A 72,089-nucleotide genomic window follows, 5' to 3' on the forward strand; every position below is an offset into this window, starting at 1 on the left:
CCTTTGCGAAGGATCTGATTGTACGGGCCTAGGCCACCTGGTGTCTCTGATTTTACTGATGGCGAATACGATGTCTGAGATGTTGAAGTTGAAGTTGTATTCCGACAGGCGGGGTGCCTCCGTGGACCTTGTGTGCCTATCGAATCCAGCTTTGCTAACAAGTCCTCGAGGGTTCTGACCTCGATCCAACCTTCGACCGTTGCGGGGTATGTTGTGCCTCGGGGAGTTCCTTCTATCTTCAGTGTATGGTTGGCATCTTTCTTTGTTTGGCTTTGGCTCCTTTGTCGGAAGCCTGCTGGGATATACCGAGCCCGATGGGGCTCCTAGTTGGTCGTCTTCGACCCTGATCTTTGATTGGTACCGATTGTGGACATCCGACCATGTCAAGGCGGGATATTCGACTAAGTTCTGCTTCAGCTGTTTTGAAGCTACCGAGCTTCGCTCGTTCAAACCTTGAGTGAAGGCCTGCACTGCCCAGTCGTTGGAGACTGGCGGCAGTTCCATTCGTTCCATTTGAAAGCGAGATACAAACTCTCGTAGCATCTCGTTCTCCCTTTGCTTGATTTTGAAAACGTCGGACTTCCTTGTAGCTACCTTGATGGCACAGGCATGTGCCTTTATGAAGGAATATGCTAGCATGGCAAATGAGTCTATCGAGTTCGGGGCTAGGTTGTGATACCACATCATTGCCCCTTTTGAAAGTGTTTCTCCAAACTTTTTGAGCAGGACGGACTCGATCTCGTCGTCCTTCAGGTCGTTGCCTTTTACTGCACAAGTGTAAGCAGTCACGTGCTCGTTGGGGTCTGAGGTTCCGTTGTACTTTGGTAGGTCGGGCATTCTGAACTTCTTTGGAATGGGTTTTGGGGCCGCTTCCTGTGGGAATGGCTTTTGTATGAACTTCTTCAAATCTACACCTTCAAGATCGGGGGTGTGCCCGGAATTTGATCGACCCTAGAGTTGTAGGTCTCCACCTTTTTGTCGTTGGCTTCTATCTTCTTCTCGCCCGACTCGATCCTCTTTGTGAGGTCCTCGAGCATTTTTATGATGGCGCGGTCGCCTGCCGACCCGTTATTGCTTGATTTTTCTGGTACCTGCTCGGCTCGGGGAGCCGTTTCCGGTGCTACCGTGCTGGGAGTTTTTTGGTGGCTTTGCAGCTGAGCAATCGCCAGATGTTGTGCTTGTAACATCTCGAAGATGACGTGAAGGCTAACCCCTTGTTCTTCCTGAGCCGGGGTTTTTTGAGCTTCCTGCTGATCTCCTTGGTGTATGCTCCTGTTGGAGTGGGAGCTTATTTTGACGTGTTGAGCGTCGCGCGAGACCGCATCCACGGGAATTGGTTCTTGAGCATCCCTAGGGTTTCGTGGTGGTACACCAACACCTGGAACAACTACACCATTTTCTCCATGGTCCTCAAGATTGTTGTCTGCACGTGCGTTTACTGAGTTAGACATTTTGACCTGAAATCAAAGATCTTGGACAAGAAAAAGTGTGAAAGATACTTGCGTTATATAGTAAACCATCAAGAAAACAATCACTATTATTTTTAGCCCCACGGTGGGCGCCAAACTGTTTACCTTGAAAACGGTAATAACAATTAGATTTGATTTTATGGTTCTAAAAATATGTGATCCAATTTTATGCTAGTTGTTAAGAAGTAGATGCTAAGTGACGAGGTTAGAAAATAAGATAAGATATTGAAGATGGCTTTAGAAACCAAACCAAATGATTGAGAATCGGGGCCTCGAGCTAGCGCGTGCGGGGCCTCGATGTCAAGTCGGATGCTCAAAAGGGTTAGTCGATGAAGGATTAACAACTATTAAGGCCGTGATTGCGGCTCTTTATGACCAATAACGAGCAATAAATGAAGAACAATCGATGAGATATAATAAATGTAAATAAAGCAATAAATGTAAGCAATAGAGTCAAATAGAGAGTATGTTCTAGTTAAAGAGCAGAAAGAATGTTATTCTATTGAATGAAATATGTTGTATCTTGCGTATCAGATCGTTTTACAAAATGACAAGGATCCCCTTTATATAAGGAGGGAAATCCCATCATAGTACATGAGTAATTATTACAAAGAAATATAGCTGGAACAACTACTTACTAGTCTGGTACAGACTAGTGTTCCCCTTGCAGGCTTTGTCAGTTTTGATCGTATGCCTTGGGAACTTCCTGCTGGTGTGTCGCAGCCGTTGGTTTGCACTGCCTCGAGGTCGATCATCACGAACCCTCGGGGGCGAACTCCGAGCTAGACTTCAAGCCTCCCGGGGGTGGTCTTTTTTGAGGCGCCCTAGTGATCACAAAATCGAGCCCTCTAATTTTCACCGTATGGAGACTCCAAGGTTGATGCCACCCAATAGAGTAGTACAATTGGATTTCAAATCAAGTTTATCTACATCCAAGGGCACTTCTAATTTGACCCATGAAAGCAAAATGGCACCTAATTTGGATGAAATGAAAGAAATACTTTTCGCCGTTTGTACATCAATACAACAACTTACCCTTTAACAAACAAAAAAAAAGAACTTAGTTAATCTCATTCCAACAACCAGGCAAAAGTAGCCCCAACAAGCTAAATCAAACTAACAATTTCAGAAATATGTTATTAACATTTGGGTGATTAAGACAATAAACTCAGTAACCTAAACTCTACGTCTAGCTGAACTCACCAACCATGTTATAAAAATCATGCTACCAGTGAAACTTGGACAGTGCAGTTTTGCTGGAGACATAAGTGGTGAAACCGACTAAGGAAAAGGAGCAAGCCAAAGCTCACTACTACACCAAATAAAGGTATATCAAAATGGCACCAGCGCAACAATTAAGAATAGAAATTAGAAATAGCAAAGCATACTTAAGCCATTTGAGGTAGACATGATAGCGCGAGCATTTAGTAGGCAGGGGAAGCCTGTGGGTTACACGTGAACACTAGCAGTAAGGTACGCTGGCATCTGGGTAGAATATTAGCCTGAATAGAGAACCCAAACTCTGCAAGTTATAATAAGCATCCCGAGTGATCAAATCATTTGGGAAGACCAAAGTATAGCTAACTAATAGCCACGCCATTTGTATCTCTTTTCTTTTATTAAGGTAGAATAAAGTAAGTGGAGGCACAAAACTGGGCAATCTAACATCAGACACAGGGTTGGACGTAACTGTTCTAAAATTTTCTAAGCCACTTGACTTCAATCTAGAAAAACCAATACTAAGAAAGATCTCCGCTGGCTAAACATTGAAAGAAGAAGGAAGAGATATGGAAAACATGCATTAAGGGCAGAGAATTGTTCAAAGAACTGGATTTTCAGTAGAAGGTACCAAAGCTTCAATGACTATCTTCAATGTGCACAGGGGGGTTAATTCCATCCACTGAGTCTAGGTCCCTCGGAAACATATAAAGTTGAAAGAAATATACAAGTGAAGGGAATAATCTTTAGCACCTCAACCAGAATACCTCGGAGAGGCAGCAAATTTGTAACCTTGCTCTACTATTTGTTTCATTTGCCCTTGATTTCTCTTCCTTGGCTACCAAAAAGCATCTCTAAAGAATGCCTCTACTAACTGCTTAGCACAAGGATATGATCTTCAAAAAAGGATATGACCCCATCCAAATGAGATGTTATCAGGGTCCAAAGACAAACAAATTCTTTAACTCGCTGCTTGCCGTAAACAGATGCACCAACTTCAGTCTGAGAGACAATAAAGTTCAGTCTCAAGTCAGCTGGTGCTGCTTAGGGAACATGGAGCACGAGATGCTGGACTGAGACAGTCCTCCTGCATCTTTATTTACACTGACGTAGTCTGACGGTCAGAGTGTGAAAGAAAGAAAGCACTGTTACCCCTTACCAAGCACCAAACTAAACTTGGAGAAGAATTCTCCAATCCACTGCAAAAACTAATCAAGATTTTAAGAGACTGCATATATACTTAAAACTACAAATTCATTACAAATTATGTTGAATCATTATTATTCTGAATCATCGAATCCAGATACAGAGCAACTGCTTTAGTTTTATGTGGCGGTCGATTCCCTTTCTATTCGGATGTATGCTTAAAATCCAAGAGGAATAACATTAAGTAGAATCTTAAGCATTCAAGATGTTTGGGTCAACATAAAATATCAGTAAGTAGCTTGTTACCAGTAGAACTGCAAACTCATAAGCAATAGAACTACTTACAGCAATAGTTGACACATAGCTCGTTACATAAGTTTGTTGAATCATAAAGTATGCTACACGTCAAGTGTATGGAATGTGGAATACCCCTTTTGGCTCATGGCCAAATGAGATGAATATAATATTCTTAACATCATTAGGTGAAACAAAATCGGTTAGACAATCAATAAAGGGACAAACCTCAACATCCTTGCAATTTACAGATAGATCAGAACAAAATATAGCTGAAGTTGTCCCTTCCTATTCAGCATCTTGAAACAAGGGCGTGGGTACCCTAAGAAATTACCTTTCTTGTAAATCAAAATGTATGTCTTATAACATATCCTGTACTATTCTAATCTCCTCCATAAATCAGGGGTCAAAACATCAAAAGATTCGTCGAAGTCCCGACAACAAATGGTTCCATCAACAACCTCGTCAAGAAGTAAAAGATAACCCCCAAGGCAATGGATATAGGGAGCGCTGGCAACGCGTGCCTACACACAGCTAACAGTATAAGTGTGCAACCTAATCCGCTTATAATAGCAAGATAACAAGCATAAACAGTCATCAAATCATACATTGCAGCTCTACCCACCAACACACTATAGAAAACAAAGTCTCCTAAACCAAGCTTTATCCCCCTCCCTCTCTCCTCCTCTTCATCCATTTCCCTCTCCCTCCCCATAACCCGACCCCGATTACTCTCATTACTACTTTCCCTTATCTCCTGATTCGCCATGTGCCCGTCGCTTATCAATGGTGACGTCTCCCCCTCAATTTCAACCTCTCTAACACCACCAATCTCCTCATTTTCACTCCTCATTACACTCCCATTCCGAGCCACATTTTCACTACTCGACATAACACCAAGCTCAATTGAATCCCCATCTGAGAACCCAGCTAACAAAAGCCCTAAATTAGGCCCTCTATTCCCTGATCTTGAACCCACATTGGGCCGGGCTTCATACACCAAAGCTGGCAACTCTTCATCCCTACTAGAAGCTAACTCCACCAATATCTTCAACGGCCCACCGGGGGCTAAAACCGCAGCCAAATCATATAAAGCAAGTGCAACAAGCACAACCCAAGTAGTCCATTCAGGTAACTTAGTAAACCAAGCTGCAACAATAATCCCCAAAGCCACCATATACATTTGATTAAGCAAAATCGGAACCCCTTGGGAAAATACCGAAATAACCCCAACAATGGTGAAATTAAAAAGCAGAAGAACAAAAGTAAACGAATCAATCGGGATATTGAAATGTTGAATTAGTGAAAGACAAATTGACCCACCCATTGAACCCAAAACGAAGAAGGCTGAAAAACGGATGTAATATTTGAGGAAATTAGTGAAACGGTAGTAATAGAGGATCACGAGGAGAAATGTAACGAGGGTTATGAGGAGCACGAAGACGAGAGCATTAAGGAGAGCGCCTTCGAGTTTAGTGGAAGTGGTGTCGGTGGGTGATTCGAGGTATACTAGGTTAGCGGCTGTACGGAGGACTTGTTGGTCGGAAGAGGAAGTTGAGGAAAGAGAGTAGACGATGAGAACTACAAGGAACATGCAGATGGAGACTGGTGACATTACTCCGATGATTTCAGTTCCGATCGTTTCTAATATGCTGCCGCCGTCCATTTCGCGTTCGCCGGCCGGTGAAGGGTGAAGGGCTTTGGAACGGTAGAAAGGGAGTGGTGAAGGGAAAATGGTGAAGGGCAGAAAGGGAAGGAGATTTTTTGAGGAAATTTTTCGGCAAAACTTATTTTTCCTAGTTTTGGAAATTTGGTCCCCTTTGGATTGGACAAGTTTTTAATTGGAAAAAGTTTGTAGGGGAAAGCAGAGAGAATTTTCTTTTCATTTTTCTTAATTAATTTAATTTAACTACAAACAAACTAATTTGAAAATGTCTTAAATTTTGGCCAATTTTTTGTCATTCCACAGTCTGTCAATGTGTTTGGTTCTCTCGTGAAATATAAGATTGCGTATAATTTGTATTACAACCTTATTTTCATAATAGAGGTCTCAACTTGTTTTTATTTACCGTAGGTATAAATCTTAGACACACTCAATGAAAGGTTTGAAATATAAATTATTTTCCATAAAAAGTAATATGTAATTATTGCATTTAGCTAGAAGTTATGTGTAAATCATATATTAAGCTGGTCTAAAATAGTACGTTGATTGATGTATCAAATTATACGGAGATTAGTTGTTAAATAATTTAAAATACAAATCAAATATTTGATAAAGCAATGCCAAATTTTATACCATGATTATTGCATCCAATCTTTCAACCAAATGAGCTCTTGGATTTTAGCTATATGGAATTTTTAAATTGACAAAATTACATTAATTCAGGTCCAAAAAATGATCCCTTTCTAAAGTGAAATGTGAACTTAATTATATTGCATTACAAAACATGAAACAAAACGAATTATGTTTGAAAGTCATGAAAATAAAATCACCTTTAGTACGAATCTAAAAGCAAGAAATATTTACCTTGAAAGTTATGGCGGCAGCTCAAAGCAAGTAATTAGTTTTTTAATAACAATAGTGTTCGAGTCAGCTTGTGTACACCTCGATAATTCCACGGATAATGGCCGCTCACACCAACAACAAATACTAGTTAACTCGATATGTAAGGCTTGGATAATTAAAAAGAAATTATCTATTTTTATTATATATTCACAAAGAAATAAATATGAATAACAAGAAAAAGAAAATACTTCAATAAATATGAATTATAATATAAGTAAGGATTATATTTTACAAGTACGCTACACGTTAAATAATTATTGTGGGGATCTTCGCAAAGAAAAGAAAAGAACTTAAAACCCTGCGGCCTATCTGGTTTATCTTCTCCCTCCATTTCCACTGTACCATACAATGGCCACCACTTTCCTTAGAACGCCCACCACCACCTTAAGGCCACCGTTAACCGCCGTCAACGCCTCTGCTTTGAAACCCAATTGTATCACGTTCTTATCCTACTCACACCGCAGACGAGGGCAGACTCCACTACTTCCCCGACGGTGTCGTATTCACCACTCCGCTAACTCAATTGTTCAGCTACCGCGCCGGTCGGTTGAGAAATTTGTAGTCTTTGCTTCAAATGGGGATGCTGCTGAGGCCGTTCAAACTGAGACTCAGGAACCTGAGCAGGAGGTACAAGAATCCGAGCAGGAGGTACAACCCTCCTTCCTGCATTTTTTATTCAGATGTACAAGCTCAATTAACTATGCTTACCGCTGAATTAATTGGGTTGGCTATTTGAATCATTTGAAGTGCCCACATCTAGGTGTTAATCCCACATTGGATGAGGGAATAGGCTCTTGTCTTCTTGTATAGTATTGGGGATATTCACCCCATGAGCTATGATTTTTGGTTAGAGTTATGCTAAGTCCATTTTCTTTAACACTAGGCGGAGAATTCCGAGTGAATTTAGTATTTCCAAGTTTCATCATAGTTAGCTTACTTTTACTTTATCCTCTTCCTTTTTTTCAAGGGCTAGTTTGTGACTTGGACCGAGTGGCGGACTCACGATTTTAAGGTTGTGGGTGTTCACTTCCTTTAACATAGTATAAGTTGATGAAGAGAAGAAAACCATGAAGAATTCTTCACCATTTTTACACAGAAAAGAGAAGGAAGAAGGAGATGAGATATCTCAGACAAACACCTACGTCTTCGGACTTTTCTATGTTGTGTTTGTCTATAGGTGTTTGTCTATATCTCTTTAATCAAATTAAAGATGAGCCTACACGTGGAAGAATCATGATGGTCATGATCTTTTAGTCTCAACCATCTGATTAAATTTTTAACACCTGTACATATGGAATATTCAAGAAGCAATTCTCACGTGCTTATCACATGAGGACATAGGAAAGAATATTTTATAGTTTTTCTGTTGCATTCTAGACAAATAGGAGTAGTACAAGTGTATAGGAATATTTTTTATTTGTTATTTTTCAGTAGGATAAGTTTGTATATATACCTTACACTGTCAATACAAAAATACAGAGAAAAATTCTCACATTTCCTACTGCTTCTTTCATGGTATCAGAGCAGCAATAGCTCGATCCAAATCTCTCTTCTCTCAAAATATAATATTCATCTATGGCAGGAGAAGAAATTGCCCCTACTCCTTCTACTCCCATTACCTCTGGTTCAACCAGTCAAACAATCTCACAGGATATGAATCATCCTTACTACCTTCACTCATCTGATTCACCTGGTTTAAGCCTTGTAACCACTCCTTTTGATGGTAGAGGTTTTGCAGGATGGAGGAGATCAATCCTCATAGCACTCTCAGCCAAAAACAAGATAGGTTTTATAGATGGTGTCTGCAAGGAGCCAAAACCTGATGCACAAGATCACCCTCAGTGGAGTAGATGCAACTTCATGGTGACTTCTTGGCTTCTGAACTCATTGTCCAAGGAGATAGGTGACAGTGTCATCTATTCAAAATCTGCAAGAGATTTGTGGAACAACCTTGAACACAGATTTGGCCAAACTAATGGAGCCAAACTGTACCAACTGCAGAAAGAGATATCAATGTTAGTCCAAGGTAACAACAACATTGCTGGATATTTTACCACACTCAAGAAGTTATGAGATGAACTTGACTCTCTCAACTCTCATCTAGTGTGCTCTTGTGACTGTGTTTGTGATGGGAAAAGGAAAGTAACAAAATTCTTAGAAGACCAAAGGATCATTCAGTTTCTAATGGGACTAAATGATGTCTATTCTCAGGCAAGAGGAAATATCCTCATGATGAATCCACTGCCTGGAATAGATTTTGCTTATTCACTCCTTCTTCAAGATGAAAATCAAAGGGAGATATATGCAAGACCACAATTGAATGCTGATGCTTCCTCTTTCATGGTAGGAGTTCAAGGTAGGGGACCACAAAGAAATAACAATCAGCCACAGCAAAGGACATGGACTAATTCACAAAAGGTTAACAACATACAACAGAAAGCTAAGGGAAGAAAGGCTAAATTTAATCCTAATGTGAGCTGTACACATTGCATGAAAACTGGACATATCAGGGGAGATTGTTATAGGCTAAATGGTTTTCCAGATGATTTTCAATTCACTAAATCAACACAAGTCAAGGCTAATGCTGTAATTGAAGGACATGACAATGACAATGGGAGCAATCAAAGCAATGATCCAGCACCTCAAGCTCAGCTTTTCAGTAAGGAACAGGTGTGTGAGCTGATGAACCTAATCAAACAGGCACAACTTGGAAATGCAACAACACCAGGAAATGCAATCAATGCAAATGCAGTAGCTGGTACTATACTTAAGTATACTGGAACTTGTATGCCAGCTTTTAACACAAAAACCTGGATCATTGACTCAGGGGCTTCTGAACACATGTGTTTTGATCCAAATTGTTTCTTATCCTTAGATCCACTTACTGTTCCTGTGCACATTAGGCTTCCTAACTCATTTCAATTATATGTCACACGCATAGGTAGAGTTCCTATTCAGTCTGATATGATTCTTGAAAGGGTTCTTTATGTTCCCTCTTTTCAAATATAATTTGCTCTCAGTCCATAAGTTTTGTGTCCACTTTCATTGCTCACTGAATCTAACTTCTAGTGGATGCATAATGCAGGTCCCTTTAATGAGGAGGGGACAAGTTTTTGGTGAATTAAGAGGGGGATTGTACCTGATGGAGCCTAGCACACCTATTGACTCAGGGGCTTCTGAACACATGTGTTTTGATCCAAATTGTTTCTTATCCTTAGATCCACTTACTGTTCCTGTGCAAATTAGTCTTCCTAAGAATCATGATGGTCATGATCTTTTAATTGAAAGAAAGCATAGACACCTTTTGGAAGTGGCAAGAAGTTTGTATTTTCACTCAAAACTTCCTATTCAATACTGGGGAGAGTGTGTTTTAACTGCTACATATCTAATCTAACAGGTTCCCTTCTAGAGTTCTAAAAGGCAAAACTCCTTATGAGATTTTGTTTAAAAGGAGTCCACATTATGAACAACTCAAGTCATTTGGATGCTTATGCTATGCTTCTACTCTATCACAACACAGAAGCAAATTTGATCCCAGAGCACAAGCTTGTGTTTTTTTGGGGTATGCTCAACATCAGAAAGGATACAAACTCCTGGAGTTGCACTCCAAAAAGGTTTTTACCTCCAGAGATGTTAAATTTCATGAAACCATTTTTCCTTTTGCTTCTGCACCAGTGAGTTCAACCTCATTTTTCCCTTCTCATCCTTTCTTCCCTCATTTGTCTAGCACTAGTGAACCTACTTCTCAGAATCCTTCCTCTCCCGTTTCAACCACTAATCATCAGGAACACTCACCTGCCCCTCTACATCCACACATTTCTGAGAACACCACCCCTGTTTCTCTCAATCATCCTGGTACTACTCCATCTGTTACCAGCCCTCCAGATCCTGTTTTTCCAACTCCAACTCCTACTGCCTACCCTGTTCCACAGCCTACAATACCATTACCACCACCCCCTATAAGAAAGTCTGAGAGGATTTCCCAGAAACCTACCTATCTCAATGACTATGTTTGCAATAGCATAGTTTTCTCTGATCTTACCTCCTCCTGTTTTCACCATGTTTCTCATCCTAATGTGTTTTCTTTTGGGGCCCTTTCTCTTCACAATCAGGATATCTTCAAGTCTATCTCTACAATTTTTGAACCTACTAGCTATGCTCAAGCTTCCCAAGACCTTGGATGGAGAAAAGCTATGGAAGCTGAAATTCAAGCTCTTCAACTTAATCACACCTGGGATGTAGTCTCTTTACCCCAAGGCAAGAAGGCATTGCCTTGTAAATGGGTCTACAAGGTCAAACACAAGTCAGATGGATCAATTGAAAGGTTGAAAGCCAGGTTGGTTGTCAGGGGGGATATACAAAGGGAAGGTATTGATTATTCTGAGACTTTTAGTCCAGTGGTCAAGATGACCACTATCAGATGCCTATTGGCTGTAGCTGTTAAGAAAGGTTGGGAGGTCTCACAATTAGATGTTAACAATGCATTTCTGCATGGAGATTTACAAGAAGAAGTGTATATGAAGCTTCCAGCTGGCCTCACTCCCTCTCATCCTAATCAGGTGTGCTTATTGAAGAAATCACTCTATGGGCTCAAACAGGCTTCAAGGCAATGGTATGCTCGTTAGCAGGTGCTTTAAGCTACAAAGGCTATTCTAGTTCTTTAAATGACTATTCCCTATTCTACAAACACACAGACACGCGCATATCCATCATTGCAATCTATGTTGATGATATTCTCATCACAGGAAATGATGCCACAGAAATACAACATATTACTCAGTCAAGAACTTGGGGCACATTCACTATTTTTTGGGGATGGAAATACTCAGAGAACAACAAGGATACATAGTTAGTCAAAGAAAATTTACCTTGGAACTCCTGGCTGAATTTGATTGTCAAGGGCCTGTTGTCTCTTCTCCTCTTGATCCATACTCCAAGTTGCACGCTGAATTAGAACCACCCATGGAGGATCCCACTATTTATCGACGTTTGGTGGGGAAACTCAACTATCTCACCAACACTCGGCCAGATATTTGTTTTGCTGTACTTTGCCTCAGTCAATTTATGCAAAGACCCTCGCTTTCACATTTTTTTGCTGGTCTCAGGGTACTCCGCTATCTTCGATCCAACCCGGGTCAAGGTATCCTTCTTTCCTCTGCCCATTCTTTTGATCTCATCGCATTTTGCGACACTGACTGGGCTGCTTGTAAAGATTCTCGTCGCTCCGTCAGTGGATTTTTTATTACCCTTGGAGGTGCCCCCATTTCATGGAAATCGAAGAAACAGATTTCCATCTCTTTATCATCCGCTGAATCTGAGTATAGATCCATGAGACGGGTGACCGCTGAAATCACTTGGCTTGTTCGTCTTCTTGCTGATTTATTTGCTCCTCCAACTTTGCCGGTCCCTTTACATTCTGACAGTCAAGCAGCGATTCATATTGCCCGCAATCCCGTCTTCCACGAACGAACTAAACATGTGGAGTTGGATTGTCATTTTGTTAGACAACAATTTCTTGCTGGTTTAATATCCCTCACCTTCGTTCCTTCAAAGTCCCAAATCGCCGATCTCTTTACTAAACCCTTATCTGGGGTTTCTCATACCAGTATCATGAACAAGCTGGAGGTTTTGTCTCTACCCTCCAGCTTGAGGGGGATGATGAAGAGAAGAAAACCATGAAGAATTCTTCGCCATTTTTACACAGAAAAGAGAAGGAAGAAGGAGATGAGATATCTCAGACAAACACCTAAGTCTTCGGACTTTTCTATGTTGTGTTTGTCTATAGGTGTTTGTCTATATCTCTTTAATCAAATTAAAGATGAGCCTACACGTGGAAGAATCATAATGGTCATGATCTTTTAGTCTCAACCATCTGATCAAATTTTTAACACCTGTACATATGGAAGATTCAAGAAGCAATTCTCACGTGCTTATCACATGAGGACATAGGAAAGAATATTTTATAGTTTTTCTGTTACATTCTAGACAAGTAGGAGTAGTACAAGTGTATAGGAATATTCTTTATTTGTTATTTTTCAGTAGGATAAGTTTGTATATATACCTTACACTGTCAATACAAAAATACAGAGAAAAATTCTCACATTTCCTACTGCTTCTTTCATAAGTACACAACTATTTGAACCCCAAAGTGAAATCAAAAAGTTAATGCGAAAACTACAATTTTATTTTTTGGGGAAAGAGCGCGAGATGCGTTTTGGGGGGAAGTGTACAAGAAGGGTTCGGAATCCTTTAGAAGCATTCATTTTTTCCCTTTCTTTGCCACAATGGCTAAGATAAATGGGAAGAAATCACCTAATGTATTTTGTCTTTACTAGGACTGCCCTTGTGTAATTTGTAAGTTGTGTGAAGATAGTCTCACAACATCTGCCCTTAGCTTTGGTTCAATAGCAAGGTAAAAAAACACTGGTGAGTGCACTTGAGTTTGTATCCTGGCTGGTGAACCAAGTCTAGTATTTAAGTGAAGAAGGGCAGAGCGGTATGCCCATAAAAACAATAATCTGGAAACATATAACATAGAGTAAATCTTCATGTTGCTGGCTAGAAAACTTTTACTTTATTCTTTGTCTATGCAATCAGTGAAGTTGGGTTTGATCTCTGGCCTAGGTGCGTTAAGAGCACTAATTATTATGTGATTATGCATGTGGATAGCAGTTGAGATATCTTCTTATGACATTACCTATTTGCAAGATTCCATGTGAGATGTCACTTTTACTTCTCTACATCCTTCAAATGGTGAACTTGCATATTTATCTCACAGTAGCTCAGAACTCACTAACGGATCCTTTGATTCACGTCTAGATCTAGTGAACGGATACATCTGGAGACACTTAAAGTTGGCATCATTTTTCATTTAGACACCTAAACTGAAGGTTGTTCCTATTGAGCACTTATACTACACTAAACTTGTTCCAATTAGGCACTTTTTTGACAATTAGCCAAACATACAAAGTGTGTGCAATGCACTCGCAGCTGACGTGGCGAATGACAAATAAAAAAAGGACATATATCATTTTGAGTTAAAAAAAAACTATTTTAAAATCTATTTAGTAAACAAAATAAAATAACATTCTCAAAAAGAAAAAAAACCTTAATTTACACCCAATCAGAAAATGACACATTATTAACAAAAGAAAAGACGAAAAAAGGACACATTGGTGTTCTTGAAATCATTGTTCTTGGTGTTCTTCACTATCTTCATGTCTATTCTTGTTCCAACCACGATTTTAATCCAAAATTTCAAGAGAAACTTCTCCAAATTTGTTATAACTTCAACTAAAGATTCCCTACCAAGACTCGAAGACAACCCCAATATTAATTTCTCAATTTTTCATCAAATCAAGTAACCCATTTTAAACCTTCAAGCTTTCTTAAAGACCCCATTAATGGCGTTTTGACTTCAAATGAAGAATACGGTCCTATTTCGGTTTCAATCAACTGAGACGGCTGTTGGTTCAAACTTTCGAGCTAAATTAATTGTGGAGGCACAACAATGGTGGAAGTGATGGGAAGAACACATGACATACAATATACATACAAAATTGTATTAAAGTCACGGCGATTCTCGGATGCTCCAAATCACCCAGCATAATATTCTTGTAACCCTCTTCATTCAAGAGTTTATGGAAGTATGTCTGCCATCTACGTCTAATGCGTGCCTCTTCCACCAATACTCTGCCATCCTCGTCGTTGATTATCTTCACCAGGTTCAGGTCTCTCGCCCTCATCTCTATCTCGCCTATAAAAAATTGTATTGAAGTCACGACGATTCTCGGATGCTCCAAATCACCCAGCATAATATTCTTGTAACCCTCTTCATTCAAGAGTTTATGGAAGTATGTCTGCCATCTACGTCTAATGCGTGCCTCTTCCACCAATACTCTGCCATCCTCGTCGTTGATTATCTTCACCAGGTTCAGGTCTCTCGCCCTCATCTCTATCTCGCCTTGGCTAGCCTGTACAACTTTTTATCCCTGCCTTTGTCTTCAAGTTCTTCCTACTATAAACGCTATTGTTTTGGTCGCCGTGACCGCTAACTTCACCTCCTTCTTCGCCGTCTCATACCTCTCCCTATTCGTCCTCTTGTCTTCCTCATCTTTGCTTTCCACTAACTTTGCATAAGCAACCTTCTTGGCTTCCATTTTCCCTGGACCTCCCCATTCCATCACCAATTACCTCGATGTCCACCAAAATTACCCCTCTAGACCCCCAACACCTCTCCTCTCTAGCTACTTCCCTAATGCAACCAGCCGTCCTATCCCACATATTAGTTACATGAAATTTCATGCCAGAAATGTTGTAATTGTTGATGCTGGTTGGTAACCTTTTGCAATCCCCCCTCCTCTATCAGGGTTTACCGGCTATTCGCAGCTCGTGTAGGCAGAGTTCATTAAGAGTGTGTATTCGGTATTTGATATTAGTCTATATCTGTCCCCTTTTCCTTACCGGGTGTTCTTTTCCTTAGACAGAGTGATAAAAGACAGTAGTTTTATTCCAGCATGTACTGGGTTTTGTTAGATGTATATCTTTTTCCGTATGGCAGGCATATCTATGCGAGTTTATACAAATGAAAGAACATAATGTGTTTAATATGTTTATTAGTTTTTTTCTTCATCCTTTTATATCCCTTTGTGGGCATGCAATGTTTTGAGTATGCTGATGAGGGCTATTGTGGTTTACCTTTTAACTTAAAACTTGACGTGCTGGAGTTCAAAGTCTTTGAATTTTGAAAGTGTACTGAAATTAATGTGTATTTCCGTACCATTGAACAGGAGAATGTAGATGGTGCTGCTGAAGATGCTTCGGATGAGGGTGACAACGCAGCCGCAGATGAAACTGCATCATTCATTGCAACTTCATTGCAGTTGTACCGAAATGCTTTAGCAAATAATGACGATTCAAAAGTTGCAGAGATAGAAATTTCCCTCAAGTCCATAGAAGATGAGAAAATTGAACTTCAGAGAAAAGTAGCCTCATTGACTGAAGAACTGTCAAGTGAGAGGGACCGAGTTCTTAGAATCAGTGCTGACTTCGACAATTTCCGTAAGAGAACAGAGAGAGAAAGACTTTCTCTTGTGACGAATGCACAAGGGGAAGTTGTCGAGAAACTTCTATCTGTTCTGGACAATTTTGAGAGAGCGAAAATGCAAATCAAGGTGGCAACAGAGGGAGAAGAGAAAATTAATAATAGTTATCAGAGCATCTCTAAACAATTTGGGGAAATCCTTGGATCTCTTGGTGTTGAGACTGTGGAGACAGTTGGGAAGCCATTCGACCCTTTGGTAAGTTTCTGAAACCCGTGCCTCTAATCACAAGTACAGATGTATTCCCACATAGATACACATGCTTGAATATTTTAAAGCTGCTTTCTTTCCTTGCAGTGTGATGCTTGTTTGAATAGATAGGTAGATATAGGTTGTATTGTTCAGAGAAAACAAAGTTACAGTTTGAGTTGCCATCTTCTGTTGTTCATGTAGTGATGCTTCTATTGATCCTTGGCTTTAATGCAGGCCAGTTCCCGAGTTGGCTCAAAATTCAGTCGAATTATTGATGAACTTTTTCAAAAGCTGTCTAACATCTATTCGGTTTTTAGGAAGACCTCGACCTGATTTTAAGCTCAATCTAAATCAGCATTATTTTGAGCCAACTCGGTGAGTTGACAATGTAGAGACTTATGGTATTCTATCATGAAGGAATGAAACAAGAATTTGTTCCTTTTGACTTGTAAATAGATATAACATTGAAATCTGTTTGCATCACACGTTGTTATTATTGTAATATGGGGAAAACCTCTTATATAGTTTTATGCCAAAAGATCATATTTTGTTACCAGTGTCTATTTAAGTATTGATTGGTCTCCCCATGATCAGCTGCACGAAGCTATAATGCGTGAGGATTCAGAAGAATTTGAAGAAGGTGTTGTATTAGAAGAATATCGCAAAGGTTTCAAACTTGGAGACAGACTCTTACGTCCTTCAATGGTGAAGGTGTCGGCTGGCCCCGGGCCGGCAAAGCCAGAGACAGCAGAGCCTAAAGAAGAGCAAAATGAAGTCGAGGAGAAGAGTGAGGAAGGTACTGCTGAAACAGCAAGTGATGAAGGGACAGGTGAAGGAGGTAACTAACTACCAGGCGATGATGTGATAAGTGAGGGATGTAACCTATGATTTCTCTTTTGTACAAGCAAACAAAAGGACATATTTCCTCGTTTGATTGAGGTTGAGATAGGTTTTTGCTGGTATACCTTTCAATTTTCATTAACTACTGTTTATCTGAAAGGACATCATTTTAGGTCAGTCGGCTTATGACTGCCGTCTTAAACACTATTTTTTGAGGCTTTGGATAGTGAGAATTCGTATAGTTGACCCCAACTAGCTTGGGATCAAGGCACAATTGTTGTAATGCTCTGGAAACAAGAGCTTAATGTCATGTGCAAAATGTGACCTGAATTTGTTCACTCTCTAGCCAAAGAGCTCCCTCCGTGCTCTCCTTCTCATAAAGAAGAAATTGTTTTATTGGGAAAATTGCACATTTAACCCCTCTAGTTATAACTGAAATACAATTTTTAGTTTATTGATGAGTTACAATCCACATGAATGAACATATACATTACATTACTCTTGCGATACAACCTGCACGTGACTTTCAGACTTGGGTGAAGGTAGAGGGTGAAAGAAACATGTTTGGTCAACTTCCTATACCATTTTGGTCAACACCAGGTAGCCACTTTAAAGGGCTATTATTTAAACATTAGCCAGTGCGTCTTGAATTTCAATTTTTCAGTTTAATATTTAGGGACAAAAGTGACATGAATTGTCCCGAAAGTTAAGATTTTTAGTTTAAAATTTCAGTACAAAATAAGTACTGGCGAATATCTAAATAGCATCCCTGAGAATGATTATGTGTGCACTTGCCCCCATTTTGGCCCTGCCTTATGGCCTTAGCTAACTTTCTTCATCCGTCTTTTTATTCCCCTAAATAAAGCTTGTAATAGATTAGTTTTCCTTCACGATCATATACTTAATATCACTACTCCAACTAGCACCTAGATATCATTATCGATCTTTAACACTAAAGAATTTCATCAAAGCACTATTCTGTTTGCAAATATTATTATAAACAGAATATTTCTCTAAAAATGTCTCTGTCATAACAAACGATAGCTTTAACATTTAATTCAAGTTTAATTTTTTTCATGATACATAAAATTAATAAACGACTTCTTTTACCATCCCATTTGTAGACATATATTTCGTTTTTTGATAAAAACTAATGTAACTAGAAAATTGTACTGATTTTTGGCGATAAGATTACACCATTTATTTAGTAGGACAATAATTTCAATCATTTTTCTTCTTTCTCAGGATACTCTTATATATACTATTAGAAGCAACAATGGACTTCTTGAGTTGTCTGTGTTATCAACATGCTTGCTGGGTATCAAGTGCTTCTTTGGCGTTTCACCACGGCCCATTAAAAAGTCAAGAGTCTAAAAGTCTTAAACTTGATAGTAATATTTAAGCGAAGGGGCTAAGTTTCATTTAGTCACTAACATTTTGAATATATCAATTTGATTATCAACGTCTTTCATTTGACCAAAATGGTCCTTTACCTCATTGGCCATCTAATTTCCAGCCTCGAGTGCATTATACATGCTAAAGGAAGAGCATGAGTGAAAATAGACTCTAAATTGCAAGCTATAAATATGAAATTTTAGCGGAAAATAAAAAAAGAAGAAAAGAGTGATATAAGTAAACAATTTTCTAAATAAACTACGAAAACAAACTAAATTAATACAAGGAGTAAACAATATAATTTTGAATGAAGTGTAGGAAAAAATTCAGATGATTATAGTACTTTCAGGGACCACATTGACATTCAGATGAAACTCTAGCTACCAAAAGTGCAATTCCACTTCTTTCCTCTTCCATACATCATATACCCAGTGAAACTGGCGGGAATTAGCAACACAACTACAACTTCCAAAACCCTCCCACCCCCTCTTCCCCAACTACGGCGAACCACCATGAACAACAGCAAATCAAGGAAGCGATCGGCGGCACAAGCGGTTGCAACGCCGTCGCCTCAACAGCAGCAGAAACACCACGCCGCCATGGAAGAAGAAGACCTAGACGAGGATGTTTTCCTCGAAGAAACATTGCTTCAGTACGAAGAAGATTCCCAAATCCTCCGTGAAATCGAAGAGCGCCACGCTCTAAATGAGCGGCTTCAGAAATGGAAACGCCCTCCTCTTTCTCAAGCTTACCTCTCTCAGTCCCAAAGCATATGTACGGAAATTGTATATTTTTTTTTCAATTTTCGACCTCATGCCTTTTCTTGTTTTTTTGGGTTAATTTATAGGAATTTTTGGTTCTGGAAGCTTCTTTTTTGTTTTCTCAGAATTTTAACTTATTTTGTGAATTTGGATGAACGTGTAGGGTTTCTGAAATTAGTTTATTTCAAATTAGTTAACCTAAGCTAGTTCAAGTGTTTATATGAGGAAGCTATTTTAAGTTTAATATTGGAATTTGAAGATCATTTGTATTAAATGTCAGTTCAGATTCTTAGGTTTTTTTCTTTTTATTTTTATGACTTGGAGCTTTGTAAAATTTTATACTTTCCTTGATTAGTACTACTGTAACTAAACTGTTCTCTACTAAATTAAGGAATAGAGTTCAGAAGGTTTTGTTTCATTGTTTAATCAGCTATTTTGTATTCATTTAATATCAGAAATCTAAAACAAAAAGATCGATTTTGAAGACAAAATAGAAAGAAAAGAACCTATTTTGGATCGCTCAAAAATTTATATTAGTCTGACGCTAATAGATAAAGTATAAACATTTTGTTACTCGCAAAAGTTTGAAGCCTTTTTATGCTCTTGGTATGAGGGGCAGTTATTTTAGTTCTTAAGTTCATGTGGTATCTTATTAAGCAAGTTTATATACTATCACAAAGATAAAAAATTAAGCAAGTTTATACATTGACTTGAGGGCAAGACACGTGGATCTGTATAGAAACTAATAAAAGATAGAAAGTTAGATAAAACAAAAAAGGTTTTGAAATAGATCAATTAGTTTCAATGAGTTCTAACTTTCACTATGTCGCATTCTAAAACTTCTGTTGAATTTTGGTGGTCTTCTCAGCGTTTCAGCAGCTGGAGATTGACTACATTATTGGAGAGAGCCATAAAGAATTGCTGCCTAATTCTTCTGGTCCAGCTGCCATTTTAAGAATCTTTGGGGTCACCAAGGAAGGTTTGTCAGTGCTTAATTCATTGTTGCAACATGCATTTGCAATTTTTTTTTGCTGTATTATAGTAGAGACAGTGCTACTTATCTGAGCAAGAAGATTTGACGCTGGCATGTCAAATAATATGATAATCCCCTCTAGGTATAAATGCATGTCATGAAATGGGAGTAGTTTGGTTGTTTTACAAATTAGGGCGTCCTAAGGGCTGCAACCAAGTACAATTTGGAACGTAGATTTTCTCTCAACAGTATAAATGTATTGGAAATAAATATGAGTTGAAATTGCATCTTAGTGAATTTTTTCGAGTTGCAGTATCTTATCTTTTTGCTTCTGGATTCCATTAACTTAAAAAATTGGTTGTGCCATTTCATTTTTAAAATAAAGTTATAGCTTATGTTTTTGTTTTTTTCTATGCTATCATAAGAAGTTAGAAATCAACACAAATAGCTTAAGTGGGTTATTCTTGCGATAGTAAGTTTGTTTCTCACACGTCAATCTTTCTTTATTCTTCACCAGTTGACATTAGTGACAAAAAAAATTTGGCCTTAGGTTCAAACGTAACTTGAATTCCATAAATCCAAGGTAGGGTGAGGAGTTGAATTAAGAAGGAACACAACAGCTTGGAATCCATCAAATAATGAGTTTATTGAAGTTGATGTAGCTTGTCTTCCACTTACTAAGAAATGTCTATTTATATGCTGGTCAGGAAATAGTGTTTGTTGTCATGTACATGGATTTGAACCATACTTTTACATCAGCTGCCCTCCTGGAATGGGCCCTGACGATATCTCCCGTTTTCACCAAATTCTAGAGGTACGTTGACCTACTCATTTTAAGCACGCATTGATTGAATTTTTGCACCAATTTGGTTTATTATTGGCCTATGCTGTGTTTGCTATATTATTCTTGTTGGTTGCTGCAGGGTAGAATGAGAGAGGTGAATAGGAACAGCAATGTCCCTAAATTTGTCCGACGCATCGAAGTAGTTCAGAGAAAAAGCATCATGCATTACCAAAAGCAGGCTTCTCAGCCTTTTCTCAAGATTGTAGTGGCACTGCCAACAATGGTTACCAGTTGCCGTGGTACGTTTTCTGGTTCCTTCTACCCTCTGATTCACTTATTCACTTTTACTGTATCTTTCTGATACAGTTGCTTCTCTGATTTATGCTTTGTTTTGTGCTTGTGGCATACACACACACAGAGTAGTAAAAGTTTTATTGATTGCCAAATCAAGAGCTAAGTCAGTGCTAGAAAGTACAATAGGATATTATCCGCAGATTAAAATAATCTGATCAATTTTGTATCAAACTAGTGAACTGTAACTTTGCGCCCTCCTCATATGTGTTATTTTTTTTTATTACAAAAGAAATTAAGAGACTAAGACATTCATGTTTCAAACTGCAAACAGCTGCAGATTAGCTCTTGAAACATTGCTGGTTCCTTTCATTCCATACCACGTAACACAGCTAAATGGTTCTCCAAATCGTCCGCTGTTTGTTTCTCATTTTACATCCAGTCTAGTACCAAAAATTCTTAGAAGGTCTATGGCGTTACCCATTTCATCCCAAAGTTGTTTAAAAAGAGGTTCCTCAATTGAGCAGTTATCGGCAATAATCTGGTGTGGTACATTAACCATTTCATTCACCCAAATTGCTTTTTGAGATTGTGGTATATTTACTATGGTGTTCTCTTTTCCAGTTTTGTATTTTCTTGACATGATAACTTTGTTTATTACTTCACATTGAGCCTTAGTTGAGAATAATGTAGTTGCAAAGTACGCTGCCTGTGAAATTGCTGCTTAATCTTCTCCATTAGCTGAAATTGCAGAGAAAAATTAGTGCTGGAGGTATTTGGGTTTTCTTTCTTCAACATCATGGATGCACCAGAGTTGCAATAAAATAGGACTTTTTATGATTGTTTATGTTCTAATTGATTTTATAGAATTGATTCTATTATGCCAATCCTTTTTCTCTTCTTTTTCCACTTGATTGAAATGTAAAATGTGGCAGGTATCCTTGATAGAGGTATTCAGATTGATGGGCTTGGTATGAAGAGCTTTATGACCTATGAAAGTAATGTTCTTTTTGCTCTTCGCTTCATGATTGACTGCAACATCGTTGGTGGCAACTGGATTGAAGTTCCAGTTGGAAAACATAAGAAAGCTGCAAGGAATCTCTCCTATAGTCAATTAGAGTTTGATTGCCTGTATCCTAAGGCATGGCAGAATATACGATCTAAAGGGTGTATTCTATTCTACTAATAAGAATCATCACCTTGAACTTCCTTAACATTTACTTTTAGCTATTCTGACTTGATCAGCCATCCTCCTGAAGGAGAATTTTCAAAGATGGCTCCCTTTCGCATATTGAGTTTTGATATTGAATGTGCTGGCCGTAAGGGCCACTTTCCTGAGCCTACACAAGATCCTGTTATTCAGGTGGAGTCCCCATCTGTTCTATATATCCGGAAAATATATCCATACTGTATACTTTCCTGTTGCTGACAAGATTTTAACTTCATTCTAGGTGGCCAATCTAGTTACCTTGCAGGGACAGGATCAGCCGTTAATTCGTAACGTGATGACCCTTAAGTCATGCTCACCTATAGTTGGGGTTGATGTTATGTCATTTGACACAGAAAAAGAAGTATTGCTGGCATGGAGGGTAATCTTTCTGCATAACCTTTTTTATTAATTGGACTCATATTTCCACCTTTCTTCTCTTCCTTTTCGGTGTTTGGGGGGGTGGGGGGTGGGGGTGGGGGTAGGCGAGATTGTATGCGGCAGTTGATTCTTTCTAGTTGACCCCATATGATGGCAGTATTAATCATTAATTCATTATAACCTGTTTCTTTTAGTGTGGGACACTCCGTTACATCCAATTTTAGTTTCAGATTGTCCATATTGTTTCTGCTCCAGATGGTAATGCATATGCAGAAGAGTGAAGAAGGTTTAACACATGAAATTTGGTCAAGTTAGAAGTTAAAAGTAAAAATATGAACATGATTTTCATGGCTATTTACGCTTAGCTGGGCATATGAATCTTGGTTGATTGGCGCTGAGGAGGTGGTGGGACCTTTTAAAGTTAACATGAGCATAAGGTGTTTGGATATCCCATTTCAGTCTCTCATACTTTAGTTTGCGTGACTGCATAACACTGTTCTAGAATACTTAAGTAACCATAAAAAGAGATTTTCAAACTATTAGTTTTACAAGTAACCAATATACTTATTATTTTAACATCCCCTTGACTTGCAGGATTTTATACGGGAAGTTGACCCTGATATCATAATTGGATATAACATCTGCAACTTTGATTTGCCATATCTCATCCGGGTAATGAGCTTCTTATGTTTTTCCATATATGGCTCCAAAACAATGATATAAGAGCTAAAGTAAATTTAGATGTGCTGAGCAAGCTTAACAGTTGCCTACTTAATGTAGTTGTAAAAAGGACGGATTTCTTAATTATTGATTGGAGTAAGCAATGAGGAGTGAAAAAGTCCATAGGCAGAAGTAACGGAACCCTTACATGATAACTTGTGGTTACTGTGAAGCTGATGGTAGAACTGAAGCGGAAAAGCTTGTTTCTTTCCAGCCAAAAGAGATTGGGAAAGGCTAAGTCAAGTTTGATGTGTATTGTTTGTTTTATCTTCATTTCAGAGAGCTGAAGTCTTAGGGATGGCAGAATTTCCTGTGCTAGGACGCATCAGAAACAGCAGGGTTCGTGTAAAAGATTCAACCTTTTCTTCAAGGTCATATTATATCTTTTCTTTTGTTATCTTCTGTTTGTTTTAAAATATTTCTAGGTTTCTACTTTATCTGTGGGTAAAAATATTATCACTATAATCCTGTATTCTTTTACTTGGTGTCTGTTGACTATATTTGTATCTAACCTTTGGTCCGTTTAGTTTGCATTTATATGTTCTTCAATTACTGTCTGTGGTTTCTGAAATATGGCATTGTGAACTAACCTAATAGGTGTCATAATCAGCTGCAGCTTCTTAGAACCTTTTTAATCTCTCTCCTCGTAATAGGTTAGAAAAATGAAGTGGTTAGGTTCTCTTGTTTGCCTCCTTGAGCATTGTATCATCTGCAAAAGTGGACTTGTAGCATCTTAATTCAAATATTTCCCAAAATTCACCTACATTAGTTGGTGCTTCATGTGCAAAAGCTCGGGCAAAGATGTAGATCATCTCCTATTGCATTGTCAAGTGGCTATTTGTTTGTGGAGAGTGGTCCTTAATTTGTTTGGGGAGCAGTGGATGATGCCGGGCATAGTGAAGGAGGCGTTGCATAGTTGGGCTCGTAGGAGGGGAAGAGTAGTCCAAGGGCATTGAGTGTTGCCCCCTTGGCAATTATGTGGGTTATTTGGAAAGAGAGAAATAGAAGGGCATTTGAAGGGGTGGAACAAGATTTTGTGAAGTTGCAAAGTAGTCTTTTGTTTTTAGTTTCTTTTTGGTGTACTCACGAGGTCCCTATTTGTTTAGAGGATTGGGCCTCTTTTATTGGGAACCATATTTTGGTGTAGGTTCTCTTTTTTTGGTATATGGCTTGTACCCAAGGTTCTCCCCAAGTGTTAATAAAATCTTTTACCTTATCAAAAAAAAAAAAAAAAAAACCAAAATCCACACTACTGAATCTCAAAAACCAGCGCCCGTTGTTTTGTGATCATAAAAGCAAATTCCCCCAAGGCTTCAGTGAAACTCAAAGATAAGTCTTCATCTAATTATTTGTGATTATCAAATCTAAAAGAAATTATTCCTAAGGCTGACAAATATATGCAACTGACTTTTGCTGTATAATTTGTGTAGCTGACTATATAAAAAAACTTATGGAGCTGTGGACTGATATATGCGTTTTATGTTGCAGACAGCACGGCACAAGGGAAAGTAAAGAAATAACAATAGAAGGGAGAGTTCAATTTGATTTATTTCAGGTTTTGTTCATTATGGCTGTATCCATAACCTGTTCTAATTGATATAGGGAAGAACTTTGCTAAGGAAAATAAAATGAATGTCAGTGAACCTGTTATTCTCTTGTTTTGCAGGCTGTGCAGAGGGATCATAAACTTAGTTCTTACTCACTGAATTCTGTCTCAGCACATTTTCTTAATGAACAGGTTAGACTTTGCTCGTTTATCTATATTTTCTTGTCACATACTCCTATATCTGACCACAACCATGTACCTTCTGTGAATAAATTTGTACAGGAAACTTTTCCTTTCTTGTCATAATCAGATATGATACCCCTTCGGAACGGTTATTCTATATGCACTCTTGTTTATGCTCAAAAACTTTAACTTTTTATCGTTTTTTTTAAAAATAGGTAACAGTATATTCATCACCATTTAGGGAATGCTGGACACCATATTTACAAAATATCTAAGCAAAAACACTTGTTCATCTTACAAGGACTATGCTAAGACTAGTTACAGAGATTCCAAAAAATCTAATAAAGATTCAGCATCCTCTATTAGGTTTTCTTTACACAAATATAAGGATACTACACAGTTCATCTTAATTCTATCTGTATAGCTGCTACTATCTTCAAAGCACCTTGCATTTCTCTCTTTCCACACAGTCCACCAAATACAAGCTGGGATAGATTTGCACCACTTCTTTTGCCTTGCACTGCCTCCTGCTTTGTTCCAGCACTTCAGCATCTCAGTAGTTGACTGTGGCATGACCCATTTCAGTCCAAACATGCTCAAGAAAATCTGCCACAGTCGTCCAGTCACTTTGTAGTGTAAGAACAAAGACTGTCATTTCAGCACTCTGCTGACATAAAAAGCATCTTGAGGCTAGTGAATGCATCCGGTATCTGAAATGCAATGGCCCGACTAATCCGGATTTACGCTACGTAGGGCCCACTAAAGGGGAAGCAGTCCCACCAGGAGGTTTTATTTTATTTTTAAAATCAGGTTTAGAGTCCTCGGAAACTCCTGGTAGGAGTCCTACCGGGAGTTTATCCGTTTCCAGGACTCTAAACCCGAGAACTCCAGTTAAGAGTGGAGGGATTTTGTCCCTCTCACCTCGCTCCTCTGCTTATGCTGATGACCAAGTTTGAGTGTTTTTCCATATGGGCCATAGCTCATGTATATATAAGTACAACATAAGTAGGTCTTGTGGGAATGGTATGTAATTTCCTTGTGTATAGAGTTTGTGCGGTTGACGGAATGCTTTTGTACTCGTTAGCTTTATGTTTGTTGCCCTTATTATTTTGGCATTATAATTGTGAAATTAATGGCAGTCCCTGTGTTTGATCTACTAGAGTTGGAAAAGAAAAATTTTGTGATATGCATGAGAGACCCTGAACTCAGTAAAAGAAAAGAGGAAATGTTCAATTTTGTGCCTGAAACATGGGTAAAAAGTTTTTGAATTTATTTTATGCAAGTTGCATTTGTTAAATTCTCATCCTTTTCCAACTCACAATAGCACATACTTATCGGGAAAAAGGGTAATCAGTGTGGGTTTGCTACCAGCCATCACATGACAACCTCAAGCATCTTTCAACAAACACCTTTTATCGATTTAAGTATTTCATATTTGCATTTGTGTTTATCTTGTGCTACTTAAATATGTGATGGAAGCATTTGCCAGTTGGAGAGTAAGAAGATTGGATGCGTGCAGGGAGGAGATGGGAAATTTTCCCCTTTTTGTGTTTTGCATTATGGAGAGAAACAAATAAAAGAGCTCTTTTAGGAATAAAAAGAACAGAGTTCTTAAAGGAATCTAAGGTCCATTGAGGAGGGTGAAGAACTCCTCTTTATTCCATTTGTATGTTTGGGGTAAGAAGGATATTCCATATTTTATAGATGATCAAACGGACTTTTTGTGAAGTTTAGTATTTTACAGTTGTATACTTCTTTTACTTGATTTATTATAAAATTTTAACAAGTAACTGACGAATTTGATATACTTCTAGACTGTATAACATCTCTATGAACTGAACACTTTCTAGAAGTGGACTCAATGGCTTGTAAATTCTGGTCCCTTGAAGCTCCATTGCAAGCAACTACCACCAAGACGACCTATTAAACCAAATTCCAAATTGTCATGAAGTGGCCCCCAGGGCTTGGGCTTTGGTCTACTGGTAAGACCGCAACTTGTGATGTGTGGGTTAGGAGACAAGTTTGGTATTTAAGTGGAGAAGGGAAGGTAAGCGGCCCCATTACCACCGAGTTTCAAACCATGCACCACTGGACCTCCGGGATTTCTCGGTTATCAAAAAAACTGTGCATAGTATCTAAGAAGTCTGCATGCCCATTCATTGCCCATCATCTGGCCTCTCTGTCTAGCTCCAGTGCATATTTACTAATATTCTCTTTAGCAATAATGCACATCTTTTTTATGTTGCAATTTCTTATCTTCTAAAGTTTACTTTCAGATTTTTTTCTGGTGGGGGAGGCATCTTATTCTTATTGTTTGAACCCTTATTAGTAACATTATGCCATTGGATTGTGTGAGAACTGAAAATTCTGACAGTGGGTCTTGTATTCCTTTTTTTATTCTGGTTATGCTCTTTTATGTTCAGAATCTGTTCTTTTGTCTCGTTAACAATAAAGAAATAATATGTTCATTTGTCTTGTTTTCCCTATCCTTTTTGTTCCTAATGAATATACTTGTCTTGTTTAGAGCAAGTAATTTGTTTCCTAATACTACTGCTACGTCTGCAGAAGGAGGATGTCCATCATTCAATTATATCAGATCTTCAAAATGGGAACTCAGAAACTAGGAGGCGGCTTGCTGTGTATTGTCTAAAGGTGTGCAAATTCCATTCTAATAGAAATACATTCTTGAATTGGAATTATACTGTGCTAAGTTTAGCTTATTTCATAGAACATCTAGCTCCTTAAGATTCTTTATGGATTTAGACATGCAGACAGGTTTCTTTGGATAGGTGATATACACGGAAAATTTTGGTTCAGTATTATTTAATTTAAGATTTTCTTAATGCTTAGGGAAACACCCCTTTGCTGTAGAATGCTCTACTCTAAAGATATGTGCATATAATAAACTAAATATAGTTTCATCAAGAAGACACTTTATGATCATTCGCAATTTGTACTGTATCTGTCAGTCTATATAATTTCTCTAAATGAGTTATAAAAGAGAACAACAACAACAAATCCAGTGGAATCCCACAAGTGGGATTTGGGGAGGGTAATGTGTACACAGACCTTACCTCTACCTAATGAAGGTGGAAGGCTATTTCCAATAGACCCTTGGCTTAAGAACAGTGAAAGGAAGCAATAACCAATTAATAGCAACAAGAAGGTAAAGGCAACGGAAGCAAATGGCAAAACATGTAATAACCAAAATCAAGGAATACGAGAATACAAGACTAGTGCCAACTATTGGTAATAATGACGCACCGTGTAATAACAAGGAACTAAGCACTACCAAAATATATTGCTTCTTCAAAAAAATGTTCTCAGACACGGATACCGAGGTAAGTCACAAAAACCCCTTTTCCGATACCCTCTTTTCTACAATCACTTTTCCGACGTAACGAAACCCCTTTACCGACTCTCTCTTTCTTCAAAAAACCTCCGACCACCTATCCAATAGATCCGTCCACTACTCTCACTTTCTCTCTCTTCCGCCGACAATTTTACTTCCTTAGCGCGGACGATCTCTACAAATCCCGGCTGCATGGTTTAGCTTCCTTCGGAGACTGCTCCTTTTCTCTCAGAAAACCCATCTCTTTCTTCTCTTAGGGCCGACGAGATGGGTTAGCTTTTTCCGGCGTTTCTGGATTCTATTAACGGTGGTTGTCTCAATTCTTCTCTATTCATCCTTGTGATTAACCAAACACCCAACAACTATAGATAGTATTTTGGGGGAAAAAGATGGCAGGAAAAATCTTTTTTATGCAGGTGAGAAATCTTTTGAGCTTGCTGATACAGGGAAAAGTTTGATCGTTGGTTCACTTTAACAGACCGTAATAGAAGATTCACAAGCAAAGTTACGTTAGATGAAGGAAATCTTCGCTGGGTATGTGATGCCATTCAACACGCTTCAGTGGGGAAGGGGATCTTTTACAGAAGGTGGGGAAGGACGGTCCAAGCATATACATACCGTGTCTATCAGAACTACAACATCCATGGACGCTGTATCAGAATTGAAACTTGGTCAGGAAACAGGAAATCTGCCGTAATAATACCAGAGAATGCATACAATCAAGGATGGGGTGATATTGCTACAAAAATTGTTCATTTCCTGGGAAGTCCACAAGTTCATAAGCCAGCCTTCATTGGAGACCAGTCTTTTGTAGATACTGGAAAAATTATCTAGTGGCCAGGATCGGAAGCGCAAGTAGGGGAGAACTCATCCAACAACGAAGGTGACGTCAACAAGAATTAGTTTTGTCTAAATGTCTGGTTGGAAGTTTTAATGATAGCTTCAACTGCACTCCAAATACTGAGGTTATTCAGAAATGGTTTATCAGTAGATGGAGGTTGAGTGCTGGCATGAAGGTGATACCAATGAACCACAATCAGTTCCTCTTTGATCTCCCCTCTAGGCAAGAAGCTGCAAGAGTCAAAGCAGGGGATTGGTTTTGGAATGGCAGACATCTCACCTTGGATTGGTGGTCGCCGACTACTGGTTTGTCCTCGGCAAGTGACAGCCCAGGTAAAAAATGGCTCAGAGCCTTTGGAGTCCCTCTACATGCTTGGTCTTTGGAAACTTTCCGTTCAATCGGAAATCGTTGCGGCGGATATGTTGGAATTGATGAAGATACAAAAAATATCTCACACCTCCATTGGGCTCGCATCTGTGTCCAAGACTGTCAGGATGTGCTTCCAACAAGAATGGACATTACAATTGAAAAATGGAAGTTTGAAATTGTTAGAATAGTCATGTAAATAGTAGTAAATAACCCTAATCCAATATGTATTAGGAGCAGGGCATGTTATGTATATTGTTAGTTTGATAGTTAAATAGTAGTAATCCCATAAGTATTAGGAGTAGGACATGTATTATATATATAGGGCTCATTGTATCATTGTCATAATTAATCAATAATATTTTCTCCCGTGCATTCTCACATGGTATCAGAGCTTTGGTGAGAAGAGATCGCTGTGCGTCATTCCAGCGACATCCGGGAAGAAAGAACTCAGTCACCGTGCAATTTTCCGGTGACCTAAGTGACTATTTGCGTCAAAGTCACTAATTATCAGTGTTGTGCGACATCCAACAACACCAAAAGGTTCCCAAGAGATAGCCGACCAAACCCCAGAAAAAGTCACCTGAAGAAGACCATCCACGCGCCCCACACGCCTGCCGGAGATCTGCCGCCGGCGGCGCGTCTGTCCCACACGCCGGCGCGTGAGGGCTTTTCCGGCCAGAAGTTGGAAACGCTTCTTTTGGACAGTGTCATCTCCTTGCAATTCCGAGTCCATTGGTACTATTTCCGACAGATTCCGACAACTTTGGAATTTTCCGGCGAGCTACAGTGATTTTTCCGGCGTGAACAGTGATCCCCAGGAAATTTCTGCTTTTTCCGGCACGATATTATAATGGCATTCGTATCGGAAGCCTTTAACTCACAATCCTTTGTATCCAATGCATTGAATCCAATCCAGATGGTTTTTTTTACCGGATTATATTGAGTTCCTTCAGTACAAAGCACGTAAACAAACATCTTCAGGATTAGCCTCCGTTGCTCCAACAAATAGTAGCATGACTTGTGTCTCCCAATCCAGATGCTTTTATATCTTCTTTGTCCTCTGTTTCCATCCCTAAGTCTACAGGTGAAACATTGTCTCATCCAGGATGGCGACAGGCTATGAGTGACGAGATGTCTGCTTTACATACGGGTGGTATTGGGAGCTCGTTCCTCTTCCTTCAGGTAAATCTACTGTTGGTTGTCGCTGGGTATATGTAGTCAAGGTTGGTCCGGATGGCAAGATTGATCGCCTTAAGGCCTGTCTTGTTGCCAATGGATACTCAGATATTTGGGCTCCATTACAGTGATACCTTCTCTCCCGTGGCTAAGGTAGCATCAGTCCGCTTTTTTCTATCCATGGCTGCCGTTCGCCATTGGCCTCTCTATCAGCTGGACATTAAGAATGCTTTTTTACATGGTGACCTTGAGGATGAAGTTTATATGGAGCAACCACCTGGGTTTGTTGCTTAGGGGGAGTCTCGTGGCCTTATATGTCGCTTGCGCCGGTCACTTTATGGTCTAAAGCAGTCTCCTCGAGCCTGGTTTGGTAAGTTCAGCACAGTTATCCAGGAGTTTGGCATGACTCGGAGTGAAGTTGTTCACTCTGTGTTTTATTGGCACTCTGCTTCGAGTCTCTGTATTTATCTGGTGGTCTATGTTAATGATATTGTTATTATCGGCAATGATCAGGATGGTATTACTAAATTGAAGCAACATCTCTCTCAACACTTTCAGACTAAGGACCTGGGCAAACTAAAGTATTTTTTGGGTATTGAGGTCGCTCAGTCTAGCTCAGGTATTGTGATCTCACAACGGAAGTATGCCTTAGATATTCTTGAGGAGATAGGAATGACAGGTTGTAGACCTGTTGACACTCCGATGGATCCGAATTCTAAACTTCTGCCAGGACAGGGGAGCCTCTTAGCGATCCTGCAAGATATAGGCAGTTGGTTGGTAAATTAAATTACCTTACAGTGACAAGACCTGACATTTCCTTTCCTGTGAGTGTTGTGAGTCAGTTTATGGATTCTCCGTGTGATAGTCATTGGGATGCAGTTGTTCGCATTCTTCGGTATATAAAATCAGCTCCAGGCAAAGGTTTATTGTTTGAGGATCGAGGCCATTAGCAGATCGTTGGATACTCAGATGCTGATTGGGTAGGATCACCTTTTGATAGACGTTTTACGTCTGGATATTGTGTCTTAGTAGGAGGAAATTTGGTGTCTTGGAAGAGCAAGAAACAGATTGTGGTTGCTCGGTGCAGAAGCAGAATATCGAGCAATGGCTATGGCGACATGTGAGCTTAATTTGGATCAAACAGTTGCTCAAGGAGTTGAAATTTGGTGAGATTAGTCAGATGAGACTTGTGTGTGATAATCAAGTTGCTCTTTATATTGCGTCAAATCGGTGTTCCATGAGAGAACTAAACACATTGAGATTGACTGTCACTTTGTCAGAGAAAAGATACTCTCGGGAGATATTGCTACAAAGTTTGTAAAGTCGAATGATCAGCTTGCAGATATTTTCACCAAGTCCCTCACTGGTCCTCGTATTAACTACATATGTAACAAGCTCGGTACATATGATTTATATGCACCAGCTTGAAGGGGAGTATTAGAATAGTTATGTAAATAGTAGTAAATAACCCTAATCCAATATGTATTAGGAGTAGGACATGTTATGTATATATATAGGGCTCATTGTATCATGTTTAACATATGAGAATAATATCAATAATATTTTCTCCCGTGCTTTCTCACAGAAATTACTATCTTACCCGATGCCTCTGTGAAAGCCAGTCCGATTGGAAAAGGAGAAACAGAAGTCACTATGGTAACGTCGAAAGTAGTGACACCGAAGACTGATGGGGCTGTTAGATTTGGCCCCTCGAGCTCTCAAAATGCCGTCAAGTCTGGCCATGTGGGGGGCCATGTGGCGCTATGCAGACAATTGATATGGGTCTAAATCTTAAAGATGCAGTATCAAATTATACCAGGTCAAAAGATATGGGCTAGACTATTGATAAAAACAAAGCAGTGAACCTAGATCGAAATTATTACATCACGGGGCCAAAGAAAAAGTCTCAAAAGAAAAAATCTCAACATCTCTGGCGGGCTAGAGGGCCTCTTTTGGACCCTTGCGTCAACCGGTTTGAGGTCTTGGCTTTAGATAATAAATATGATCCTCTCACGGATGAGCCAAGCTGCTACCAAAGCGGCATGAAACCTGAAGACAAGGGAGAAACTAATTCTGAAGCAGATGATGAAGCAGAACCACTTGTAGAGCTCAGAGCTCTTCTCCAACAATTCCAACCGGCGCCAAAGATGTCTCTGGTATGCAGCTCAGATTCTGAACTCTCCCTCAACTCTGAGAGCATTCAACTTACGAAGTACGACGAAGGGTCAAGCTCTGAGGTAGTCTTCAAGCCGACAGTGATTGAGACATCAAAGTGGACTAAAATGAAGATGGTAAAGGCATGTAAAGCTTTCAGAGTGAATGTATCAGGCTTTGAACACGAGCTTCTTGATATCATTCTTCGAATGAAGAAAGGCGTCAATTACAACTGCAACAAAAATAAAGTAGTCAGGCGTCAAAGAAGGGGAAGTCAAAGAAAGAGGAGATGGAAAAATTAGAATGTCTTGTAAATTATGAGGGAGGTGACAAGCGAGATAGGGGCAGACACTACAAATCCTTCTCTGGATGAAGTTAAAAATCTTGAGTTGGAACGTGTGTGGGCTGAATGATGCTGGGAAAAGGGAAACAATAAAGTCCCTTCTTTATAGATGGAAAGCTGATGTAATTTGCCTACAGGAAACTGCACTTCAAGTTTGGGGGAATCGGTGGACGGGTTGGACTGAATTAAAATCATGTGATAACAGTTGGGGGGGGGGGGGGTGATAATCTTATGGGACAAGAGACAATGGAGTTGCTCAGGGATTCAACAAGGATCCTACACTATCTCTTGCATGCTAGATGGTCTCTAAGAAAATTTTAGATAGTGTTTTACGGGGGTTTATGGTCCTCATACAAATTCAGAAAGAGAGGTATTTTGGAGTGAACTAGCTGCTATTAGAGGCCTTTGGAGTGATCACTGGGTTGTAAGGGGGGACTTTAATGTATGCAGATTTGAAAGCGAAAGATACAACTGTATCAGGAGATCAAAAGCAATGTCAAGATTCTCTGATATCACTCAAGACTTGAGTATCATTGATCTTCCTCTCCAGGGGGCTTTCTATACTTGGTCAAGAGGGGAAGATTCTATTCAAGCATCCAGAATTGACAGAATCCTTATCTCCCCATAATGGAATGATAGCTTCAAGAAAGCATCTCAAATTGCTCTTCCCAAAGTCATATCTGATCACAGACCACTTATGCTTGAAAATGGCGAATGGGAGACTAACCCAACCTACTTTAAATTCGAGAACATGTGGCTGCAGGTAGAAGGTTTTCTTGACAAAGTTAAGGAATGGTGGCGGGGCTACTCAGTGGTAGGCACTCCAGACTACATCCTGGTCCAGAAGTTGAAACTACTGAAAAAAGACATATCAATTTGGGATAGAGAAGTTTTCTGCAAAATTGAATCCCTGAGGAGCAAGGTACTGGAGGAATTAATGTTTCTGGACCAGGCTAGTGAGACCAGGCTGCTATCACCCATGGATCAGTCCAAAATGCTTGATCTAAAGATGGAAATTCATAGTATTGCCAAAGCGGAGGAAACATCCTGGAGACAGAAATCTAGATGTTTATGGCTAAGCGAGGGAGATAGTAATACCAAGTATTTCCAAAAGATGGCCAACAGTCACAAGAGATACAATTGCATTGACATGCTCAAAGTGGGGGAAGACATTATTTAGGACAAGAACCAGATCAAACAGGAAATACTGGGCTTCTATGAAGGCCTCTACTCTGAACCTGAACATTGGAGACCAACAGCTAATTTTGAAGATTTGGCCTACATCTCTGAGGAGGAAAATGAGGAGCTTGAAAAAGAATTTGGGGAAGAAGAAATACTAGCCACCATCAAGTCCTGTGCTCCGGATAAGGCACCAGGTCCTGATGGATTCACCATGGAATTCTTTTAGAAGGCTTGGGTCATAATCAAATCTGATGTCATTGGTGCCATGAATCATTTTCACCAACACTGCCATATGGTGAGATCTTGCAATGCTTCATTCATTGCATTGATCCCAAAAAGAAAGGGGCTATTGAACTAAAAGATTATAGACCTATTAGTCTAATTGGCAGTGTCTATAAGATCGCAGCAAAACTTTTAGCTAAAAGATTGAAAACTGTAATATGCAAGCTTGTTTCTGGGAGTCAAAATGCTTTTCTAAAAGGTAGACAAATCACAGATGCTTCACTTATTGCCAATGAGGTACTGGATTGGAAGCAAAAGAAAGGGGAGTCTGGAATTCTATGCAAGCTCGATATAGAAAAGGCATTTGATCAAGTAAACCGACAATATCTTTTCACTATCTTAAAGAAGATGGGTTTCGGGGAGAAATGGCTCAAGTGGATAAAGTTCAGCATTACATTAGTCAAGTATTCAATCCTAGTGACTCCAGTCCAATTGGTTTTTTTTCTCCCCAAAAAGGACTCAGGTCAAGGGGTACCCTCTGTCCCGTTTTACTCTTCATCCTAGTCCATGGAACGGTTGAGCAAAATGCTAGACAAGGCCAGAGATTACAATGGATTCAAGGTTTTCGAAATTGGCTACCAATGTATCTCATTTTGCTATAGATGCAGACGACCTCTAATTTTTTGTGGAGCAGAGTATCAAAGATGCAAGTATTTAAATCTGACATTTGCTCATATTTGAAGCCCCAATCATGCCTTCTCACATCACATGATAAAGACATTATTCATACCCGTTTAATGAAGTACAAAATTTGGAAATGCTAGCAGATATTTTATGCTGTGATATAGGCTCATTTCTAACAACTTATCTGGGACTCCCTTTGGGTGCTAAGCACAAATCAACTGAAATCTGGAATGGAGTGGTGGAGAAATTTGAAAAGAAACTAGCTACATGGCAAATGCAATACTTATCCATGGGGGGCAGACTCACACTCATCAATAGTGCCCTAGACAGTATCCCTACTTATCTTATGTCTCTTTTTCCCATCCCCTCAAAGGTACAGAAGAAACTGGACAGAATCAGAAGGAACTTTTTATGGGAAGGCAATAGCGAATCACACAAGTTTCATTTAGTGAAATGGGGGAGAGTGACATTGCCTAAAACTCTTGGAGGCCCGGGCATAAAAAACATTGCCACACATAACAGATGCCTACTCATGAAATGGCTATGGAGATATGTGCAAGAGGAGCAGTCAACCTGGAAGAAAGTCGTGAATGCAAAACACGGGGTCCAGAGTAACTGGTGTACAAAAGTCTCTAGGGCGGCACATGGGGTTGGACCTTGGAAATACATAATCAAACTATGGGGGGAGTTCAGCCAGAACAACAAATTTCAAATCGGTAATGGGGCTAATGTTAAGTTTTGGAAAGACAAGTGGCTAGGGGATTCAACTCTACAAAATGACTTTCCAAACCTTTATCAAATAGCAAACAGACCTGATTCAACTGTCTCTCAGAATAGAGCAGACAATTCTTGGTTTCCAATCCTCAGAAGAAATGTGTAAGACTAGGAATTAGGTGAATTACTTAGCCTTCTGGAACAATTGGAGAAATGCATGGTAAATGAGCAACTTCCAGATAAACTCATATGGGGAGCAAGTACTAAAGGAATATACACAGTGGAAGCAGGATACCTACATAATATTAGCCAAAATGAAATGATGGACAATTGGCCTTGGAAGCTCATCTGGAAAACAAAATTACCCCCCAAAGTTATATGTCATAGCTGGACTGCATTGAAGGAAGCGTGCCTCACTCAAGATAATCTTTGCAAAAGGAGTATTCCCATAGTTAATAGATGCTACATGTGCCAGCAGGATTTTGAAACAAACAGACATCTATTTTTGCATTGTCCAGTTGCTACGGATATTTGGAATATGTTCCTTTCAGTTTTAGGACTCAATTGGGTGATGCCAGAGAGTACTAAAGATGCTTATAGTAGCTGGAGTCTATGGAAAGTTGGTAAATCCATTAGTAAGATCTGGAAAATGATTCCTGGATGTGTTTTTTGGGCTATTTGGACAGAAATGAATAGAAGATATTTTAAGGGCTTAGCAACTCCTAATTACTCCTTGAAAGCTAATTGTATAGTTTTGTTTATAGCTGGAGTAACCTCTCCCCTATTAGCTCTCGAATTATTTTTGGATTTTGTTAGCTCCCTAATACTAGCATAGGACCATCTGTACAGAGCTAACATATCATCTTTTGTATTAGCACCTGGACAGTGCTCTTTTACATCTTATTGATGTTTTTTATAATATCTCTTACTTCATCAAAAAAGGAATAGGAAAATACAAGACTAGTGCTAATACTACTGGTAGGACGTGGAGAAACCCTTGACTACCTGTCAACCCACAACCTTATTCTTGACCTCCACACTTTTCTGTCGAGGGTCATGTCCTCGTTAAGCTGAAGTAGTGCCATATCCTGCCTAATCACCTCTCCTCGGCACTTCTTAGGCCTTCCTCTACCTCTACTCTGACCCGCCATGGTCAACTTCTCACACCCCTGACCGGGACATCGGTGCCTCTTCTCTTCACATGCCCGAATCATCTCAGCCTCAATTCCCGCAACTTGTTTTTCACATTAGCCACGGCCATCTTGTCGTTAATAACTTTATTCCTGATCTTGTCTTTCCTGGTAAGCCCACACATTCATCTTAACATCCTCATTTCTGTTACTCTCATTTTCTGGACATGAGATTTCTTGACTGGCCAATATTCGGCTCCGTATAACGTAGTCGGTCTAACTACCACTCTGTAAAACTTACCTTAAGTCTTGGAGGCACATTTCTATCACACAAGACACCAGATGCGAGCCCCCATTTCATCAACCCCGCTCCAATACGATGAGTAACATCCTTGTTAATCTCCACGTTACCTTGTAATGGACCCAAGGTATTTGAAACTATCCTTCTTGGGGATGACTTGTGTATCAAGCTTCACGTCCACTTCTTCGACATGAGTCCCAACACCGAACTTGCACTCCAAGTATTATGTTTTCTCCTGCTTAACTTGAACCCTTTAGACTCCAGAGTCTGTCTCCATACCTTCAGCCTAACATTAACCCCGCGTCATGTCTCGTCAATCAGCACTATGTTTCGAATAACATACACCACCACACCTCCCCTTGGATGTATCGCGTCAGCACATCCATTGCCAAAGCAAATAAAAATGGGCTAAGAGCTTATCCCTGATGTAACCCCATCTCCACCCGAGTCTTAGCTCCATTGTACATGTCCTTAATTACCCTAATGCACGTTACCGGAACGCCGCTAACCTCCAAACATCTCCATAGAACCTCGGACTTTGTCGTAGGCTTTCTCTAGGTTTATGAACACCATATGCCAGTCCTTCTTCCTCTCCCTATAGTGCTCCATCAACCTCCTCACAAGATGAATGGCTTCTGTAGTCGACCGCCCAGACATGAATCCGAACTGATTCTCCGAAGTAGGCACACTCTTCCTCACCCTCCTCTCCACCCCTTCTCCCAAACATTCAACACCTTGATACCCCAACAGCTTGATACCCCTATAATTGTTGCAATTCTGGTCATCACCTTTGTTTTTGTACAACGGGACAATCGAACTCCATCTCCATACTTCGGGCATCTTTTTCGTCATGAAAATGACATTAAGCAGTCTAGTAAGCCACTCCAATCCTGCCCGGCCCGCCTCCTTCCAAAATTCCACCGGGATCTCGTCCGACGCAGTCACCCTACCCCTGCTCATCTTCTGCATAACCTCCTCAACCTCATCAACCTTTATGCGCCTACAAAACCCGTAATCACGCTGGCTTTCTGAGTTCTCCAACTCCCCAAGCACGATATTCCTATCCCCATCCTCGATCAAGAGTTTATGTGCAAGGGAACTGTTGGAAATATCCCTAGGTGATAACTGTTTGAAGGGGAGCCTTGGCGTAATTGGTAAAGTTGCTGCCATGTGACTAGGAGGTCACGAGTTCAAGCCGTAGAAACAAGCTCTTACAGAAATCCAGAGTAAGGCTGCGTATAATAGACCCATGTGGTCCGGCCCTTCCCCGGACCCCGCACATAGCGGGAGCTTTAGTGCACCGGGCTGCCCTTTTTGATAACTTACAGGCTTACAAGATTGCTCATAAAGGCCCTTTCTATTCCACTTATTATCAGCCAATTGAGGATGTCAAAGTCGGAAGAAGCATAAACTTATAGTATACCTTTTAACTTATAAGGCCGGAGAAATTTCCCTTCTCAATCCTATGAAGTGATAGAAAAAAAGTGAAACTGGGGCAGCATGACTGTATGGAAGAATGGTTTGTCCACTTTCTTATAAGAGAAGGCAAATGCTGTAGAGCATAATCGGACCTAGGATATATTACTACTAGACCCATTCTTCGCCGGTAACCAAATATTAGGATGAACATCTTACATTCCTACTTGCTCTGTTTCTAAGCTCCTTCTACAAGTGCGGATGGATTCTTGCTTACAGTATAATCAATGACAAATGGGCATCTACTTGAGTCATAAGTTTTAATTGGCACACTGAGTTACAATATCCGTGTTTAGAACACCCAATGAAGTGATTTGAAATGCCAAATCACTCAAATTGGGATCTTTAGCCCTCTGGGATTGCAGTTCCATGACAATGTTGTTGGCCCTGCATTATCTGGGGAAGAGCTCTTTGACTAGCTTAGGAACCTTGCTGCAAAAACAATTGTTGACAATCTCCTTATAGCTATTGCGTATAGTAACTTGCAATGTCAATCCACAAGCATTAGTACAATTAGACATTGGGCCTTCCACTAACTAGGGAAAAGGTTGCAGATATCTCACATAGCATAAGAAGGTTGGGACATGAGGACTTAGTCTAAACCCGTTGTTCCACCTACTGATCCATTAAGCTTTTGATCAGCCCACGTTGATTTCTCTTTTTTTTTTGGTACACGGCGATTTAATCTAATGGTATGTCTATTTTTTTACAACTGAATCTTGTGTGGAAATCTTCCGCCAATCTTTCATGGAAGATGACAACAACAACAACAACAACAACAAACCCAGTATAATCCCACAAGTGGAGTTTGGGGAGGGTAGAATGTACGCAGATCTTACCCGTACATAGAAGGTAGAGAGGTTGTCTCCGATAGACCCCGACTCAAGGAAAGATGAAAAACAAGTTGTAGCGACAAGCAGTAACAACAACATGATAATAAGAAAACAATGCGAAAGGAATAGCATGTAGTAATAACTCTAACAATAAAAAAATACAAGACTAACACTAATACTACTGGTAAGTGAAAGCAATACTCTCGACTACCTACTAGCCGTCTACCTTAATTCTCAACCTTGACACTTTCCTACCAAGGGTCATGTCCTCGATAAGCTGAAGCAACGCCATATCATACCTAATCACCTCTCCCAATGCTTCTTTGGCCTACCTTTACCTCTCTTCAGACTCACCAAGGTCAACCTCTCACACCTCCTTACTGGGACATCTTTGCTTCTCCTCTTCACATGCCCAAACCACCTAAGCCTCACTTCCCGTATTTTGTCCTCCACCGGGGCTACTCCCACCCCGACACAAATATTTTCATTCCTAATCATATCAATCCTGGTATGACCGCACAAGCATCTCAACTTGCTCATCTCTGCTACTTTCATCTTCTGGACATGGGAGTACTTGACTGGCCAACACTCTGCCCCATGCAACATAGTCGGTCCAACCACCACTCTGGATAACTTACCTTTAAGTTTAGGTGACACATTTTTATCACATAAGACACCGGATGCGAGCCTCCATTTCACCCATCCCGCTCCAATAGGATGTGTAACATCTTCGTCAATCTCCCTATTTCTTTGGATAATAGAACCAAGGTACTTGAAACTATCTCTCTTAGGGATGACTTGCGTATCAGCCTTACGTCCACGTCCGCTTCATTGGTCCCGTCACTAAACTTGCACTCCATGTATTCTGTCTTGGTCCTACTCAACTTGAAACCTTTAAAATCTAGCGTCTGTCAGTCTAGGTCCGAGGCTCCTACCCCCCCCCCCACCCCCACACACACACACAACAAACACACACACACCCTCTACTGTCCTCACCCGGGTTTTAGCTCCATCATACATGTTGTTAATCACCCTAGTGTAAGCAACATGAACACCTCCAGCCTCTAAGAATCTCCATGGAACCTCCCTCATAACTTTTATGGAAGATAAATATATTATCAATATGGTCCATTAACTAGGGCATGCCTATATCCTCCTGGGTTATCTCCAAATTTATGACAAAAGGTGGTTTCCAAAGTAGCCAGGTCCTCAATCAGTATAATTTTGCAGTGATGGCCACTATTTACTTTCCATGGTTTAGATGCCATTTCAGCTTATAGGAAACAAACATGTACTGGATGGGGAACTAGTCGAGTTATTCTACTTCTTGTCTCTCTTATAACTAGTATCGCTGTAATATTTTCCCATTTTATTATTATAAATATCTTTAAGAATGGCATCTAATTACCTTATGTGGCAACTTAATACAGATTTTACTTGGTTAGCAGTGCTCCATCGATAAGAAAATTTAAGGCTGTCAATGCAGGCTGTTCAGTGGAGAGTTTGTCAACTTCCTTCGCACAGATTAGAAGGATCTAGTTTGTGGTCTAGCATGTAAGAAACAAATCTCGTGGGATATCCCACGAATTTGCTCTGACATGAAACTGTTATGAGCTCAAGTGTATTATTAAAAAAAAGCTTCCTCTCTGAATCTTTAAGGAACTTTGAGCAGCGTAGCTCCTTATCTTGAAATTCTGATATAGGTTAATGAGTAATAATGGCTATAGAATCTAGTGATTGGAACTTTGGATGAGTTTGATGGAGTTTTAGTTAGCTGATATGAATATTCAGTTTCACTCAACAAAAAAACTGAATGCACTAGTTCCGTTACAGGACGCTTATCTCCCACAACGGCTTTTGGATAAATTAATGTTCATTTATAACTATGTGGAGATGGCTCGAGTCACTGGTGTACCTATATCTTTTCTTCTCGCAAGAGGGCAAAGCATTAAGGTTAGTCCTAAACTTGCTTCATTTTTCTCCAGTGGAAATTTAACTAACAGCCTCTATTTTCAGGTACTCTCTCAACTTTTAAGGAAGGCGAGGCAAAGGAATCTTGTTTTACCAAATGTAAAACAGGCTGGATCTGAGCAAGGAACATATGAGGGTGCGACGGTAAGAAAATGAGTTTTTATCGATCAAATAGCTGAATATTGTTCTTAGAAAAAAGATAACACGTGCAAAGTTCCTGTTGTGTTAAGCTTGATATATGGTCTATTACCGTTGTTAAACATGGATGTTTGGAGTACTATCAAATCTTACCATACCACACCTTTTATTTCCTTGATGTTGATTTCTCAGGCTAAAGATACTAATTATATATCTTGTGTATTTTTCATGTCAAAATCTATGGCCACAGGTTTTGGAGGCCCGAGCTGGTTTTTATGAGAAGCCAATTGCAACTTTGGATTTTGCATCTCTATATCCGTCGATCATGATGGCATATAATTTGTGTTACTGCACGCTAGTAAGTGTTCTTCTTTTGACAATGATATTTCTTTTTTAACCTGAATGTTCAATTTATGTTGGTGACACCTGAGAACTAAGTGTTAAGTGTTAATATCTCCACATTGATGTTTCCTGTTCTGAGTTTCGGTTTTCTTCCCTCATGTCTAGGTAACTCCTGAAGAGTTCCACAAACTAAACCTCCGTGAAGTGGATGTCAACAAGACCCCTTCTGGTGAAATGTTTGTCAAGTCAGATTTACAGAAGGTAAATATAACTGTTGGTGTAATTCTTTATTTTAGGCTCTTGTTTTAACTATGATAATTTGAATTGTTTTTCCGTCAGGGGATACTTCCAGAAATTCTTGAAGAACTATTGGCTGCTCGCAAAAGAGCAAAAGCAGATTTAAAGGTGTAAACTGAAGTTTTATGATTTATGTTATTTTCTTGGATCCTGGTTAGCTTATTTGCATCGCATTCTGGTGTTCAATCTATGTAATTTGCTTCCATCTAATGTTTGAGAGAATCCTTCAATTTGGATTTATTAGAAGCAACTATTTGGTGGATTATATGGGGAGAAACTGAAAATTTTTTGAAGGAAAAAGAAGAATATTCTTAGTCATAAATTTAATTGCATTTCCTTGCTTTCTTTTTGGAGTAATATGGAAAATGTAAATGATACTAATGATGTAGAAGCCATGGGTTGACTTCATTAGTTCTCTACACAACCTGTGAGGACTTAGTTTGGTGTACTCAGATTTTCATTCTAGCATATTCTTGGTGCTAACATATATAAAAAATTTACCTATACTTATTTAAAAAAAAGTTTTATTGGGAGTATTTCTGATCGACTTTTAGAAATCTAGCTTTGGGGATATTCAAGGACATCAATATATTATGCGAAGACTAGATTGAGAGAATGCGTGGACAAATATATTACGCCTTAATACTCTTATAGGAACACTTTGTAGTGTACATAGTTACATTAATCTGGTATGGAACACTTATACCTGTTCTACTATTTACATTTTAATCTTCCTATTTCCATATCTAACAGATGGACTGTTTAATAATCGAGTTAACCTCTGAAATTGAGTTGTGACAGTAGATTTTGGTTTCAGGAAGCAAAAGATCCTCTAGTCAAAGCTGTCTTAGATGGACGTCAGCTAGCTTTGAAGGTAATTCTTGTAGAGTTGGTGAATGTCTAATTTTTTAAGTGTGATCTACTTTCACTTTTTCTTGGCAGATATATGACTTTGGTTCTCTGTGTTCTAGGTACTACAACTGCCTTAGAACTAAAAAGAATTTAGTCTGGTCAATTGAGCTACTGATGCCTTGTGGTTTTGCAGATTAGTGCAAATTCAGTATATGGGTTTACTGGAGCTACTGTCGGTCAATTACCATGTTTAGAAATATCTTCAAGTGTTACTAGCTATGGTAATGCAATAATTAGTAGCAATTTTATTGCAATACACTGAACAATTGAAACTTTGTTGTATAGAAAGCTAAGTCAACTACTTGTTTCCTGAATGTGCTTCATCTTCCTAGGTCGACAGATGATTGAGAAGACAAAAAAGCTTGTGGAGGACAAGTTCACAGTACTTAAGGGGTATGAACACAATGCTGAGGTACATTATCTATTGTTATTCCTTAGACTCCAAATCGTACATGCTAAAGAATTCCTATCAATATCTTGTAAGCATTTTTAGAGTGTCCCACATTGGTTTGAGATATCGATGCTGTCTCCCTATGTAGTCTTCTTGGTCAATCCTCACATCATGGTCTAGCTTTTGGGGTTGAGTTAACTCCATCACCCGTAGAGCATACCACTATGGTCTCAACTTTCAAGCATTATCGAGTTTAAAGAAAACCTAAGAAGTGCAAAATCACTAGTGAGTGGGGTAGATAACATCAGACAGTTGATAGAGGGTTCTCAGTTGTAAGGTCAGGATCATAGCTACTTAACTGGGACCATCTTTGGTGCAACTCACAAGGACTATGCAGTATGAAACCCAGTATTGTGGGTTAAAAAGAGCCAAAAGGCTGACAAAAGAGATCAGTAAGGGGAAAAGAGACACTGATCAGGAATATTTTGTTTAGCATTTGGCTTATAATTGGTTCCTAATGCTTGTATGGGTGTCTGGCAGAGAGGTTGGAGAAATCACAAAGAAACTTTCTATTCAAGCAAGTCGGGAGGTGAAAAATTTACCATCTGATTAAGGTATGAGAAATCTGAGGGTGTTTAATAGAGCTTTACTAGGGAATGGATGTGGAGAACTAAAATTAGAGATCATGTGGTTTTAGAGAAATTTTGTTGTTACCAATTAAAAAAAAAGATTGTTTTGTTGACAAGGATGAAGCTAGAGAAGGGGGGGGGGGGGTAAGGGGGGAAGGTTGGTAGAACCAATGAGATCCCGTTTGCTGTATGAAGTTGTTCTTTTTGAAAGGAATAATGAAAGGATGGAAGTATTTTCCGAGGAATATCATATTTTTAAAATGCAATGGAACTAGAATCAACTTTTTTAGAACAGAACTGGCGCGTGATGCCCCATTACGTAACGTATTTCCAGCCAGTTAATATCTCTTGCTAGCAGATAGCTCTATTAGTAAGGAACATGGAGGAGGAACCATGAGACCTAAATTTTTGGAGAAGCTTGCAAACTGGGAGATATTAGGGCTTAATAGCTAGCTTGGATTACTATATAAGCAAAAAGTGTTGCTTATGGCCAGAAATAATAAGAAATGGGAATAATAGAGGAGTGGCATGTTGTCACCGAGTCATTTATGACAAATTGCTAACAAGGGTAAAAAGAGATTTCCTCACTCATCGATATATTTTCGAGAGCACCTAGTAATGTTGCTTTTCACATGGACAGTAGCATGGAAGCCATGGTTAATCTAACAAGGAAACTACACATCATCTGGTGCTTCATGTGCAAGTGGGAAAAATGTCAAAGCATTTGATACTTCATTGCCTGATTGCATATGGATTATGGTGTACGGTGTGGGACATGTTTGGAGTTGTTTGATGATGTCAAGAAATATTACATGTATGCTGCTAGGGTGGAAATTCTGAAGGAAGAGGCAGAGAAGAAGAGCGAGGAATTAGCTGTATTGGCGCTTGTGGGGACAGTATGGAGAGGATAGAAGGGTGTTCGAGTGAATAGAAAATACCCATTAAGGACTTCTAGAACATTTTCGTTTTCTTGCATATTCTTGGAACACATGATATCCTAGTTATTGTTGACTACTTATGTTCATTATAAAAAGCATGTGTGATAAAACTCTATACATGGCATACATCTTGTATGTCAGGATTTCCTTTACAGCAACAGTTATTAACTTTATCAAAAAATTGTTTCTCTTATTGTGATTGTTTCATGATATCAGGTTATATATGGAGATACAGATTCGGTGATGGTGCAGTTTGGTGTGCCTACGGTGGAAGAGGCTATGAAATTGGGTAGAGAAGCTGCTGACTACATTAGCGAGACATTTATCAAAGTGTGTCCCAACCTTCTCTTTTATTTTCGTATATTTGGGGTTCTTTTTCTTCTACATGAATTCAGTGGACAATCCTCTTTTAGAAATTGATGAGAACATGATTGCCTTTTTCTGCTGAATATCTGTCATCGATCAATTAAATGATATTCCATTGCAGGTATGGTTTTTGAAACACGGGGGACTGGTCATGTTTTACCTTTGGTGCTTTTCTAAATCAGTAGATTTAGTTGTATTTAATCACTTTTTTTATCAGTAGTATCTAAACACTTTTCGAGATAAGTAACCTCAGTGGTATTTCTTGTTCTTCTTTCGCTATCATTTTGTCTTGCAATAAGTCTGAGTCTGCTTTAACAGTAATACATGCCACTAGTGTGTTATCTACGAAGTCTTTATACTCTTTATTCAGTTGGTCAGTTATTGCTCTCTGATAATGCCCAGTAGGTGGTTCTGTAGTTTCTCATGGTTATATCATAATTTTAATTAGGGTATATCATGAAGAGGAATAACTGAAAAAGCATCAGAAACCAGAAAACTTTATGTTCTCAATCATTTTAACTTCTTTCTGATTAGTAGTACAACTATAACTTCTTTTTCAACTTGATGCAATTAAAATATCGTGGCTTATGGTATTCTAGTGCGGAAGCTTGTTAACTTGTGAGATTCCTTGCCACGTTTATCGCTAAAATAGATTTCGAAAATGTTACAATATTGAGATTTGTTCCCATCAGTGGACTGATGTTATTTTAATCTCATCTTCTGTCAAATTTCTTCTTTCTTCATTTCACCCTTCTGTCCTGTGGTGGCATATTGATTTCAGCCAATAAGACTTGAATTTGAGAAGATATATTATCCATATCTGCTGATTAGCAAGAAGAGATATGCTGGCCTTCTATGGACAAATCCAGACAAACATGACAAAATGGACGCTAAAGGTGAGCTGGTCACTACCTAGCCTTTTTCATCGTCGGCATATTCTTGAAACTTCTCTCACCCTCCAACAGCAACCTTCATTCGTTACGTTGTCCTTGAAAATAGCAAACAAAATGTGTTGCCTATAATTTAATTATTGTTACTCTATTTCTTCATTCATTATGTGCATATTGTGATGATGAATTGTTACAGTTTTACCAATTTTCAACAGGGATTGAAACTGTTAGGAGGGATAATTGTCTCTTGGTCAAGAACCTTGTAACCGAGTGCCTTCATAAAATACTAATGGACAGAGATGTTCCTGGTGCTGTTCAATATGTCAAGAATACTATCTCAGATCTTCTCATGAACCGCATGGATTTATCTCTTTTGGTTATTACTAAGGTGAGAATACTCTTAAATCAGGTGAACATGGGGCTTTTGCTTCTTGCAACTTGTTTGAATATTTCAGAATTGTTAGTTTAGCATTTTCTAACTACTTAAGTTCAATAGGGTCTGACAAAAACGGGAGATGATTATGAAGTAAAGGCAGCACATGTTGAACTTGCAGAGCGAATGCGCAAGGTTGGTAAAACTTTATTTATTTGTGTATTTCTTAAAAGGTTAGTGGAAATTATTATCATTCTATTCTTGGTTTAATATCTTCAAGAGGGTTCAGTTACTTGTGTCCTTTGTCTGTAAAGATTGATCTCTAGCATCTTGCTCAAAAGTATTTGCTGGTTGAAATTTATTCAACTTAAGCTGTTAAGTTCCGCTTTTAAATTGCATTCTCATTATGTTTGGCATTTGTTCCTTATTTCTGGTGGCAAGGCTGTTCTCATCCAAAACTTATGTGGTTTTAATACTCATAATTCTAGATAAGCCTTAGATCAGAGATCACTATATTTATGTTGTCTTGTTGTAAGTAGCTCAACTTTTGTGAAATTCTGTGGGTTTTTGTGCCAATTATTCCGGTACTTCTCGAATTTGCTGTTAATCATACAAACTAGCTGCCAACTGGTTTGTATTTCTCAAGTTTGTAAAAGATAATGCAAAAGTTTCAAACTGTTCATTAGTTATTTAACCAAATTCTCCAGTCCTATTTATATGACTAATTCTGGTCACTTCAGCATGAAAAAGGATCAGTTGTAATATTCATCTGTAAGAGCTTCAAAAGTTCTCTCAGTTCTTCTGCTTAGTCTACCTTATGATGCATTTAGGCATTTAGCCCCCCCCCCCCCCCCCCCTCATCCGAGCCACTCGGCACCCCTAATCAGCATCCAACCTCTAATATGATCGAGTAAATTCAGCTTCAGCTGTTCATCCTTTGGACTTATATGTTTAATGTACAGCTAACATTCAACTTTTTGTGCCTTTCTGCAATTTTTTGCAACCTAACCTGTTTGAACTGAGTGTGATTGTGAAAAGAAGTGAGCACATTTTTACCTTTCTGATGAACACTGCCTCCAATAAAGTTATCCTTCTTTAGGAGACAAATCTAAAATGATATTGTGATGTTATCTTGTAGCATCTGATACGGTTGGCGCAACTAATGTGCTGAACAACACTATATTGGGTATAACAACTTCGGGATTGTTCTCGTTCCTCTTCTACACTGCTTAAAAATTTGTTGGAACATTAATAGCTCCAACATTTTCTTTACTGCATGAGCTATGTTCAGTGGCCGATCCAAGATTTTTAGCAAGGAGTTTCAAGATTTGAAGAAATATTTTTTATTCGGCGACATTTATAGATAATGGGGTTTACATAAAAAATATTAAAGTAAAATACAAAATGAACTATTTTTTAGAATTAAATTAATAATATGTTAGATCAAACTAATACATTGCTACGTTGTTTTGAAGTAACTTTTTCTTTTTCAATTTAAAAAGCTAGCGCGAAATGCAAATATCACAAAATAATTTTAAAAAGGCCAACTAAGGATGTTTACAAAAAATTTTAACAATAAAATATACTCCATTTAGGAAGATGTTCAGTTACACTCATATGGAGAACCAAACTCCCTATAAAAGTAATTGGTTTTATCTGGACAAGCTTGCATGAAGCCTGCCTTACTCAAGACAAACTCAGTAGAAGAAGCATTCCGACAGTGAACAGATGTTTTATGTGCCAGGAGGAATGTGAGAGTGTGAGGCATCTGTTTCTTCAATGCACGGTAGCAGCTGACATATGGAACATGTTTTTATCAGTTTTTGGACTTGCTTGGGTCATGCCTTGCAGTATCAAGGATGCTTACGAGAGCTGGTGCTCATGGAGAGTTGGGAAATCCATCAAAAAAACCTGGCAAATGGTGCCTGCTACAATTTTTTGGTGCATCTGGAATGAGAGAAATCGCAGATGTTTTGATGGGATTTCAACTCCTAATCACTCTCTTAAAGCAACTTGTCTAGTCAATTTATTTACTTGGTTAAACCCGGCCCCTGTAACTAGCTTTGAATCTTTTTGGGATTGTGTATGCTCATTAGTTATGTAAGTTTTTGTATATGAGCAGCCACACTTTTGTTGTATATTTTTTGCTATGCATCTTCTTGATGCCATTTAATGAAACTATCTTACTTCATCAAAAAAAAAAGATGTTCAGTTACAAAACTTGGTTAAAACACACCAAATGTACGTATCGCTAATATACATATTTTAAATATTCTAACAATAGTACCTAAAAGAAAAAGAAGAAGAAAGAAGTCGAAGAACGGTAAAAGAAACGTGAGGCTTGAGTAAAAATGAGTGAGGGGGGGGGGGTAGGGGTGTTAATCTTGAAAAATGAAGCAAATTGTGAGAATGCACAGGGAGAAAAATATTATTGATTAATATTCTATGTTACGATAAGCCCTATTTATATGTATACATAACACATAACCTACTCCTATTACATAAGGGACTAGGACTAATTACATATATTCACATAACTATTCTAACACTCCCCCTCAAGTTGGTGCATAAAAATCATATGTACCGAGCTTGTTACATATGTAGTTAATACGAGGACCAGTGAAGGACTTGGTGAAAATATCTGCAAGCTGATCATTCGACTTTACAAATTTTGTAGCAGTATCTCCCGGGAGTATCTTTTCTCTAACAAAGTGACAGTCAATCTCAATGTGTTTAGTTCTCTCATGGAACACAGGATTTGACGCAATACGAAGAGCAGCTTGATTATCACACACAAGTCCCATCTGACTAATCTCACCAAATTTCAACTCTTTGAGCAACTGTTTGATCCAAATTAGCTCACATGTCGCCATAGCCATTGCTCGATATTCTGCTTCTGCACTAGACCGGGCAACCACATTCTGTTTCTTGCTCTTCCAAGACACCAAATTTCATCCTACTAAGACACAATATCCAGACGTAGAACGTCTATTAGAAGGTGATCCTGCCAATCAGCATCTGAGTATCCAACGATCTGCTCATGGCCTCGATCCTCAAACAATAAACCTTTGCCTAGAGCTGGTTTTATATATCGAAGAATGTGGATAGCTGCATCCCAATGACTATCACAGGGAGAATCCATAAACTGACTCACAACACTCACAGGAAAGGAAATGTCAGGTCTAGTCACTGTGAGGTAATTTAATTTACCAACCAATCGCCTATATCTTGCAGGATCGCTAAGAGGCTTCCCCTGTCCTGGCAGAAGTTTAGAATTCGGATCCATCAGAGTGTCAATAGGTCTACAACCTGTCATTCCTGTCTCCTCAAGAATATCCAAGGCATACTTCCGCTGTGAGATCACAATACCTGAGCTAGACTGAGCGACCTCAATACTCAGAAAATACTTTAATCTGCCCAGATCTTTAGTCTGAAAGTGCTGAAAGAAATGTTGCTTCAACTTACTAACACCATCCTGATCATTGCCGGTAATAACAATATCGTCAACATAAACGACCAAATAAATACAGAGATTTGAAGCAGAATGCCGATAAAACACAGAGTGATCAGCTTCTCTACGAGTCATGCCAAACTCCTGGATAATTGTGCTGAACTTACCAAACCAGGTTCGAAGAGATTGCTTTAGACCATAGAGGGACCGACGCAACCGACATACAAGGCCACTAGACTCCCCTTAGCAACAAAACCAGGTGGTTGCTCCATATAAACCTCATCCTCAAGGTCAAGAAAAGCATTCTTAATGTCCAATTGATAGAGAGGCCAATGGCGAACAACAACCATGGATAGAAAAAGGCGGACTGATGCTATTTTAGCCACGGGAGAGAAAGTATCACTGTAATAGAGTCCAAATAACTGAGTATACCCTTTGGCAACAAGACGAGCCTTAAGTCGATCAACCTGGCCATCTGGACCAACTTTGACTGCATATACCCAACGACAACCAACAGTCGATTTACCCGAAGGAAGAGGAACAAGCTCCCAAGTACCACTCGTGTGTAAAGCAGACATCTCGTCAATCATAGCCTGTTGCCACCCGGGATGAGACAGTGCTTCACCTGTTACAATAGTTATGTGAATATATGTAATAAGTCTTAGTCCCTTATGTAATCGGAGTAGGTTATGAACAAAACACGTGCTCCCAAAGACACGGGGCGGAAGGGAGAACAAAAGTAAGTGGGGAAACAGGACAGAGAATGGAACTTGATTCTGGATAGCTGAAAATGGCATACGATTAATAAGATAGCAAGATGTAAGAATTGCATCCCCAAAAAACGCAACGGAACATGAGATTGTATGAGTAGGGTACGAGCAGTTTCAATAAGATGTCTATTCTTTCTTTTAGCTACCCCATTTTGTTGGGATGTGTACGGACAAGATGTTTGATGAATAATTCCATGAGAGTTCATAAACTGCTGAAATGGGGAAGACAAATACTCTAGGGCATTATCACTACGAAATGTGCGGATGGAAACCCCAAATTGATTTTGAATTTCAACGTGGAAGGTCTGGAAAATAGAAAACAACTCAGATCGATTTTTCATCAAAAATATCCAAGTGCACCTAGAATAATCAACAATGAAACTGACAAAGTAGCGGAATCCCAAGGTAGAACTGACCCGACTAGGACCCCAAACATCTGAATGGACTAAAGTAAAAGGTGACTCTGCTCTATTATCAAGACGCCGGGGGAAATGGGAGCGGGTGTGCTTACCGAGCTGACATGACTCACTCTAGAGTGGACAAATGAGATAAGTCAGGTACCATTTTCTGAAGTTTTGACAAACTGGGATGCCCCAACCGTTTGTGTAATAAATCTGGTGAATCAGTAACAAGACAAGTTGTTGAAGGAAGACAAGATGTGAGTCCATGTGATTTTGTAAGGATAAGGTAATAAAGTTCATCTGATTCATATCCGGTACAAATGATCCGCCCCGTACTGCATTCCTGTATAAAACAAGGTCATCAAGAAATAAAACAACACATTTAAGTGATTTGGCTAAGCGACTAACAGCTATGAGATTAAAAGGACTACCGGGAATATAAAAATTGAATCTAAAGGTAAGGAAGGAAGTGGACTTTCTTGACCTATTGCAGTTGCCATGGTTTGAGACCCATTGGCCATTGTGACTGTTGGAAGAGATTGAGAATATGAAATACTAGTGAAAAAGATTTGTTACCAGAAATATGATAAGATGCACCTGAATAAATGACCCAAGAGTCGGAAGAAGAAGATGATTGAGAGACACAAGTCACGCTATTACCTGTTTGAGCTACAGAAGCTATCTCAGAAGGTATCTGCTTACGTGCTTTATACTGAAGGAACTCGATATAATCTGATAAAGACACCATATGAACATTCGAAGTATAGGATCAAACAGTATTTGAGCCAAAAACATCAGATCTGAGTGACATTATAATGAACTTAAGAGAGATCAAAGCCAAATATCTGATGAAGATTACCAATAGTGATGGGATACCCTCAAATCAAGCAATTAGAAATTGGAACCAAACTATTATAATAATCGGACACTGCTGTACTTCTCAGATCTTCGTCGAAAGCAAATTGAAGTCAACAAAGTGGTGGAAATTAAATGACTGAGATCGGAATCAACATGCGACCTCTGTATGTGAACAAGGTGGCCGGAAAAAAGTGAGCAGAACAGTGACAGACCATTGCTCTCGCCGGAAAAACCAATGCTCTTGCCGGAAAACACTTTTCCGGTAACTAAGAAACCACAAAATCTCGAAAGGTCGAGTCGGAAAAGGCAGGCGACCAGCCCAGAAGAAAAATCAGACTTGAAAGATGCCGGAAAACGACCTCACGCACCGACGCGTGAGGTTACACTCTCGCCGGAACCCTAACTGCCGGGGGCGCGTGACGGCGCGTGTGACGTTATCTGCCGGAGGTCTTCATCGGGGTTTGGTCGTTGGTGACGACTGATTTCTTCCCGATGTCGTTGGAATGACACACAACGATAATTATCTCACCAATGCTCTGATACTATGTGAGAATGCATGGGAGAAAAATATTGTTGATTAATATTCTATGTTACAGTGAGCCCTATATATATGTATACATAACACATAACCTACTCCTATTACATAAGGGACTAGGACTAATTACATATATTCACATAACTATTGTAACACAAATGTTAAAAAGCAACAAGGACTCTGTGTGTCCCTTGATGAAATTATGACAAAAATGGTAAAACAACTCTATGTAAATGGAAAAAAATGTGCATAGAGGAAGGCAAGAATCGAACACTTGACAATTCACTTATCTTTAACCCCCTTCCCCGTTGTACCAGCTTTTTTTCTTGGATCAAGAGTGTTCAAACTAACGTATATGTTGAATAATAGTGATATTTTGTGAAATTTCACATAGAAAATTAGTGAAGTTTTCCGCGAAGGGGGTTCGGTTGAACATCCTTCCTTGCTACCATGTAGATACGCCTATGGCTATGTTAGCGCATACCCTTGTCCTTGATTTTATACGAGTGTCAAAGAAATTTATGATATCATGGGCCACTAAACTCATTGTCTAAGGTTTTGGTTTGGATGGCCGGTTCTTTCATATGGTATTAGAATCAAACTTTGGTAAGCCTGGTTTCATAACCCTTTCTCGCTAATATTGTATCTCTTCGGGCTTCTCTTTCTCTCTATTCAGCCCATGAATCACTAACTTTTGTTTATGTCCATTCCATAGCCTATCGAACCTACTCAGTCTCTCTACTCCAAACCCATTTCTTAGCCTATTGTCTCTTCCTTGGCTTCAGGCCCACACTTCTACCTGCTCTGCTACTACATCAGGTCCATTCTTCACTCTTCTTAAAGAAAAAAGAAGAATGTTTTTGAAAATCCAAGTGTAAACTCTAGAACCGAGTTACACTTGCATGAGGGAGTTAAGCATACACTTGTCCTTTATTGGTTGTATTAGAGTTTCTAAAGGGATTTATAATGTCATGGGTCAGTCCATTCATTGCCTTAAGGTTTTGGGTTAGATGCTCAGATTCTTTCCCAACCTAAGATAGAAATATAGCCCGTCACAGGAGTCAAGTTTCTCTTAGACAATTTGCTCTATTTCAATTTGAAAATCATGAATCTTTACATTATAGTTCTTCTGTATATATAGTTAAAACAGAGACTTTGGCTGAGAAAGATACAAGTATTTTCAGGAAAGGGGCTCAACTCTTGAACCTATTAAATATAAGGGTGTGATTTCTCTTTTCAGAGATTTCAAATTTTCTTCCAAAATCGAGCCTTCATTGCTTTCAAACCTGTATGCACTTATAATCTTTTATTGAAGCAAAACTAGGAGTAATTATCACTTTTTTGTTTGTTTATTTCTTTTATCTATTTGTAGGTTGGACCATTACATCCCTGCAGTCTAGTTATTTAAAGCTGGAGTGCTGATTTAATTGTCAACCTATTCTATGCTCTTATTGCCAAAAAAAGTAATAGCTTTCAGCTATCCTCCTTCTGGATACGTTTAAATGGCAGAAGATCTGCCCACTGAACTATTCTGGAACTTGCAGAAACCACATTTCTAGGATTCTTATGCTTTTCGTGCACCATAAAAATGAAATTGATGAAAATTTTTTTTTGACGTAGCGAGATGCTGCTACTGCTCCTAATATTGGTGATAGAGTACCTTACGTCATCATTAAAGCTGCAAAAGGTTCCAAGGTAATCGTCCCACTGATTTAATATGTGATAACAAGCTCCATTTTGTGAATGTGTCAAATCATGGTTATGTTATGACAAGCAGGCATATGAAAAGTCAGAGGACCCTATTTATGTATTAGAGAACAACATACCTATAGATCCTCATTACTATCTTGAAAATCAAATTAGTAAGGTCAGTATGGCTAGATTTTTCTTTAACTTAACAAATTCATTCTATCGGCTTTTAACAAATATATTTTATATCAGCCCCTTCTGAGGATTTTTGAGCCAATACTGAAGAATGCAAGTAAAGAGCTTCTTCAAGGAAGTCACACAAGATCGATCTCAATATCGACCCCTTCAAACAGTGGTATTATGAAATTTGCTAAGAAGCAACTCACTTGCATTGGATGCAAAGCATTAATCAGGTGCACTTTTTCTTTCTTGTCCCTTTAGATTTTACAAGAGAAGTTTCTGTTTTATATCTAAGGGAAATGATGCCTTCCTCTCAACATTCTCCTTGACCTGTGAGTTACAGACATAGTATTTGTATTTCGAATCATTGCTAAAAGCATCTGCCTAATTGTGGTCCTTCTCCAATCTGTAGATCTAAAATTTGCTCAATTACTAATTTTAAGTTCCCTTTGTAAGTAAGATATCCTGGAAGAGGCAGTATAGCAGCCATTCCTTGCTGAATTTCATGCTTTACTGGTGACATGAGTAGGTGGGAGTGTTGAGACTACCTTACAGTTATGAAATGATCATTTATATTTATAAAATGGAGTTTTGTATTTCTCTGGCAAAAAAGTTGTAAGGTGAAATAGGACCAAGTGGATCATAGCATTGTGAAGGCTCTTAGAGGCTTGCAGACAATTTTGTTTTTATCACTTAAACACCGCCCCCCGTCCTTCTCTCGAGATCGATCGATCGAGAGAGCCAGCTGAGCGGATGTGTTGCTTGCTTATTTCTGGGAAAAGCTATAGTAAATGTTGCAGAATAGTTTATTAACTTCTCTGCTCCTTCATCCAGTGGTTCTGATCGAACTCTGTGCAATCACTGCAAAGGAAGAGAAGCTGAACTTTATTGCAGATCCGTGACTAGTGGTACATCCCCATTGCTAACACCTTTTTTTTTTGCTCATTTCCCAAGAAGATGTGGTATTTTTATTCAGATTTCTCTAGGGAAGGACAGAGAGCTATAATTGCTTGATAACTGTGTACAACTGTATGCAGTGGCTGAACTAGAGAAGCTTTTTGGGAGGCTATGGACACAATGCCAAGAATGCCAAGGCTCTCTCCATCAGGATGTCCTATGCACTAGGTTCGAATAGCTCTCTACTTTATTGTGATGTGTGGTTTTTTTTATATCGTTTCAGATTTAATTTCAATCCATGCCCTAAAGATTTGCTTTTTATTTTGGACAATAATGGACTCTTGCTATTGCTAGTTATTCCTCTCATTGCTTCTATCCCCCTTCATTCTTCTAATGATCCTGATTTTCACCAGTCGGGACTGCCCAATATTTTATCGGAGGAAGAAGGCCCAGAAAGACATGGCTGAAGCCAAACTTCAATTGGATCGGTGGAACTTTTAAACTTCAATGCGGGAATCTTCATTGCTGCAAGTTCAACCTGTCATTTAACAGAGTATCATAATTCTCTCATTCTCTCGTTTTCTGGTGTGGAGAGTAGCAGAAAGTTCGAAATGATTTGAATAGCTGAGACTATTACGTACTCTGGAGATATAGCAAACGCTTCGAAAGGATGTGTCATGGTCGTTCAGGAGCTGTTTTGCTGAAGCATGAACGTATTTAGAGTCAATATGAGGCTTCCTCAAATCTAAGAACTGCTATTATAGACGAAAATTGTCAGGCTGGAGGAGTTTAAACTTCAAATCGTTTCAAGGATGGGATTCAGACAAACTTTTGTAGCTCCCAGCAACTGGCTAGTGTAAAATTTTAGTATTGATCTAGAGGTGTTCATGAGATTAGATGACTGGAGAACTTGAGATGTTAGATTATGTTATCTGTACAGGTGTTTCTGTAGGTATGTACAAGTGTTTTGGAGTTGCCATTTACTAGTAACAGTTCACTGCAAGTGCAACACATTCTTGGCATAGTAAGCATGATGTAATGTAAGCCAAGGTTCCAAAAATAGATGTTGCAATCAGCCTTGTTTGATCTCTCGCTGCATACTTTCTTCTTGTGCCAAGTGTTCCTTTTTTTCTTATTTAACATCACATTTTGCTTTGAATTTCATCCCTTCACACTTTATAGCTATTCAGAATGTTACAAGTCATGTCTAGTGGTGGCAAAATGGTTAAAAGAAAATAGTTATCCACTCATATTATTCATTAAAAATAGGTTGGATAATAAACTTTTTAAAAACGGGTCAAATATGAATAAGAACTATATTATCCACTTAGAAAATGGATAACTAATAGATAACTAATGGATACCTAATGTGTTTAACTATTACATTTGATAAACCTCAAATTGGGCCGTTTCTTTAGGAGATTAGAAATTCTCCCAAAAGTGATCATATTTAAGAAGTCATGGATAATATGGATATTCATAATATCTGCCGGTATCACGTTTTATATCCGTATTAAATATGGGTCAAGTCGAATAATTTATCCGTTTTTTAATTACCCATTTTTGACTCGCCCATATCCGACCCAACCTGCTAGTTTGCCACCCCTAGTCATGTCTAATGATAACGCTACCTCACCCTTTTAGATCTCAATTAACTATAACACTTGAAGATACTAAAAATGACCAGTGTTATGAATTACATATCTATATGGATGTCCACTAATCAAATATAACTCTCATTATTCTTCTCCATTATGTAGATAACTCACACTACTTCTCACCATTATAGTGTAACTCCCACACCTCCATAACTTCTCCATGATCTCTTCCATGATCTCAAATGTTTAATGCCATGTTTATGGTATTCTTTTGTATACTTCTATGTAATTCTATAAGTAGAGGATGAGAATTGATATTGTATACACTTGGAAAACACTTGAATACATGGAAGAAACAAGAATCTCTCCTCTCTTTCTCTCTGTATCTCTTATCTTGTTTTTCTTGTTCTATATTGTTACTTTGAGCTAAGTTTCTTAATACGTTATCAGCACGAAGTCTCTAACCTCAAAGGTTGAATCCACTTCTAGTGAGGTATACCTGGATAATCAAATTATCAAGCCTAATACTTCTTTTAGATTTTGATATCAGATATACATGTGAGTATATTTTGCCGAATGAATGTTGGTTCCTTTATTTTTGTTTTGTTGTGATGTTTCATCATAATATAAATTTAAATATTATTTTTATTCATGAATACAGTACTATTAAACTTTCATGAACAAAATAATAGGTGGCATGCAGTAGACTAAATAATCAACAGAAATGATACTTTATTGTTTATGCTTATGGGTTTTACTTTATAATGCGATTTTAGTATGCCTAGTATAATGATTATACATTAGTTTACGGTCAAATATAATAATAATAATAATAATAATAATAATAATAATAATAATAATAATTGTAACTATTTTATTTTAATAAGATATAATATTAGTACAAGAAGCATGTAATACACCAAATTTTTCAATGATAGTTATTATCAAATTAACATGTTGAATCATTTCTATATGGAAAGCATATAGTAGTAGATAGTAGACAGAGATTTGCCCACTATTTAATTTGATTTTCTGATTGTCTTAAAGGTTCTGCTGTATCTCTTTGATTTTTTTAGAGAGCATAATACTTAGTTTCCACAAAAGTGCATGGTAACTAGTAATACTATTATTTTATTTGATACATCATTTTTCCTTAATGTTCTGATCATATCACTTTCATCTTGAAGTGGGCTTATTGCAGCAAAGACAACATGTGAATTTTCAATAATATTTTGTATTTTCATATATCTATTTGACAATAATTACTTAACTGATTTGAGTAAACGAAAGTCTATTGTTGAGAATCGGATCCAATTGACATTACGAAGAGTTTAACTCAAGAGGTAAGCATTTCCTTCTTATTTGAAATTGTCTTTCTCCTTCGATATTAGTGATATCAATTTCAATGAGTTCAAGTCGCAATGCACTATGAGGGTAAGACATTGGGATCAAGTCCTGCTGCTCTATGATGATAAGAGTTGGGTTCGAGTCCCAACTCATTATGGCCTAACATGCCTTTATATGAGTGAGGCATTGGGTTTGAGTCCCAATGCATCATATTGATGATATAATAATGACTAAATGAAAAATCATGAAGCTTGTCCCACTTGATTTGCTCCATTCTTGAAGTGAATGTGATAGCGGTGCACAATAAGTCTAAAGGAAGACAAGTGGTTGACCAATGAACGCGGGCCAAAGACCAAATAATAATAGTCATTATTATGGTAATTATAAAAAGGAGAACAATATGGATTCTCAAAATTAACCTTCAAAGATGAAGGAAATATGTATCAATGTGGCCTGTTAATGTGAGACACATTCATATGATTATAGTCCATTCCTTGAAAATGTGACTTGTGATAAGCATTGTAAATGCAGACTCATTCCTGAAAGTGAATGTGAAAATATATATGCGATACAAGGTTTACATAAGAATGTGCTTATGCATGGTTGAATAAAATACTACAACTCACCTCTAAGGGAGTTTGAGAGAAAGAACGATAATGAATATTACTATGTGGTTACATGAAATATGTTATTGGTTGCGTATGTGGTAGCCGAAAATATTTTTGCCATGCCTTATAAAAGTTATTAAAGGAAAAATTAAAGAAAGAAATCATTTTGCTTGTGATGATTTGGACCATGACAATTATTATGATATAAATTTATCTATGAATGACATTACCATATGGATGGTGTGACAAAAGATCTTGTAGTACAAAAGCAATTAAGAGCTCTGGAGGAACTAATTTGCCACTACCCGGATGATTGAAATTCCTTATGATATTGATATTGTAGTAAGTATAAAAAGATTTTTTTTGAGTTTCAAAGATATTATCCAAAGTGGTTGGCATATTGAGACTACAAATGAAAGGAAGATTGAATATCTTCATATTGCTATAATTATACGGGGTAAATATGAAAGGTTGCCCGACTTTTCTTCTATTTGTACTACAAAAGTAAAACATGATGATGGAATCACATGCCACAAGTAAACTAGAGGTTTACTGAAACAAATATCAGTTGGCATGACCGGTTAGTCATCCCCGTTCAATTATGATGCGAAGCATTGATTGAGAATTCACATTGGCATATATTAAAGAAATAAAATATTCTTCAAGAATTCTCTTGTGTTGCTTGTTCTCATGATAAATGGATCATTATACCAGATAAGGTTGGTATTGTATTCCCTAATTTTTGGAACGAATAAAAGATGATATATGTATGGGCCAGTCACCTAGCCATGTGGACCAATGTAACGACCCGACCGTTCGTTTTGAGCGTTTGCAATCGCTCGATTGTTTGAGGGTATGAGTAGCTCCGCATGATGTATTACGACTTTTGTGTACCGACAGTTTTGGTTTTTCAGGTAATTCGAAATTTATTTGGAAGATGAATTTCATGATTGAAGCTTTAAAGTTTGTGACGACCCGGCCCGTCGTCTCATGTGTTACTGCCCCGTTTTCCCCGTTTATTGCTTCTTCATGTTCCATTATCGGCATTTGGTGAGTTAGAGTCGAATTGGTTTGGTTTTGGTAGAAAATGAGACATTTAGTCTCTTTAAGGAAGGCTTATATTGGAAAAGTCAACCGGATGTTGGCTAATGAGTTAGAGGGCTCGGATGTAATTTTCGGTGATTCGGTTAGCTTTGGGGGATGATTTGTGACTTAGGAGTGTGATCGGAAGTGATTTTGGAGGTCCGGTGTAGAATTAGGCTTGAATTGGCGAAGCTAGTATTTTGGCGAATTCCGGTTGGTAGGTGAGATTTTGATTCGGGGCTCGGAATGGAATTCCGAGAGTTGCAGCAGCTTCGTTAGGTGATTTGGATATGTGTGCAAAATTTCAGGTCATTCGGAGGTGTCATGGTCGGGTTTTTGATCAAATGCGTATTTCGGAAGTTTTGAAGAAACTTAGGCCTGAATCCGATGTGATTTAATGGTTTTAGCATTGTTTGATGCATTTTGAAGATTGGAACAAGTTTGGATAATGTTTTAGGATGTGTTGGTACCTTTGGTTGGGGTCCCGGGGGCCCCGGGGTGATCTCGGATGGTCAATCGGACCATTTTTGGACTTGATATGTTGCAGGTTTTCAGCAGTAGGATTGCAGAAGATTTACCCATCGCGTTCGCGTGGGTAGGGTCGTGAACGGGTAGAGGAGAATTTGGAGGTCTGGAAATTGGTCTTCGCGTTCGCGTCTCCTTAGTCGCGTTCGCGTAGTATTGAAAGGCGCAGCTTCGCGTTCACGATTGGTGTCACGCGTTCGCATAGAGGAAATCTGAGGGGCCAAGAATTTGGCCTACGCGTTTGCGTCTATGGGCTCGCGATCGCGTTGATATAAGACCCAGACCTTCGCGTTCGCGTGGGTGATGCCGCGTTCGCGAAGGGCATTTTTGGCAGCCTTAATAATTGGTCATCGCGAACGCATGGGTTGTGGCCGCTTTCGCGTAGAGTAAAACACCTGGGCAGAAAGGGTTTTATTTGAATATTTCATCCGCGAGTGTATTCATTTTTCCTCCATTGTTAACCACCTTGAGAGCTTTTTGGGAGTAATTGAAGAGGGTTTCGACGGGGATTAATTGGAGGTGAGTCTCGTGACCTAGAAACGTCATTTTATTGAAGAATCAACCTTTAATTCTTGGAAATTTGGGTAAAAATGGGAAGAACTAGGGCTTGGTTTTTGAAATGAAAATTTGGGATTTGAAAGGGCATTTGAACTCCGATTTTGGTAAATTTGATATGTATGGACTCGTGGCGAGATGAGGAATCCGATGATGTGGATTTTATAATTTTTTGAGAAGTGGGCTCGGGGCTCGGGTTTTGCCAACTTCGTGATTTTTGGTGTTTTTCGAGTCTTTTCGATTGGGTTATATTCCCTTAGCCTATTGTAATGTATTCCTTGTGGTTTTGATCAGACTTGACACGCGAGGAGGTCAATTTGAGAGGAAAATGCATAGCGAGCTAGATTTTGGGCCGGCTAGAGGTGAGTAATGGGTGTAAATGATGTACTGAGGGTTTGAGACCCCGGAATTTCACATCGTACCGCTATATTGAGGCAAGGCACGCGCTCTATGATGAGTGCGGGGCTGTTGGTTATTGGGGATTGTGACTTGGTCCGTCCCGGTGATGTTTTACTGTGTTTTTCTACTAGAACTTGTTGGAAATCATCGTTACTTGAATTTGACTGTTGTATTTGGGCTTCGTACCGGTTATTTGGATCCTTCAGGGATTGATTTCACTGATTTGCATACTTTGCACATTGTTTAACCTTATTCCAATGTTTAAAGTACTATTTTTACAAACTCAGCCCCTTTTTCTAAACTTGAAAATTCAAATGATATTTTAAATGATATTTTGGGTTGTGGATTACTGATTTAAAAGTGCCCGAGGGGCTTATTGTGATTTTTGGATTTATGGATGGCTCGGGCTGCACGCCGCAACAGTACTATGTGATATTGAGACCGAGGGCCTGGTTGGTGCCACGAGATGGCTTATTTGCGCTTGGGCTGTAGGAGCCCCTCCAGAGTCTGTACACACCCCCAGTGAGCGCCGTCGACGTAAAATATATGGTTGGCTCGGACTACACGCCGCAGTGGGTACCTGAGTGTACCGGTATTTGCATTGCATTGCATCATTGCATCATTCCTTACCTGTTACGTGTCATGGTTCTTTCTGTACTATTACTTTATTGACTTGCCGGTCTTACTGTTAAAGGTTTGGTACTGCCCGTTATAGTTGCCTTGTGTTTTTCAGTGATATCTTATCTTCAGTTATTATTTATGCTTATTACTCACTGAGTCGGAGTACTCACTTTACTCCCTACACCTTGTGTGCAGATTTAGGTGCATCACAGTCTGAGGGAGGACCTGTCTAGCCGAGCAGCATTTCACCGGGAACATCGAGGTAGCTGCATGGCGTTCGCAGCCTTGATCCTTCCCTCCTATCCCTATCCTTCATTATTCTGTTTCTTAGACAGTCTTGTTATAGGATGATACTCTGTATTAGAGGCTCGTGATCGTGACACCGGATCCTGTTTTGGGTTATGTTCCAGTAATTTTTGTTGGTTTTCAGTATACTACTCCGTACTTATAGTAGTTTGATAAGATGGTTTAGTAATTTAGTATCTGTGTTCGAATTCCTAAATTATCATAAGTTGAGATTTGTTGTTGAATGGTCGGGCTTGCTTAACAATGTGTTGGGCGCCATCACGACCGGGGTTTGGGTCGTGACAAAGTTGGCAGAGGTGACCAAGTTTGACTTTTTACTGTTTGGCCTCGGATTTGAGAATTGATGATTCCGTTAGGTCCGGATGGTTTTGGACTCGGGCGTATGCCCGAATTTGTATTTGGATATTTCTAGAAGGTTTCGATGCTGATTGGTGAAAGTTGAAAATGTGAAAGTTTGGAATATTCATAAGTTTGACCAGGAGTTGACTTTGATGATATCAGGTTGGAATTGTAGTTCCGGGGATTAAAATAGCTTCGTTATGTCATTTGGGTATTGTGTGCAAAATTTGAATTCATTCCGAGTTGATTTGATATGTTTCGACGCGAGTTTTTGGAAGTCGAAAGTTCGAAAGTTCATTAAGTTTGATTTGAGGTGCGATTCGTCATTTCGGTGTTGTTATGCATGATTTGAGGCATCGAGTAGGTTCGTGTTATGTTATGGGACTTGTTGGTATGTTCGGACGGGGTCCCAAGGGTCTCGGGTGAGTTTCGGATAGGTTTGGATTGTGTTGCGCTCGTTTTTCTTATGTTTCGTCGTCGTTTCTTCAAGCATAAATGGTACCACGTTAAGCAAATGAGCTCCATTTTCTGTTTTTATTGAAGCATTAGATCCGTATCGTAATTACGGAGCCGTAGCAAAAAGAATCGCCGAATTTGGACATCGTATGAGAAGTTTATGGTCATTTTACTAAGAATTGAGTTGCAAGATTTTTAGATTAATTACGAAATTGCCACTGACTTCGTACTTATAAATCTGCACTATTTTCAAATATTGAAACCAACATATCTCCTTCATTATAAGGTCAAATGGAGTGATTCAAAAGCCTACTTGACTGAAATTGCACAAGGAATCCATCGGAGGGATCAAAGCGAGTTCGGGATCGTTTGGCAGACGAAACGGGGCATAATAGCTGGGCAAAAATACTTAATATCGAGGATTTATTCATTTGGTCATATTTTGAGTTGGGAGCTCGAATTTGGGCTATTTTTGAGGCGATTTTCACCATATGGATTGGGGTAAGTGTTCTATACTCGATTTTGATTATATTTCATGAATCCATCTTCGTTTTTGGTATTTGATTGATGATTTCAAAGTGAAATTTGGGGGGTTTTATCTAAAATTTCATAAAGTAAAATTTTGAGTTTTGAACATCGATCCGAAGTCGGATTTAAGTGAAACTAGTATGGTTGGACTCGTAATTGAATGGGTTGTCGAATTTTGTGAGTTTTGTCGGGTTACGAGGTGCGGGCCCGGGTTGTACTTTTGGGTTGATTTTGGGCTTTTTATTAAAGATTCGACCTTTATCATTTGGAATTATTTCCTTGGGCTTTATTTGATGTATTTGAATTGCTTTTGGCTAGTTTCGAGCTGTTTGGAGGTCGATACACGCGGGATGGCATTTTTGGAGCATCGTTTGGCTTGCTCGGTATTCGATTTGGCTTGTTCGAGGTAAGTAACACTTCTAAACTTGGTGCTGAGGGTATGAATCCCCGAATTACGTGTTATGTGATTGATGTTAAGGTGACGTGCATGCTAGGTGACGGGCGTGTGGGCGTGCACGGTGTGAATTTTGATTTAGCCGATTCCATGGAACTGTGTAGCTATCTTCTCTGGATATTTTCACCGTACTCTATGTGTTAGAACACCTGAGCTGTAATTCATGCTAGAAATCATGCTTAGGCATATGTTGGTATTATTGGGACCCATTGAGGTCATCATGTTGTTGAATTATATCTTTAAATTGAAGTTTCGTACTCAGTCACATTTATTCATTGCATATCATATCTCAATCTCTGTTGCAATTTATTTATACATCATATCGTCATTTTGGGCTAGTTTCATGGCATTGTGAGCCCGAGAGATTGGAGAGATTAATGACTGAGTGAGGCCGAGCGCTTGAGCTGTGAGTGATATATGTATATATGTGGATCGGGTTGCATGCCGCAATGAGCCTTATGTCTGTATATGATCGGGTTGCCGCAACGAGCCTTATGACTATCAATATTTATGGGATCGGGTTGCACGCCGCAGCAGGTATCATTGATTTATGCCATGATTAGCCTCTCCGGAGTCTGCACACCCCCCTAGTGAGCACGTTGATTTATATTGAGGGATGGATATTCCCTGGGTATGGATCTTGCCCGAAGCATTTATATTGAGGGATGGATCTTCCTTGGGCATGGATCTTGCTCGAAGCATTTATATTTGGGGATGGATCTTCCGCGAGCTGGATTGGCCTTATACAGTACTGAGTGACTGACTGGCAGTTGCTATGTATATATACGGGATGGATCTTCCCTGGGCTGGATTGGCCATATACAGTATTGAGTGACTGAGCATGTCGAGTGATTGAGCATGATAAGTGTAAAGTGTGAGGCATGAGATTGAGTACTTTGAGAGTATGAGTATATGAGTTCATCTGTGAGATACATTGCATTGACATGCACACATGACATACAGGCATAGAGATGTATTTTCCTCATGCCATTTGAAAATAAAATATTTACATGTTGAAAGCTTTTTGGGAAAAATTACAGTTTTCAAACTTACTCATATTTTTGGCGATTAAAGTAAAAAGATTTGGATTTTCACTGATTTACTTGAAAAGCAAACCTATTTTCTGGAACTGCGAACGAGCTGAGCATTTTATCTCTGAGTTACTTGTTTTATTACTGTCATTACGTTGTTATGAAATGTTGTTGGTTATTGGTGTTGGACTCTGACCTATGTCCCAGCTCGTCACTACTTTCAACCTAAGGTTAGGTTTGTTACTTATTGAGTACACGGGGTCGGTTGTACTCACACTACACTTCTGCACCTTGTGTGCAGATGTTGGATGCTGATGTTGCTGTGATCGATGGGAGCTGGGTTTGACGATGTACCTGTGTTCCACTTGTAGCTGCCTTTTGTTCATGGTAGCCTTAGAATTATAAAAATCTGTTATGTACATTTTGAACAGATGACGTATTTATTTCATACTGGTTTTGTAAACTCCAAATATTAGAAGTTCATGATTTGTACTACCAGTCCTTGGGAAATGTATAAGATTCTCTTAGTTATTTGTCTCATTAAATTTCATTGGAATTGGTTTATTGTCAATTGGCTTACATAGCGGGTTGAGATAGGTGCCATCACGACTAGTTGGATTTTGGGTCGTGAAAACCAATTACATCTTACATGGTTTTAATAGATGCATCTATGATATGGTCACATGTGCATTTGTGATCAACTTGCAATTTGACTTTTGCAAGTTTGCTTGCTCAAATTATTATAGCACAATTCCAGAATGTAAATTGTGATGACTGTTGATACCCAATCTTTCCCTCATATTGTTGATTCCCTCTAAACGCACTCTAATCACTAAGAACTACTGTTACTATCTTACTGTCACCTTCTATATTATTTTTTCTCTCTCTTGATTGCGGCCGGCTGAAAGTCAAGGCCACCGAAATCTTCTCTATTAACCTCCCTAGTGCAAGCACTGCTTGGGGCTCACAGAAGCTCCTGTGAACTCTGATGCACTAGGATTTGGGGGTCCTCACTGTTGTCTTTATTTTGCTGTCACTACCGAGATTCTGAGTTACTCACTCTTTTGCCTGTTTATCTTTGCAACTGGTTAGCATTCTTGACCCGTGTAGCCTTAATTATTACTCCTTTACTTGTTCATGTATGTGTATTCTGTATGCCAACACTGTTTGAACTATTAGACAAGCATGTCTTAAGCTTCTTTGTTATTTGTGAACTCTCAGCATTGTATTGTTGTGTGCTTTCTGTAATTCTATTGTCTCAATGATATTCTGCAGTTTTCATGTTCTCTAGTATCGAAGTTGATAGGTTTCAGCGTGTGTAGTAGACCTTCACACTGCGAATTTGATTCAAGTAGTTTCTGGCCTTCTTAAGTTTTGCCTGATTGGTCATGCTCATGTTAGACTTAATGTCGTGTCCTTTGCTTGTTATGAGTTCACATTCATGCCTTGGATTTCTGGGATCTTTGTAGAAATTGCTTGCTCAAACTCTGCTTTAATGACTCTCTTCCTACTAATCTACTATTTCCTGCAAAGTGATTCTTGGCACTCCCATGTTATAGCATTGTCTTAGTATATAGCCAAGCATGTTTGTGTGCGATTTGTAACCCTGATGATTGTTCCCCTGCACTCTTAGCATTGCTTCTAGGATAAATACCAATGTGTAGTTTTCTCTCATGTGAGGTCGATTGACATGAATCCCAATGTTTGCTTGTCCTGTTAACATGTTCTTTTACCTACTATGAGTTCTTTAGAATCTTTGTGCTATAGTTAATGTCCATCATGATAATTTAAATGATAGGTTTGCCAAATGGTGCCCACTAGTATGTTGTTATGCTATTTGCAACCACATTCTCATTAAGTTCTCATGTTAAAACTTTCGTATATAGACTGCTCTACCTACTTCTTGTTCATGATTCTGTTAGCCTATTTGCTAAAGGTCTTTAGGTTGTTTCTGGATTATGCTTTACTTTGAAACTCTTTGAAATGGTTTGCCGTCCTATGATGCTCAACCTTGTCACTATCAAACTCTGTTTCTGGAATTACAAATATAAACTTGCCTCATATGTGTCTTGTGTGCCTTTCTATTTAGTACGATCCTATTTATATGTCTTGGCTACAACTATTGATGGTTACAGCTATAAGAACTAAGTGTTTAAGTTGTTTTATGAGTATTGTGTCACTTGCATAGATAAATTTAGCATCCATTGGATAAGTAAGTTATTCATTAGGCCTAGAAATGAGCCATGTGTGTTGTTTGACCTGGGGCACTGGATTCAGGTGCACTCTGATTGTCTTGTGAGCCTGTGGTTTGGGCCTGCTATTTGTCCGGAGAGTTAGACTATTGAAGGCCTGGGATATCTCTGGTTTACTTTTGTGTTGGGCCTGTAATTGCTTTAGTGAGCTTGTATTCGTTTCAGCCTATGTTTTGTCATTTTCAAGTCTTTATTATTTCATTCTTGGGCCTATAAGAATTTGTAAACAAACAATTGGGGTGCTAGTAAAATTGGGAAAATGGGTATATTTTAATGCTTGCGTAAAAGGGTAGAAGACATGCCTATAGGGTCTATGTGGTCTATTGATATTTTGTTCAACATGCCTCATATATTATTTAGTTTAATGTGTTGTGCACTAATAGAAAACATGACTATAGGGAATGATGCACACCTCACTTGCACACTGTTCAAACACGTTAGTATCTACCATTTCTATGTCACTACTGTACATTTAGACAACATGCCAATAGGATGTGTAACGTATGCTTTGTTAGCCTAGATACCATGCCTATAGGAGTTCAAATAATCAATTGGTCAATTGCTTCTATTACTTTTAAGTGTATTTGCCATCTAGAAATCATGACTATAGGATTCTAATCTTTTAATCAATTATTTTCGTTGTTTTCATTACACTGCCCCGCCTAGATGACATGTCTATAGGAGTAAAATGTTATAAAATCAAGCCAATTGTCAATCTTTATAAAACCTGCCCATAAGATGTTTGTCGACGACTGTGCTGCATATTTACACAAACGATTAGATATCATGTATATAGGACTTGCAACACTCTAATTTGCTTATATGTTAGCCCAGAAATTATAGCACTACCTATAACAGAATCACATAAAAATCACGCCTATAGGACTTAACGATTCCAACACGTCTTAATGCTATATACTGCCTAACCTGAAATTTGTTTGCGTTCTTTTCATGCTTATATGTGGAGGTTACTTGAGCCTTTTATTGCAATTATGTACAGTCCTATCTGTTTTGGTTGTCGCCTAGTCTTATTATTTTGAGCAACTAAATTGAGTTTAGAACTACCAAATAGTAGGTCCAAAGCCTCCTGGACCCTAGGCATGGGATGGGTAGCGCACGCATATGGCACGACTTAGAATTGAATTAGAACGCTTTAGGTAGACAAGTTCAACATAGTAATCGGATAGCAGGAGATGATAGTATGTGCCCACTGAATAATATGAGCAACTCCTCCCTAAAGGAAGTTGCAAAGTATAATTTATGTTGCACTGGTGATCCTTTAGGCTAAAAAACTTAGGACTCCCCCTCCCTTCCCTTTATGCTTGCTAAAGGATTTAATCATAGGCCGACGCAGTTGTAATCCTTGTGATCTTTAACTTGTATCAATTATTCATATAGTTTAATGATATTTTTCTTTATACTGGTCTATGTTATAATGGGACTTTCAACTTTCATATCCTTCTTTATTTATATGCTCGCCTAGTTTAATCTATGGGTGTCTAACAGGTGGGCCGGGCCGGGCTGGGTAGGCAAAATTTGGAACCGAACGGGTTGGGAACCGGGCCGGTTACAGGTTACGGGTTATCGGGTTTAACGGGTTCGGGTTCATCTGGGTAAAAAAAGAACCGTAAGGGTTACCGGTACAAGGGGCCGGGCCGGGCCGGGTTAGTGTAATTTTTAATTTTTTTTTTTTGTATAACTATTGTAAGTTATATTAATATAAAGTAAAAATATAAAGAATACAATGAAGATGGGAAAAAAATTGCACTTATAAATTGCTACTGCTATATTTATTTCAAAATTACAAAATTGATGTTTGCATTTAACAAGTAAATTAACGAAATAAGAGTATAACTAAATTTCCATGCATAATAATACTTCAAATTAATCTAACAAACTAAAACGTTAAGCATAAATACGTCTAATAATTTTAAAATAACACAAATTGTCTCAAATCAACTTAGATACGAATTTCTGGAGGACGCTCAAGACAACTCTTCATATGCCTCCTTAAACTGCCTGTGCCACACTTTGGACGAAGATTTAAGACTCGACCACAGTTCTTGCACTTTACTTTCTGAACTTCTTCATTTTCTTCTACCACCTCAAAGTGTTCCCAAACATATGAGCGCACTCTAGAAGTACGGGGCATGATTTAACTTGAATTGAGAATTTGAGTTTGAGAAATGAGAGATGAATGAAGAAATGAAGAAGAGAGGGGGGTGTATTTATAGTTTTTCAAAGGGCTAAATTAGTAATTACAAAAAGTGTTAAATTTAAAAAAAATTGGCCCAAAAAAGGGCTAAATGTGCAAAACAGCCGTTGGGCCAATGGTCAGAAAAAGACAGGCCCCACTATAAATAAAAAAAAAATTAAAGTAGTCGTTATACCGGTCCGGGCTGGTCCGGCCTGGGCCGGTTAACCGGTTCTACAGTAAATCCTGTTGACCGGGTTTGAACGGGCCGGTTAACCGGTTTCCCCAAGGTAAACGGACCAACCCCCTTACCCAATTAACTCAGCCCACCCGGCCCCCTTTGTACCGGTCCGGGTCGATTCCTGTTTCAACCAGTCCGGGCCGGTCCGGAACCGGGCTGACTCGGCCCGTTAGACACCCTTAGTTTAATCATATAATCCACATAGTATAAAATTAGGCCGAGAACCACAGTTGTGGACCTCGAAGAGTGCCTAACACCTTCTCTTTGAGGTAATTTGAGCCCTCACCCGATCTTTGGTGGCGTTGGCTAGTCAAAAAGAGTCATTTGCAAATAGATTCCCTAACGCACCTTTAAAAATGTTAGGTGGCGACTCTTCCCTTTTAATACCCTACTTTAAAGAGTTGTCACACATCGACACCTGCTTTCGAGAGAAAACGGGGCGCGACAGCATGGAGACTCTACTGGGGATACACTTAGGCTCTTACCATAACGAACTTGACTTATGTGGATCACTTTCTTTATTCACCTTTACTTGTTAAAATTTTCTATGACATGCACATACCATCTCTTATTCACCTTTATTTATTTAAATTTGCTATGACATGCCCTTCCCTTTCCTTATTCTCCGTTGTTTGTTATGACATGTATGACCGCTCTCTATTTATTTTCATCTTGACTGCTATATTATCCCTATTTCCTGACCTGCTTCATTACGTTCTCGCACATTTTCATGAGCCAAACTGACTTCTTTCTTTTGTCTTTCTTTTCTTTTCTCTTCTTTTCATGTTCACTTTTGCTATTTTATTTACTGCTTCTTACATGCAAATACTTGGCGATGTATTATTATTTCTGCATAAATCATGCTCTACATCATACTCTACTCGTGCCAATTATCAACATAGCGGCGCTTGATGCGTGTCCGCGCTTTCCTGAAAATTATATTTTTTAATCAGAAAGGCTTATTTGCAGTAGAATAGTCGATCAGCGGTGCAATCGACGGTCCCGTGCCTTTTCCTCTTAAGTTGTCCACTTGGGAATACCAGTCTAGACCCTTCTAGAAACCCTACTCCAATTTAAAATGTACATATATCATGATAAACCTAGTACGGGATGAAGCGTTATTAACGTAATAACCCGCTAAGATGAACCTTGTCCAAAGTCTGACGGGATTTCTACAATCCCAATGGACACTACCATATTATGTATATTACTTGGAGAAAATATGCCAATGTATTGATCATTATTGCGTAAATAGTCAAATATGGAGGGGGAAAGGGCTAACTTTTGTTTGTTTGCAGAAAATGAAACATGAAATCTCCAGGTTCGGTATGGTCTGAAACATCCCGCCCTTGCTGCTTGACTGGTGGAAAGACCTTGCACCTTGCAACATGGAATGAAGCAAATGTTGGCATCAATTTTCTCCAAGTCTATGTGTTGCTTAGTCCTACCTCAGGAACAATGAGGTCCCCAAATTAGGACGCGAATTATTGCATGACTTTGTGAAACATGTTTAAATATCGCGAACACTCTTTTATTTTACCTTACTAACTTGATTAAGTTTTGCTTTTTCTTTTATTTTGATTATTCCCATTCCCAAAGGTTGGTTCATCCATACTGGCATCATCAGCATACCATACCAGATCCAGAGGTCCTCCACCTCCTCCTCCACCAAGCGATCCC

General features: G+C 38.9%; 3 protein-coding genes across 6 annotated transcripts; 2 read left to right on the forward strand and 1 right to left on the reverse strand.

The window, feature by feature from the left end:
• Window positions 1–4,118: 4,118 nt before the first annotated feature.
• Window positions 4,119–5,940, reverse strand: LOC109240948 (presenilin-like protein At1g08700). The gene has a single exon (XM_019407638.1). It carries the CDS (start codon window positions 5,791–5,793, stop codon window positions 4,534–4,536), a length of 1,260 nt encoding a protein of 419 aa, XP_019263183.1. The 5' UTR covers window positions 5,794–5,940; the 3' UTR covers window positions 4,119–4,533.
• A 1,007-nt stretch (window positions 5,941–6,947) lies between these two features.
• LOC109240949 (protein GrpE) lies at window positions 6,948–17,171 on the forward strand. Of its 3 annotated transcripts, XM_019407641.1 has the most exons (4): window positions 6,948–7,341; window positions 15,483–15,992; window positions 16,221–16,361; window positions 16,581–16,670. In XM_019407641.1, exons 1-3 carry the CDS (start codon window positions 7,042–7,044, stop codon window positions 16,317–16,319), a joined length of 909 nt encoding a protein of 302 aa, XP_019263186.1. In that variant the 5' UTR covers window positions 6,948–7,041; the 3' UTR covers window positions 16,320–16,361; window positions 16,581–16,670. The 3 variants fall into 3 exon arrangements, with proteins under 3 accessions (XP_019263186.1, XP_019263184.1, XP_019263185.1); XM_019407639.1 differs by lacking the exon at window positions 16,221–16,361 and having other exon boundaries at window positions 16,581–17,171; XM_019407640.1 differs by lacking the exon at window positions 16,221–16,361 and having other exon boundaries at window positions 6,948–7,320; window positions 16,581–17,171.
• A 1,481-nt stretch (window positions 17,172–18,652) lies between these two features.
• Window positions 18,653–56,975, forward strand: LOC109240951 (DNA polymerase delta catalytic subunit). Of its 2 annotated transcripts, XM_019407642.1 has the most exons (30): window positions 18,656–18,995; window positions 19,851–19,961; window positions 20,663–20,769; window positions 20,879–21,038; window positions 21,966–22,161; window positions 22,258–22,393; window positions 22,482–22,619; window positions 23,213–23,290; window positions 23,618–23,709; window positions 24,827–24,893; window positions 25,005–25,076; window positions 27,633–27,719; window positions 41,678–41,797; window positions 41,861–41,959; window positions 42,204–42,311; window positions 42,461–42,556; window positions 42,635–42,700; window positions 43,410–43,466; window positions 43,638–43,725; window positions 43,837–43,916; window positions 45,679–45,792; window positions 46,610–46,724; window positions 46,934–47,106; window positions 47,215–47,286; window positions 54,727–54,801; window positions 54,884–54,973; window positions 55,048–55,208; window positions 55,810–55,883; window positions 56,013–56,100; window positions 56,286–56,975. In XM_019407642.1, the coding sequence occupies exons 1-30, from the start codon at window positions 18,734–18,736 to the stop codon at window positions 56,371–56,373; spliced, it is 3,270 nt and encodes a 1,089-aa protein (XP_019263187.1). In that variant the 5' UTR covers window positions 18,656–18,733; the 3' UTR covers window positions 56,374–56,975. The 2 variants fall into 2 exon arrangements, with proteins under 2 accessions (XP_019263188.1, XP_019263187.1); XM_019407643.1 differs by lacking the exons at window positions 54,727–54,801; window positions 54,884–54,973; window positions 55,048–55,208; ... (1 more) ...; window positions 56,013–56,100; window positions 56,286–56,975 and adding an exon at window positions 48,836–49,397 and having other exon boundaries at window positions 18,653–18,995.
• Window positions 56,976–72,089: the final 15,114 nt, after the last annotated feature.

Source organism: Nicotiana attenuata, unplaced genomic scaffold (genome assembly GCF_001879085.1).
Source record: "Nicotiana attenuata strain UT unplaced genomic scaffold, NIATTr2, whole genome shotgun sequence".
Taxonomy (NCBI): domain Eukaryota; kingdom Viridiplantae; phylum Streptophyta; class Magnoliopsida; order Solanales; family Solanaceae; genus Nicotiana; species Nicotiana attenuata.

Excerpts from the sequence above, each read along its gene's own strand:
- LOC109240951 (XM_019407642.1), top strand. The coding sequence starts at position 18,734 with ATGAACAACAGCAAATCAAGGAAGCGATCGGCGGCACAAGCGGTTGCA. Across the intron at positions 21,039-21,965 it reads AATGGTTACCAGTTGCCGTG|GTATCCTTGATAGAGGTATT; the intron begins GTACGTTTTCTG and ends AAAATGTGGCAG. Across the intron at positions 25,077-27,632 it reads CACATTTTCTTAATGAACAG|AAGGAGGATGTCCATCATTC; the intron begins GTTAGACTTTGC and ends CTACGTCTGCAG.
- LOC109240949 (XM_019407639.1), top strand. The coding sequence starts at position 7,042 with ATGGCCACCACTTTCCTTAGAACGCCCACCACCACCTTAAGGCCACCG. Across the intron at positions 7,342-15,482 it reads TACAAGAATCCGAGCAGGAG|GAGAATGTAGATGGTGCTGC; the intron begins GTACAACCCTCC and ends ACCATTGAACAG. Across the intron at positions 15,993-16,580 it reads GGAAGCCATTCGACCCTTTG|CTGCACGAAGCTATAATGCG; the intron begins GTAAGTTTCTGA and ends CCCCATGATCAG.
- LOC109240948 (XM_019407638.1), bottom strand. The coding sequence starts at position 5,793 with ATGGACGGCGGCAGCATATTAGAAACGATCGGAACTGAAATCATCGGA.